A 72089-nucleotide genomic window follows, 5' to 3' on the forward strand; every position below is an offset into this window, starting at 1 on the left:
TATCTGTGAAGCTCTTTATCTGACCTTCAATTCTGAATGATAGCTTTGCTGGGTAGAGTAATCCAGCTATTCATCACTTTGAATATTTCTTGCCACTCGCATCTGGCCTGCATAGTTTCTGTTGAGAAATCAGCTGACAATCCTATGGGTGCTCCCTTGTAGGTAACTAACTGTTTTTCTCTTGCTGCTTTTAATATTCTCTCTTTGTCTTTTGCTTTTGGCATTTTAATTATGATGTGTCTTGGTGTGGTCCTCTTTGGGTTCCTTTTGTTTGGGGTTCTGTGCGCTTCCTAGACTTGTAAGTCTATTTCTTTCACCAGGTGGGGGAAGTTTTCAGTCATTATTTCTTCAAATAGGTTTTCAGTATCTTGCTCTCTCTCTTTTTCAGGCACCCCCATAATTTGGATGTTGGAATGCTTGAGGTGGTCCCAGAGGCTCCTTACACTATCTTCAAATTTTGAGATTACTTTTGCTTTTTGCTTTTCTGGTTGAGTGTTTTTTGCTTCTTTGTATTTCAAATCTTTGACTTGATTCTTGCGGTCCTCTAGTCTACTGTTGGGTCTCTGTATAATATTTTTTAGTTCAGTCAGTGTATGTTTAATTTCTAGTTGGTCCTTTTTCATATCCTCGAGGGTCTCACTAAATTTATCGGCCTTTTCTAGGAAATTCTTGAAAAACCTTATAACCATGGTTTTTGAACTCTATATCCAGTCATTTGCTTTCCTCCATTTCTTTCGTTTGTGATCTGTTTCTTTGTCTCTGCATTTTCGCTGCTTCCCTGAGTTGATAGAGTGTCTTTGTGTGCTAGGTGTCCTATAGGGCCCAGTGGCTCAGCCTCCCCAGTTACCTGAGATGGACACTCTTGGTGAACCCCTTTGTGGACTGTGTGTACAGCCTTGTTGTAGTTAAGTCTTGATTGTTGTTGGTATCACTGGGAGGAATTGATCTCCAGGCCAATTGGCTGTGAGGATCAGCTCTGTCTACACCGGGAGAACTTCTGTGCTGGAGACAGCCTTATGAGACAAGACTTGCAAAATTGCAAAAGCCTCTGTGCTCAGTTTGATGGGGCAGAATCTCAGGGCTGCGCAGACAGCCTTGGCTTCCCATCAGCCCTGCCCTATGAGGCCCCTGGGTCTCAGTGTCCCTCAGTAATCGCTGCAAGCACCTTTGAGAGAAAGCCACCCTCAAGTTTCGCCCGCTGCCAGACAGTCCATTTTCTCCCCCAATGAATCTGGATTCCCAGATTCTCTCCCGGAACTGGAGTTCAGCACAGTCGGGAGCTTCTGTCTTATTCCCGCTAGAGAAAGCCAGCGGCACACTCAGCAGTCAGTCCTCTCTGCATGCACTTGTGCGCACGCCTCCAGACATCTGCCTTTCGTGGCTCCCCTGAGTTTCCATGCACTCCTCTCTTTTCCCGACAGTCCAGACTCCCCCGTATGAGTCTGGGTCCCCAGGTCTCGCCTGAAACTGGGGGTCAGTGCAGTCGGAACTAAAGTTCAGCGCAGTCGGGAGCTTCTGCCTTCCTCCCGCTAGAGAAAGCTAGCCAGGCACTCAGCCACCTGTCCTCTCCGTGCATGTGTCTCTGTACCTCAGCCTTTTGCAGCTCCTCTGAGTCTCCGTGTGCCCCTCTCTTTCCTTCTAGTTGTAGAATTTCCACTCAGCCAGCTTTCCTGTGGTTCTGGATGATGTCTGCTCTGTCTTTTAGCTGTAGTTTTGAAATTGTTGTGCGAGGCAGCAGTTTAGGTGTTCACCTATGCCTCCATCTTGGTTTCTCTACTCCCCGCTATGATCTTGACATCCCCTCTCAGCAGAAAGTAAGTACAGAAGACATGACCTTCACCCCTACCCCATAAAACAAAAAGGCTGGAATGTTAGATCTGATCAAATAACTGAACCGATACCCCTCTCCCAGGAACTGGCTTTTCAGGGCATTTCACTATAGACATTTCTTTTGCTGAGATCACGTTTCACTTGCTGTGACCACATTCTATTATCTCCCCTCCAGGTATGCACAGAGAATTATCTGCCCAGAAAAAGCCCACCAAAAGTCCTTTAAAAGCTGCTGACTTCCGTCACTGGGTGCTGGAGCCATCGAATGATCAAATAAATTCATGGGCCATTCTGGCCTCATGAGTTCCTCCTTCAGCTACCTAACAATAACAAGATCCAATTATGTGCTGTCTACAAGAAACTTACTTTAAGAAAAATTATATGGGTAGGTTAAAAGTAAAAGAATAAAAAAGGTGCACCATGCAAACACAATCAAAAGAAATCTGAAGTAGTTGTATTAATATCAGACAAAATAGACTTCAAAGCAAGGAAATTTACCAGGACTAAAAAGGGATGTTATGTAATGACTAGAGGCCTGGTGCACGAATTTGTGCATGATGGGGTCCCTCGGCCTGGCTGGTGATTGGGCTGATCGGGGCCATCTCACCCAGTGTATGGGGGGAGGAACCTCAGGAGGTTGGTCGACCATGGGAGGTTGGCTGTGGAAGTACACTGACCACCAGGGGGCAGCTCCTGAATTGATCATCTGCTCCCTGATGGTCAGTGCGCATCATAGCGACTGGTCGACCGATCATAACTATCACTTAGGCTTTTATATAGATACATAAGAGCCAATTTACCAAGAAGCTATAACAATCCTAAATGTGTATTATTTAACAACAGAGCATCAAAATAATAGAAACAAAAACTGATAGACTTAAAAAGGAGATGTGGAAAAACCCAAAACATTCCTCTCTCAGTAACCAATAGAACAAGTAGACAGAAAATCAGCAAGACATATAACTTACAAACACCATCAACTACCATAAAAGAACTAATATCATACAAAAGATGTTTTCTGACATAATGGAATTAAAATAAAAATTAACAGAATTATTGTAAAATGCAATTGAAAGAAATCAAATAAAACCTAACTAAATAGAGAAACATACTATGTTCATGGATTGGAAGGCTAGCTATACTTAGGATGTCAATTCTCCCCCAATGTCTTACTCCTTTCCTACAAATGTAAACTTACCAACATCATGCACATTGAGCATTAAGGGTCTGCTTGTACACTGTGCTATTATCACTGTTCAATAACTGCCCTAGCTGGTTTGGCTCAGTGGATAGAGGGTCGGCATGTGGACTGAAGGATCCTAGGTTCCATTGCAGTCAAGGGCACATGCCCAGGTTGTGGGGTCAGTCCCCAGTTGGGGGTGTGCAGGAGGCAGTCAATCAATGATTATTCTCTTTCATCATTGATGATTCTCTCTTTCTCTCCTTCTCCCTTCCTCTCTGAAATCAATAAAAATATATTTTAAAAAAATAATAAATTGATATTGTACAGGCAAAAAGCAAGCTGATTTGACTTTTGTTGGTCTGCCATTGTGGCCTTATTTAGGGCAAAGGTATAGTTTTTAAAATACAGAAAATACTTTTTAGTTTCCTATATGTACCTGTGCATACTTGTTATAGAAAAAAATCTAACAAAGATTACTACATCTTATTATCTCTGTTTACAGATGAGGAAACTGAGATTCAAGGACATACATTCAGGACTTGGAAAAGTAGATATTTGAATGGAGATCTACCTGATGCCATAACCTTGCGCTTAAAAATCAGCTGGAAATAAGCAGGGTTTAATAGAGAGGGCCTCACCCTGAGGAGTAGCTTTTTTGTACATGGTTTGTCATCTGCACAAATCACTAGATTCAGGAGGGTGGGCTAAATGGAATTATTGGTCCATCAAATACAAGGTGTTTGGGTGTAGAAGCAGCAGTTTTGGCAATGAGAATTGATTCTCAGAGTAGGGGCTAGAAGCATCATGGTTACAGGAGGTTAACTAGGTTGAGGAGGCTAACTAGATTGGAACCAAACTCCAGGCAGCAGGTATGCAGAAGGAGGTCAGAGCCATGGGAAGGAGCTGGTAAGAGCAATGCAGAGGTTAGTGGCCCCTCATGCCCACTAGACTCCAGTCCAACAGAAGCACACATAAGTACACCAATGCCCAGTACACAGTTTAATATTTGTTCCAGAGGGCAAGTTGGCACATCATTTTTGATAAGCAACCAGAACAAAAATATTTAAAATGCTCATACCCTTTGATGTGGTCATTTCAGTCTTAGGAATCAATGCTAAAGACAAGCAGATTGCCTTTACCAAATCACATTTTCATTACAGAATCTTAGCTAATAATAGACAAACATGTAAATTGACCGTACCTCTGCTACGCCACCAGCCAATCAGGAGTGATATGCAAATTAACCCAACAAAGATGGCGGTTAATTTGCATACACAGGCACCGAGTGACGGGGGCGGGACGCAGGCGTTCTGCCCCACTCCCGGTCTCTCAGGGCCTCTGAGCAGCATGGGAAGGCAGGGCCGGAGCGGCAAGAAGCGGCTCCCGGAGCAGAAAGAGGTGGCTCCAGGGCCTGAGCAGAAAGGGGCTGAGCCAGAGTGGAAAGGCGGTGCCGGCAGCCAGGGAAAGAAAAACCCATTCTAGCATGAATCTTCGTGCATCGGGCTTCTAGTCTATAATAATAAAAGCATAATATGCTAATTAGACTGGTTGAAGCTGGGGCTTCGAGGGAAGCTGGTGCCAGCAGCCGGGGGAAGGAAGGCCTACTCTTGCATGAATTTTGTGCAACGGGCCTCTAGTTACTTATAATAGCAAAAAAATTGAATAGTGGAAATATCCAAAAACAGAGAAATGAGTTAAATCCATGCTAGCACATTCATGATAGATGATTGTGCATCCATCCAAAAAGATTTTTTTGAAGAATGTTGGAAATGTTTACAATATAATGTTAAGAAAGACACACAGGATACAGAGCCATAAACAAAGTATGCCCAAGGTTCTTGCAACTGAGTGTGCTTTTGCCAACATTTTACTATCTTAACCACCTATATATAACCAACTTTCATAAGAGGAAAGATATCTAACATTAGTTAGTGTTTTAGGATACAAAACAAAAAAATTAATTTACTTCCACCTAGATCTTTGCCCTACCTGACCCAAAACACTTCCTTGAGGGAAACTGATACTCTCAACACTGACATTTATCCTGAATGAAAAGATATCAGCCAGACACCTCACTCATGTGCTTCTTCTCAGGTTTAGCTAAAGTCAACTTGCCCTAAGAGGGAACAGGACTTGCTGACTATCAAGGCTGCCTCACAGGTGTAGAAAGGTAATATTGGGGAGCCTAATATTGGCAGCCTAAAGGGGCCCTCTTCTTTGCTTCCACACCCTCCACATATCATCAGTACTGCCATACTCAGAGAAGACCTATCTTATGGTCAGCATAAGATACCTACCCTAAGTATCCTCCTGTTCAAGAATTTTATAGCCATCCTCCTTCAGCTGTAGCCTTCTAGGACAACCAAGAAAGTGCAACTGACAGACATCTAGATGGAAGTGTACCTGCTAAAGTCCAGAGCTGCCAGGTGCCTGCTCATAAAGGTGCCAAGAGAGGGTAGCCTGTTCCAGCAGAACACCTGGCTATGTTCTCTCCTTAATGGTGGGTTCTGCAATGGCATTACTCAAGTGGACGCTTCAGATAATCTAACCCTAATTGTAGACATGGGGACATCCACTGGACCCACATCCAACTGAGTCTAGGATGGAAGTTGCCTAGAATGTTTTACTGATAAATATTTCTTTTTTAGTGTAAAATTTTTATATTTAGAATTAGACAGCTGGACTCAGTTTAGATGATCCCAATTTTGTTGGCAACATCCAAAGCATCATAGTCAGGAGCCAGTCGGATATATACCTTCTTCTGTCCATCAGGCCTGATCAGGGTGCTGACCTTGGCCATCTCAATGTAATAGAGCTTCTTCACAGCCTGTTTGCTCTGGTGTTGGTTGGTCTTGACACCACAGTGAACACAAGTGTATTGTTGTCTTTTATCTTCTTCATGGGTGACTCGGTAGTCAGGGGAACTTGATGGCATAGTGGTCAAGCTTATTTCTCCTGGGTGCACTTTTCCAAGGATATTTAGGCTGCTTTCAGAGCCTCAGTGTCTCTGGCCATCAGAAAGTCGGTGATGTGAGGATCTTCTTCTTCTTTTTTTTTTTTTTTGTGTGTGTGTGTGTGGCTGTGGACACCTTTCAGCACTGCTTTTTTTTTTTGCCTTCAAAGCCTTTGCTTTGACTTCGGCTTTGGGAAGGGCATGGGCTTCCTTCTTCACTTTCAATGCTATCTTCATAAAAAGCTGTTTTTTATTTTTTTAATTGGGATATAAAATACACACAGTAGAGAATATAAAGTACCCTTATCTTCAGTGTGTATACTTCAATGAATTTGTGCCTATGTATACACTCATGTGATTACTACCCAGATCAGTGGTCGGCAAACCGCGGCTCGAGAGCCACATGCGGCTCTTTGGTCCCTTGAGGGTGCCTCTTCAACAAAATACCATGTGCGGGCACGCACGTACAGTGCGATTGAAACTTCATGGCCCATGCGCAGAAGTCCGTTTTCGGCCTGGGCGAGTCTATTTTGAAGAAGTGGCATTAGAAGTGGGGGTGTCAGTCGGTTGGGCGACGGGAGACGCGGCGCAGGCAGGCTGAGGGATATGCAGCGCGGGGGAGGTGCGTGCAATTCATGCACGAGTTGAGTGAGCCAGTTAGTCAGCAGTCTCATTGTGCAGTGGTTAGTGCTAGTCACGTCCACAATCGCGCGCGGGTGACAAAAGTACCTACTCAAAGCATAAAGTTACCAGTATTTTTCCAACCAGCTGCAAATCCTACAGGTATTTTTGTCATCAATTTAAGAATTGTAATTATTTTGTGTTGGTGGCTTTATTATTATAAAATGAAACTGTTTTTTAGGTGCCCTGTTTGACATGGCTACAAAGAAGAAGCAAAGAAAAATGGAAGACGAAAACCGTGAATTTAAAGTTGAATGGACCGAGACTTTCGCATTTATTCAAAACTTAAATGGCCTTCCGACCTGTCTTATTTGTCAGGAAAAATTGGAGCATAACAAGAAATCACATTTGGAGAGACACTTTACAACTAAACACGTGTCATTTAGTACTAAATATCCTGTCAGTGATGCAAGGAAGAAAGCAATTGAGGAACTTCGGAAGAGTCAAGAAAAATCAAGTTCTGTATTTAATTACTAGATGCAATCTTCCAACAATGTTAATATTGCAAGTTTTGTGGTTAGTCAAGAGATTGCTAAGAGAGGAAAACCATATACAGACGGTGAATACATAAAAAGTTGTTTTTTTTGTTTTTGTTTTTGTTTTTTAATAAATCTTTATTCAGATTATTACAATTGTTTCTCCTTTTTCACCCCATAGCTCCCCTCCACCCATTTCCCACCCCACCTTTTGCCCTTACCTCCCCGCCCACTGTCCTCATCCATAGGTGTATGATTTTTGTCCAGACTCTTCCTGAACCCCCCATACCCCTTCCCCCCTGAGAATTATCATTCCACTCCCTTTCTATGCCCCTGATTCTATTATATTCACTAGATTATTCTGTTCCTCAGGTTTTTAATTCACTTGATTTTTAGGTTCTCTTGTTGACAGATATGTATTTGTTGTTCATAATTTTTCTCATTACTTTTTTCTTCTTCCTCTTCTTTAAGAATACCTTTCAGCATTTCATATAATACTGGTTTGGTGGTGATGAACTCCTTTAGCTTTTTCTTATCTGTGAAGCTCTTTATCTGCCCTTCCATTCTGAATGATAGCTTTGCTGGGTAGAGTAATCTTGGTTGTAGGTTCTTGCTATTCATCACATTGAAAATTTCTTGCCACTCCCGTCTGGCCTGCATAGTTTCTGTTGAGAAATCAGCTGACAGTCGTATGGGTGCTCCCTTGTAGGTAATTAACTGTTTTTCTCTTGCTGCTTTTAATATTCTCTCTTTGTCTTTTGCTCTTGGCATTTTAATTATGATGTGTCTTGGTGTGGTCCTCTTTGGATTCCTTTTGTTTGGGGTTTTGTGTGCTTCCTGGACTTGTAAGTCTATTTCTTTCACCAGGTGGGGGAAGTTTTCGGTCATTATTTTTTCAAATAGGTTTTCAGTATCTTGCTCTCTCTCTTTTTCAGGCACCCCCATAATTCTGATGTTGGTACGCTTGAAGTTGTCCCAGAGGCTTTTACACTATCTTCAACTTTTTGGATTTTTTTCTTTTCTTTTTGCTTTTTCGGTTGAGTGTTTTTTGCTTCTTTGTATTTCAATTCTTTGACTTGATTCTTGTGTTCCTCTAGTCTGTTTTTGGGTCTCTGTATAATACTTTTTATTTCAGTCAGTGTATGTTTAATTTCTAGTTGGTCCTTTTTCATATCTTCGAGGGTCTCGTTGTATTTATCGGCCTTTTCTAGGATATTCTTAAAAAGCCTTATAACCGTGGTTTTGAATTCTATATCCAGTCGTTTATTTTCCTCCATTTCTTTCGTTTGTGATCTGTTTCTTTGACACCGCATTTTCACTGATTCCCTGAGTTTGTAGGGTAGATTTGTGTGCTAGGTTTCCTATATGGCCCAGTGGGTCTGCCTCCCCAGTTAACCTGAGGTGGACACTCTTGGTGCACCCCTTTGTGGACTGTGTGTACATCCTTGTTGTAATTAAGTCTTGATTGTTGTTGGTATCACTGGGAGGAATTGACCTCCAGGCCAGTTGGCTGTAAGGATCAGCTGTGTCTATGCTGGGAGAAGTTTGGTGCTGGAGATAGCCTTATAGGATTAGACTTGCCAAATTGCAATAGCCTCTGTGCTCAGCTTAGATGGGGTGGAGTCTCAGGGCGGAGCAGACAGTCTTGGCTTCCCGTCAGCCTTGCCCTTGCGCACACACGCGCACCTTCAGTCCTCTGACTTCCCCGGCTCCCGAGTCTCCGCCCGAGAGTCCAGATTCCCCCCACAAGAGCGTGGGTCCCCAGGGGCTCGCCCAGAACTGGGGTTCAGTGCAGTCAGAACTGGGATTCAGTACGGTCGGGGGCTTCCTTCCCCCTTTCGCCAGAGAAAGTCCGCCAGGCTCTCAGCCGCCCTTCCTCTCTGCGCGCACAAAGACCCTTTGCCATACCTCTAATTCTCTGTGAGCTTATCTCTTTCCTTCTAGTTGTAGAATTTTCACTCGGCCAGCTTTCCTGTGGTTCTGGATGGTGTCCGTTCTGTCTTTTAGTTGTAGTTTTGAAATTGTTGTGCGAGGCAGCAGTTTAGGTGCTTACCTATGCCGCCATCTTGGTTTCTCCTCCCATAAAAAGTTGTTTTATAAATGCATCCGAAGAGCTATTTTGGGATTTTAAGAACAAAGCAGATATTCTAAAAAAATTAAAGAGTTACCATTGTCTGCTAAAACAGTGAAAGATAGAACAGTCAAAATGTCTTCGAATATAACCGACCAGCAAGTCGAAGATCTTAAATTGGTTTCAGCTTTATCAATAGCAATTGACAAGTCTTGTGACATAAATGATAGTTTCACTTTTTGTACGATTTATTTCATCTACAGGTCCTAAAGAACTTTTAGGATTATTGCCACTCAAAGGTCAAGCACGTGGAGAGGATATAGCAAATGCTGTAATTGAGTGCATTGAAAAACATCATATTCCACTCGATAAAATTGCTTCAATTTCAACAGACGGGGCGAAAAGTATGACCGGCGTAAGAAACGGTTTTGTTGATATTTTGAAAGAAGAAAAAATTAATCATGAGATACTTACTTACCATTGCATCATTCATCAAGAAGCGCTTTGTGCGCAGACATTTCCAGAAGAAATTTGCAAAGTTATGGAATTGGTGATTAACATCATCAACTCCATTATAGCTAAAGCTCTTAATCATCGCCAATTTAAAGAATTTTTAGTTGAAATGGAGAGTGAGTACGCAGATCTTCTGCTGCATAACAAGGTACGTTGGTTATCAAGAGGAAACGTTTTGCTTCCTTATTAACAGAAATTAAAGCATTTCTCCTTGAGAACAGTGTTCACTATCCAGAACTAACGAACAATCAGTGGATCCAAAAATTTTATTTCATGGTAGACATTACATCTCATCTAAATCAGCTTAATCGTAAACTACAGGGGAAAGGAAACAATTTTTTCTAAGTTAGAAGTTATTTCATTCGAAAACAGGTTATCTCTTTTTGCTCAAGATTTTGAAAGAGAAACTTTGATTCACTTTCCAAGCCTGTTGAAACATCGCCAAGAAAATAATTCTGATATTGACATTTGCTATTTCAAAATAACACTTTTAAATATGAGGGAATCTTTTCTCAACAGGTTTCAGGAATTCAGAAACAGCAAAGCGACATTAGCCTTTGTTAAAAAACCTCTTAATGCTACTGTAACAGAATTAAATTTTTCTCCCTTTAATATTGACATTGGCAACTTTGAAATGCAATTGCTGGATTTAAAAAACAAAGAATTGTGGAGCTCGAAATTTGAACGTCTTTGTGCTAATATAGAAATATTGGAGAAAAACAAATGTGAACTTAGTTCACAACACAAGTGGTCTGCTTTGAAAGACCTGGAGAAGGAAGATATGTTGATTTTTTTTTAAAATATATTTTTATTGATTTTTTACAGAGAGGAAGGAAGAGGGATAGATAATCAGAAACATCGATGAGAGAGAAACATCGATCAGTTGCCTCTTGCACACCTCCCACTGGGGATGTGCCCGCAACCAAGTTACATGCCCTTGACCGGAATCGAACCTGGGACCTTTCAGTTCGCAGGCTGACACTCTATCCACTGAGCCAAACCGGTTTTGGTGATATGTTGATTTTTAATACCTGGAATAGTATTCCTGACTCATATAATCAACTGAAAAAACTAGCGTTTGCTGTTCTTTCCTTATTCAGGTCTACATATTTATGTGAACAATCATTTTCAAGCATGAACCTTATCAAGAGTAAATTGAGAAGTCATCTTATTGATGAGAACCTGGAATCGTGCCTAAAATTAAAAACAACAACATACAAACCTGACTTGCCCAAACTTTCCAAGGAGATGCAAGGCCATTGTTCACATTAGTGTTTGTTTGTCATTGTCATGATTTAGTTTTATGGATATTGTAAGGTAAATTGTAAGGAATTTAATTTTATCAATAAATAATATCGTTATTAAGTATGATATCAAGTTTTATTCAACATACCTATAGTTTAACTAAGACTTAAAACTTAAAGTAAAGTTTATTAAGTTAATTTTAGGGAACGTTGTGGAGTGAAAGAAGATGTAGTGTCGAGGATTGAGAAAGGTATGTTGAGATGGTTTGGACATATAGAGAGGATGAACGAAAATAGACGAAACAAGTATACAAGATGGGTGTGAATGGGAGAGTTGGAAGGGGTCGAATTGAGGACGTTTTTAGCAAAGGCCAACTTACGTACTTCCTAATTAAGTTAATAACAATGTACCTACCTATATAGTTTAAGTTTAAAAAATTTGGCTCTCAAAAGAAATTTCAATCATTGTACTGTTGATATTTGGCTCTGTTGACTAATGAGTTTGCCGACCACTGCCCCAGCATGACACAAAGCCAACCACAAACTGAAAAGGAGCCATGGTAGCCTTTGGAGTGTAGACCACTCTGATAAGAAAGCACATAGGCCGTGGCCATTTTTTCTCAGTGGTTAGAGCATCAGCCTACAGACTGAAGGGTCCTGGGTTCGATTCCCAGTCAAGGGCACCTACCTAGGTTGCAAGTTACCCAGCCCCAGTGGAGGCATGTGTGTGAGGCAGCCAATCGATGTGTCTCTCCCACATTGATGTTTCTCCTCTCTCTCCCCTATTCCTCTGACCCTTCCACTCACTCTAGAAATCCACGGAAAAAAATATCCTCAGATGAGTATTTAAAAAAAATAAGAAAAGCACACAGGAGGACAGAGAAGTTCCAAATTCACCATCAGTACTGGTGCCAAAAATAAAGTTTGTGAAATGCCTAAATCAGTGGTGGGAAACATCCAGTCCACGGGCCATATAAGGCCCACGAAGTCATTTGGTCTGGCCCTGCAAAGGCATTAGGAGCGAGTTAATTGAATGTTTGACCGAATATAGCAACTAATTTTTAAGTTGTTAATTTTGTATGGCCCACATATGATGTTCTAAATATCCAATGGTCCTTGGCAGAAAAAGGTTTCCCACCCTTGGCTTAAATGAAGGACAGAAGACTGAATACATGAATACAGTAACTGAATGATGATTCTATAGATGGTTTAATAAATGAATCAGAGAATGTTAACTTTCAACCCTGAAGCAAAACTGAATTTTAGAGTTTTTAATACTTGTGCTTGTTCATTGAATACCATGTTCCCCCAGAAAGTTATCTACAAAGGTTTGGTTTTTTTTAAGAAATTAGCCCCACAAGAGTGGCTCAGTGATTGAGCACTGACCTATGAACCAGGAGGTTACGGTTCAATTCCTGGTCAGGGCATACCCCCATGTTGCAGGCTCAGTCCCCAGTAGGGGGTATGCAGGAGGCAGCCAATAGATGATTCTCATCATTGATGTTTCTATCTCTTTCTCCCTCTCCCTTCCTCTCTGAAATCAATAAAAATATATATTTTAAAGAAATTAAAATTACTTAGTTCTCTGTGAATTGACAATGCACTTGGAAAAAAAAAACAAAAAACTGCAGCTGCCAAGGAGAGGCTCAGAGCCAGGGCTCTGGATCAGTTAAGCAGGAGAAGGCTGAGTGGCAACCCTCCATTCATGTTAGGGAAGAAGTTCCAAGTTCCTCAGGCCAGAATCTGGTGAGGTTAGTTGGCTCTTGGTAGACAGAGCTACAGAGGTGCCAGGTCTGGGGCTTCTTACTTAACCAAACAGGTATACCATCTTGATCACTAGCTGGAAAGTTATATGTGAATCAAATTACTGTGTCCATCACCATTTCCATGTTTCCTACCTAAGAGAGAATTTCAGGGACGCCTTTGGAGTTGCAAACAATTGCATTCTAACGTATTTGTTCTGTAAATGGAGATGTGCTGTACAGAGGGCCAGAATCAGGGAAAAAGAAAGTTGTCAGGGGCCTGTGTGAACAGTTAAATGCCCATCAAGGCTTCCTTGTTCTCTGAGACAAACTGGCTGAAGCTTTTGACTTCGGGGTTTAGTCGGTGGGTGAGCTTGACATCACGGAATGGCTTCATCTGATAGAAACGAAACATGTTGGCCATTTCCTCCACTTCTGGAAACCCCAGCTTCTCGTAAGCTTCCAGGGTGACCTTTTAAGAACAAATTTTAAAAAATAGTAAATTTTTAAAAAAGGAAATGTTTCAGCTCTCATTGAAAACAATCTGAGAATAAATGATTCACCCTTATGATGATATAGGCCCACCGTTCTTCAGCCTAACTCCAAAACCCAAGAAGTTCTCGAGTTTTTTAATAAGCAATTTGACAGAAAACTGATTTTCTGAACTAATTCTGATCTGAACTTCGAAGCTACGTTCAAACATCCATTATAAGTTCAAACTTGTAGAAGTATATTTACATCCAAGTAAAAAGTTCAAAGGCATTGATGTTTCTATCTCCCTCTCCCTTCCTCTCTGAAATCAATAAAAATATTTTAAAAAATGATTGTCATATCTATACATATAAAGAGGTAATATGCTAATTTGTCCGTGATGGTGTCCCCATAAAGATATTGATGCATGCACAGCAGGGGGCGGGTGGCTGGAGCCAAGTTCCCGGGGATCTGAGGAGAGCACCTGACAGGAACCCAGACTGCAAAGAAGGAAGAGGAAGCAGCCATGGGGAGCTCTTCCAATCCCCCTGCACGGACACCCTACCCCAGCCTCCGCACCCCCGGGGGGGACGGATGGACACCCTACCCCAGCCCCTGTACCCCCGGGGGACAGGGAGGCTGACCAGATGGGGAGAAGACCCAGCCTGGGGGGTAGCTGCAGCCCGCACCTCCTACTCCCGATCTCTTCCCCCCCCCCCACCCCCACCAGGGGCGCCCACAACAATAGCACGCTGGCGACCACCCATCAGCGCCCCCCGGGCCTCTCCTCCCTACAACTCCAGACCCGGGTGGAGGCAGGCCTGAGCAGCCCCCCAGGGTCAAACCCTTCCCCTCACCACCCCCGCTCCCACAGCAGCAGCGCTGTCTTTGCAGCTGAAGGGCGCTGAACCTCTCTGGGGGTGTGGCTAAACCGCCCTCCTAGCCCGCCTGGCTCTGCCCTGGCCCGGCCCCCACCCCGCTCCAGGAGATTGGAGCCCCGCCCTGAGCAGGTACAACTTAAAGAATGGCGCCAAGCAGGAAGGTTTGACAGTTACTTCCCCTTCTGCCTCTCCGCCTCCCCCCCCCCCAACCCAAAGCACCCTCCTAATGCCCCCGCCCAGGCCAGCGCCTCCATTGACACCACCACTACAGGGCTGCTGGCCAGAGCCTGCCCCTCCAAGGCCTGTGGAACCCTATGCAAGGCTTCCATAGCTACAGTCCCAGGAAACAATCATGCCTTCCTCCCCTAATCAGTACCTGCTACCTGGGAGGGTACCCGTGGGCTTAAAAATAACAATCCCTTCCCATTTAGACATCACTTACTTGATGAAACATTTCTAGGTTTATTAGCTCAGAACTTCTTCATGACAACACAGTGAGGTAGGCAGAGAAGAGATTACAATTCCCATGGTATATGCGTATGTATTCAGAAATGAAGAAAGGAAAAGTGTCAAGCCCAGTGGTTCCCAAGGTGCAGCCCACGCCCCACAGGGGGGGCAATTTGATATTAAGTGGGGGCAATTCGAGAATGAGTTAACTGAATTTTTTGCATTTCTTATAGTTCTAGGGGGCCTCAGCTACAGCGTATCCTACATAATAAAAGGCTAATATGCAAATGACTGAATTGTGGAATGACGGGTCACTATGATGCACACTGACCACTAGGGGGCAGACACTCAACGCAGGAGCTGCCCCCTTGTGGTAAGTGCACTCCCACAGGGGGAGCGCTGCTCAGCCAGAAGTCGGGCTCACAGCTGGCGAATATACAGCAGAGGTGGGAGCCTCTCCTGCCTCCGTGGCCATGCTAAGGATGTCTGACTGATGGGTTAGGCCCAGTAAGCCTTCAGTCAGACATCACTCCAGGGCTCCCAGACTGCGAGGGCACAGGCCAGGCTGAGGGACCCCCACCCCCCCGCAAGTGCACGAATTTCGTGTACCGGGCCTCTAGTGCCATTTATAATATGGAAAATTAAGAATAACTTGCCTATGCAAAAACAAGAAATGACAGAATAAATTTTAGTATATATACTTTAAGAATATTATGTAGTTCTTAAAATTAATGTTTTTAAGAACTTCAACAAAATAAAAATGCTCATAATATAACATTAAATGAAAAACCTAGACACAAACATATATATACTGGAAAAAGACTAGAATATAATGTGTCAGATCTTTTTTTTAAATTTTATTTTATTGTTTAAAGTATTGCAAAGAGTAGTACGTATTTCTCCTTTTTTTCCCCATTAACCTTCCCACAGCCTCCCCTACCCCCCGGCACATGCCCTCACCCCTGTCCCCCCCCCCCCCAGTGTCTTGTGTCCATTGGTTATGCTTATATGCATGCATACAAGTCCTTCGGTTGATCTCTTATCCCCACCAGACACACACGCCCCAGCCTTCCCGCTGTAATTTGACAGTCTGTTTGATGCTTCTCTTCTTCTCTATCCTTTTGTTCATCAGGTTATAATGTTCTTTATTATCCATAAATGAGTGAGATCATGTGGTATTTTTCTCTCACTGCCTGGTTTATTTCACTTAGCATAATGCTCTCCATGTCCATCCATGCTGCTGCAAATGGTAAGAATTCCTTCTTTTTTATAGAAGCATAATATTCCATTGTGTAGATGTACCATAGTTTTCTAATCCACTCATCTGCTGATGGGCATTTAGGCTGTTTCCAAACCTTAGCTATTGTAAATTGTGCTGCTATGAACATAGGGGTGCATATATCCTTTCTGATTGGTGTTTCTGTTTTCTTGGGATATATTCCTAAAAGTGGTATTACTGGGTCATATGGCAGTTCCATTTTTAAATTTTTGAGGAAATGCCATACTGTTTTCCGCAATGGCTGCACCAGTCTGCATTTCCTCCAGCAGTGAAGGAGGGTTCCTTTTTCTCCGCATCCTCTCCAGCACTTGTCATTTGTTGATTTGTTGATGATAGTCATTCTGACAGGTATGAGGTGGTACCTCATTGTTGTTTTGATTTGCATCTCTCAGATGATTAGTGACTTTGAGCATGTTTTCATGTGTCTCTTGGCCTTCTAAATGTACTCTTTTGAAAAGTGTCTACTTAGGTCCTTTGCCCATTTTTTGATTGGGTTGTTTATCTTCTTTTTGTTAAGTTGTATGAGTTCCCTGTAAATGTTGGAGATTAAACCCTTATTGGAGATAACATTGGCAAATATGTTCTCCCATGCAGTGGGCTTTCTTGTTGTTTTGTTGATTGTTTCTTTTGCTGTGCAGAAGCTTTTTATTTTGATGTAGTCCCATTTGTTTATTTTCTCCTTAGTCTCTCTTGCCCTAGCATCTGTGTCTGTAAAGATATTGCTATGACATATGTCTGCAATTTTGCTGCCTATGGAGTCATAGGATTTTTATGGTTTACCATCTTACATTCAAGTCCTTTAGCCATTTTGAGTTTGTTTTTATGTATGGTGTAAGTTGATGGTCTAGTTTCATTTTTTTTGCATGTATCTGATGAAATTTCCTAGCACTATTTATTGAAGAGGCTGTTTTGACTCCATTGTATGCTCTTGCCTCCTTTGTCAAATATTAATTGAGCATAATGGCTTGGGCCAATTTCTGGGTCCTCTATTCTGTTCCATTGGTCTATATGTCTGTTCTTGTGCCAGTACCAGGCAGTTTTGAGAACCATGGCTTGGTAATATAGTTTGATGTCTGGTATTGTGATCCCTCCAATTTTGTTCTTCTTTCTCAGGACAGTTGTGGCTATTTGGGGTCTTTTTTTTATTCCAGATGAATTTTTGGAGTATTTGTTCTAGATCTTTGAAATATGCCATTTTAATAGATATTGCATTGAATCTATAGATTGCTTTAGGTAGTATGGACATTTTAATGATGTTGATTCTACCAATCCATGAACATGGTATGTTCTTCCATTTGTTTGTCTTCCTCTATCTCTTTTTTCAATGTCCTTTAGTTTTTCGAGTACAGGTCTTTTATGTCCTTGGTTAAGTTTATTCCCAGGTATCTTAATTTTTTTGGTGCAATGGTAAATGGGATTGTTTTTATCATTTCTCTTTCTGTGAGTTCATTATTGGCCATAGATTTCTGGGTGTTAATTTTATATCCTGCTACATTGCCAAATTCATTTATTAGGTCTAGTAGTTTTTATATGGAGTCTTTGGGGTTTTCTATGTATAATATCATGTCATCTGCAAATAAGGACAGTTTTACTTCTTCTTTTCCAATTTGGATGCCTTTTATTTTTTCTTCTTGTCTGATCACTATGGCTAGTACTTCTAGTACTATGTTGAACAGGAGTGGTGAAAGTGGGCATCCTTTTCTTGTTCCTGTTCTTAGGGGAAATGGGTTTAGTTTTTGCCCATTGAGTATGATGTTGGCTGTAGGTTTGTCCTATAGGGCTTTTATTATGTTGAGTATGATCCCTCTATTCCCACTTTGCTGAGAGTTTTTATCAAGAAAGGGTGTTGGATTTTGTCAAATGCTTTTTCTGCATCGATTGATATGATTATGTGATTTTAGTCTCTCAGTTTGTTTATGTGATGTATCACATTTATTGATTTGTGGATATTGTACCATCCTTGCATCCCTGGAATAAATTCCACTTGGTCATGGTGTATGATCTTTCTAATGTATTGCTGAATCCGATTTGCCAGAATTTTGTTGAGGATTTTAGCATCTATGTTCATCAAGGATATTGGCCTGTAGTTCTCTTTTTTTGTGGTGTCTTTATCTGATTCTGGGATTAGGGTAATGCTGGCTTCATAGAAAGAGCTTGGAAGTGTGCTTTCCTCTTGAATTTTCTGGAATAGTCTGAGGAGGATAGGTTTTAGTTCTTCTTTGAATGCTTGGTAGAACTCCCCTGTAAAGCCATTCAGACCAGGGCTTTTGTTTGCTGGAAGATTTTTTTTTTAATATATTTTATTGATTTTCCACAGAGAGGAAGGAAGAGGGATAGATAGTCAGAAACATCGATGAGAGAGAAACATCGACCAGCTGCCTCCCGCACACCCCCCACTGGGGATGTGCCCGCAACCAAGTCACATGCCCCCGACCAGAATCGAACCCGGGACCCCCCAGTCCGCAGGCCGACGCTCTATCCACTGAGCCAAACCGGTTTTGGCGCTGGAAGATTTTTTTATTGCTGTGTCAATTTCTTCATTAGCTATCGGCCTATTCAGGTTTTTTTATTCTTCGTGATTGAGTTTTGGGAGCTTGTATTTTTCTAGGAATATGTCCATTTCATCTAGGTTGTCCATTTTGTTGGAATAGAGTTGTTCACAGTATTTTTTCATAATCATTTTTATTTCTGTGGGATCAGTTGTTATTTCACCTCTTTCATTTCTGATCTTGTTTATTTGGGTCCTCTCTCTTTGTTTCTTGGTGAGCCTGGCTAGAAGTTCATCAATCTTGTTTATCCTTTCAAAGAACCAGCTCTTGGTTTTGTTGATCTTTTGTATTTTTTTTTTTTTTTTTGGTCTCTATTTCGTTTATCTCCACTCTGATTTTTATTACTTCCTTCCTTCTGCTTACGCTGGGCTTTTCTTGTCGCTCTCTTTCTAACTCTTTGAGTTGTAGGGTTAGGTAATTTATTACAATTGTTTCTTTTCTTTTTTTTTGTGGTAGGCTTATAGAGCTATGAACCTCCCTCTCAATACTGCTTTCATTGTGTCCCATAGATTTTGGATTGTTGCATTTTCATTGTCGTTTGTTGCCATGATGCTTTTTATTTCTTCTTTGACCTCTCTGGTAACCCATTCATTGTTTAATAGCATGCTTTTTAGCCTCCAGGTGTTTGATTTTTTTTATTATAGTTGATTTCTAGTTTTATGCCATTGTGATCTGAGAAGATGCTTGATATGATTTCTATCTTCTTGAATTTGAAGAGACGTTGCCTGTGACCCAATATATGGTCTATCTTTGAAAATGACCCATGTGCACCTGAGAAGAATGTATATTCTGTGGCTTTGGGGTGAAATGTTCTAAAGATGTCAATTAATTCCATCTGATCTAGTGAGTCATTTAGGATTGATGTTTCTTTGCTGATTTTTTTATTTAGAGGATTTGTCCAATGGTGATAGTGGGGTATTAAAGTCCCCTACTATGACTGTATTGCTGTCAGTCTCTCCCTTGATAGTCTCTGGAAGTTTTTTTATGTATTTAGGTGCTCCTGTATTGGGTGCGTATATGTTTACCAAAGTTATTTCTTCTTGTTGGATTGCTCCCTCTAGTATTATGAAGTGGCCTTCCTTATCTCTTGTTATGTCCTTCACTTTGAGATCTAATTTTCAGATATAAGTATTGCTACCCCAGCTTTTTTTTCACTTCCATTCACCTGAAAAACCTTTTTCCATCCCTACACCATCAGTTGGTGTGAGTCCTTTTTTTCTGAGGTGGGTTTCCTGTAGACAGCAGATATATGGATCATGTTTTCTTACCTACTCAGCAACCCTATGTTTTTTGATGGGGGCATTTAATCCATTTACATTTAAAGTTATTATTGATAGGTACTTGTTTATCGCCATTTTTATTCTTTATGCCTGTGCTCCTTCTTCCCTTCCTATTTCTTCTTTTTACAGCAGGACCCTTTTCTTGCATTGCTGGCTTGGTGGTAATAAACTCCCTTAATCCTTTTTTGTCTGTGAAGCTCCTGATTTCACCCTCAATTTTGATTGATAGCCTTGCTGGGTATAGTATTCTTGGATTCAGACCCTTGCTTTGCATGACTTTGTATATTTCATTCCCATTCCCTTCTGGCCTGATGTGTTTCTGTTGAGTAATCAGTTGCTAGTCTGATGGGGAATCCTTTGTAGGTAACTTTCTATCTCTCTCTGGCTGCTTTTAAGATTCTTACTTTGTCGTTGGTGTTTGCCAATTTAATTATAATGTGCCTTTGCATCCGACTTTTGTGGTTCATTTTGTTTGGGACTCTGTGAGCTTCTTGGATTTGTGTCAGTTTTTTCTTCCCTTTATAAGTTTTCTTCCATTATTTCTTCAAACAGGTTTTCTATTCCTTGCTCAGGTTCCTCTCCTTCTGGTACCCCTATTATGTGAATGTTGTTTCGTTTCGTGTTTTCCCAAAGTTTCCTTAGGCTCTCCTCCTGTTTTTTAAGTTTTTTTCTAGATGCTTCTCTGCTTGGGTTTTTTTTTTTCTACCTTGTCTTCTAGCTCACTGATGCGGTCCTCTGCTTCTTCTAGTCTACTGTTAATGCTTTCTATTCAGTTCTTTATAGCAGCGATGTCATTTTTTATTTCTTCTTGGTTCTTCTTCAGTTCCTCTTGGTTCTTACACATGTTGTTGAATTTGTCTTCCATTATTTTCAGCGACCTTATGACCATTTCTCTCAATTCTTTCTCTGACATATTGCTTGCCTCCATTTCGTTTACTTCCTTTTCTGGTGATGCCTCCTTTTCTTTCATATGTGGGCTGTTTCTTTGTCTCCCCATGATCTCTCTTCTCCCCATATCTGGTTATGTAGCTCTCTCTCTCCTTTTCCTAGTCGAAATCTGACCTTTCCGTGAGAAGGTGCAGAGCTCATCCAAGTCTGCGTATTCACACTGCTTGAGATCCATTGTTATTGGGTTCACAGCTGTTCCCTGGGTGTTGTGGTTGTAGAGTCCCGGGATGTATAGGCTTCCGATAACAGCCACTCTCCCCTTCAAGATGGTGTGGTCTCTGCGGCAGAGCTGGTTGTTCTGGGAAAGATTTCAGCAGCAGTGGGTGCTGCCAGTCAGGGGAGCCCAGTACAGCAGTCCCCAAAAGTCCCTTGGAGTGTAGCTGTCCCTCACCCACAAATATACACTCCCTGTACGTTTACACACTCTCTTTTCGTTCTCTCAGTCACACACTATCTTGCAATCTGCCTTTCCGTCAGGAGCCATCTTCTGTGTCAGATCTTATTAGTTGCTATCTCTGAGTACACGATTTTTTCTCTTTTTTTATAATTTTCTAAAATAAACATTTGCAATCTTATATAATAAAAGCCCAGGGACCATAACAGCATAAAGACCTGAACGACTGCTCGACCAGATACTATGAGGTGCATTGACAACCTCTTAGTCCCTCCCCCACAACCCACAGGTTCCACTGGCAGTGGCAGGGTGAGAACGGGGACCACGAGGTGAACCAGGAAGCTGGCATCGGTGGTGGGTCAGGAACGGGGGATGGTGAGGGGAACAGGGTGGCTGGTGGCTGCGGAGCAGGGCCAGGGGCTGGTGAGGAGAACCGGGTGGCTGGCTGAGTCAGCGGGGCGGGACCGGGGGCCATCAATGGGAACCGGTGGCTGGTGGCAGCAGGGGAGGACTGGGGACTGGTAAGCAGGCGGAAGATGGCCCTTATCGCAGGATAGGCCTAGTGACCCTACCCACGCATGATTTCATGCTCTATGCTGCTAGTATTTAAAATAAGAAAACAATTTAAAATTTTAGTAAGAAGACTACATGAGAAGTATGGGAGATGACTTTGAAAATGTCTCTCTCCTTGAGTCAATCCCTCATCCTATAACTTTGACAACTAATATTCCTTAGTGAAATAAGGGATTCTTTTCTGCAGATTTTTGAAGGAAAGAAATTTTTGTTGTGTCTCACTTTCTGAGAGGACCATGTTCCTTTTGGGGTTGGACAGACAGTTTCAGCCAGACCAGAGTTCCTGATGGGCGTCTGTTCCAGGGCATGCACTCACTGAAGCAGTTATGCCTCCTTCTGACCAGACTGGCGGGGGGAGTCAGACTGCCAGTGCTGGAGCGCCACCTTGTGGCTACATGCATCCTTCCCCAGAGTAGCATGATGCCTAAGCATTTCCCCACTCTAGAACCCTGGGCAGCATCTTCAAGTCAGACTAGTTACTAAGCACTGCATTAACCATTCTGTAGAATTTCCAGCTTCTAATGCCCTAGAACTTCTGGTGCTAGAGAAGTTCTGCTGAATTGTGAAATAACTTGATGTATCAAGAAGAGTCAGGGACCAAGTATTTGATTAAATGATGCTTGGAAGGTCCTGAGCAAGTCTACCTGGCCCTCTGAGAATGAACACTCTCCACATGCCCACACCCCTTCACCTTTCTCTCCTTCCATACAGACTTCAAATCCCATGAAACAAAAGCAATATAAGGCCCAAATGCAAATGCCCTTGGAGAGGGGTCAGTCCCTGGGAAGTATATTTACACCAGGTACAAGTGACTTTGCAGATCCTCTCACGAGTCCATCTTTTGAGTGATTGACTGTCATCTTGGGTTTGGGGGTAACTTATTTTCTTCATTAAAGACACCTATAATAATTTTTTAGGGTTTCTTAGCCTCCTTGTAGCTCCTGTTTCTGACTCTGAATTGGGAAACTAGGTTACCCCTCATGACTCCAGACTCACTGGAAGCAAGAGTTGCAGATGAAAAGAAAAATCAACTTTCTGGGCCTAACTCTAGGAAACATGCTAGAGTGGGAGTCAACAAATTGTTTCCTAAAGGGCTAGATATAAATATTTAAGGCTTTGTGGGTCATATGGGATAAGTCACAACTACTTAATTCTACCAATGTATCATGAAAACAGCCAGAGACAATACATAAACAATGGTGTGGCTGTGTTCCAATAAATCTTAATTTTTAAAAAAGCAGGTGGTGGGTCCTAATTGTGGACCCCTCCTGTAGGGAGAATGTGCTGGGTATGACCTTAGAAATCATCCAAACAACAGTCATTTTACAGATGGTGGAATGCAGCCAAGAGAGGCAAAGAGGCAGGCTAGTCCATGCCTACCAGCTTGAAAGAAGGTATTGAGCCTCCTTTCAGTTCTGAGGGTGTCTCTGCAAGGCACACATACTTGCTTCTCAGAAGCCCTGTTCTCCTTCCTCTTATCAACATCTGCTTTGGAGAAATGGCTGGTAATGTGTGGTTTCATCAGTTCCTCTCACTTTTCTGTAAAAGGTCTGTCCTATCCACCCCCTAGTCTAGGCCATTCTCACATGATCAATTATTGAGGGCTTACTAATTGCCAACCCAGTGCCAGGTGCCTGTCATTTATACACTGTGTGGCCAGATTATTATGATCTCTGAACACATAGTAATCTGGCCACTCAGTATATATCCTATATAATAAAAGGCTAATATGCAAATTGTCCCCTCGGCCAAGAGTTCAACCAGCAGGCAGGCCGGCCAACTGCCCATGTCCCCTCCCCCTGGCCAGGCTGGCCAGACCCCACCCATGCATGAATTCATGCACCAGGCCTCTAATAAATATATCTACACTAATAAAAGAGAAACATGCAAATTGACCATACCTCCGCTAGGCCCACAAGCCACACTCACCAGCCAATTATGAGCGAGCATGCAAATTAACACAACCAAGATGGTGGTGGCCATGGAGCTGGAGTGAGCAGGAGGCTTGGGTTGCCCTGGCGATGGAGGAAGCCAAGCTTCCTGCCTGCCCTGGCCAGCCCTGGCCTCCACTCAAGGCTACAAAGTTTCAATTATAGAAGATAAATAAATCCCAGATACCTGCTTCCAGCCGGCCCTGGCCTCCGCTCAAGGAGGCACTGAAAAAAGAAAAAAAGAAAAAATGGAGGGGCTGGGAGCTTGGGTTGCTGGGTGGGGGGGTGATTAGGCCAGGATGGGATGACAGGTGTGGGTGATCAGGCTGGTTGGGGTGGGGCCGTTGGGGGTAAGTAGACCAGCAGGGGGGCCAGTTGGGGGTGAGCAGGCCATCAGTGGGGGTCAGTTGGAAGTGATCAGGACACCGGGGTGGGGGGGTGGCAGTTTCGGTGAGCAGGCCAGTGGGAGGAAAGATGGGGGTGAGCAGGATAGTGGAGAGGGAAGGTGGGGAAGAGCAGGCCAGCAGGGGGGGGGCAGTTGGAGGTGAGCAGGCTGGCATGGGGGTCGGTCAGGGGTGATCAGGCTGGCAGGGGGGGCGACATTTGGGGACGAGCATGCTGTCAGGCAGAATGGTTAGAGTCAATCAGGCAGGCAGGCAGGCAGGTGAGCGGCTAGAGCCAGCAGTCCCGGATTGTGAGAGGGATATCCTACTGCTGGTTTAGGCCTGATCCCTGTAAACCAGCAGTAGGACATCTTTCGAGGGGTCCCAAATTGGAGAGGGTGCAGGCTGGGCTGAGGAATACCCCCCGCCCCATGCACGAATTTTGTGCACTGGGCCACTAGTATATATATATATATATACACACTGAGTGGCCAGATTATTAGCATTCAGAGATCATAATAACATGGCCACTCAGTGTATATCATGTCATCCTCTAAACAATCTTATTAGGTACTAGAGGCCCAGTGCATGAAATTCAAGCATGGGTAGGGTCCCTGGCAGCTGCCAGCTGCCAGCCGGGGCCTCCCTTCCTTCTGTGCTGCCCCCTGGTGATCAGTGTGCATCATAGTGAGCGATCGAACTCCAGGTTGGTCAAACTCCCAAGGAGACACTTTGCATATTAGGCTTTTATATATAGAGAGAGATAATAATTTCTTTTAGCAAATGAAGAAACTGAGATTAAAGAGGTTAAGTAACTTGCCAAGATTCCACAGATAGGTAAGGGCAGAGCCAGGATTTGCTTACTTTCTCATACTGCCTCTGGTTCATCCATGTGGATTTAGGCAGGCTAGAGTTTAGAATTCTAGAATTTAGCCAGGACAGCCCCATCATTCCCTCCATCTAGACACAGTCTTGCCCACCCTCAAGGACCACCTCAAAGCAACTTTTTCCATGAAGCCTTCTCCTACCCTTCTTTGGTCACAGAGAGTGTGAACAACACAATTAAGCACCTATAGTGGTATAGCTGTACTGATCCCTGTGACTTCATGTGCATTAACATTTTCACTCTGATGTAAACTCCTCAAAGATAGCACCGGGTACATAATAGGTACTTGATATATACCAATAGGTATGTATGTACCAAACACTGTGCTAAGCCCCTTAAATATATTCTCTCTAATGTCCACAAGATCACCCTGAGGTAGATGCTACTATCCCACTTCACAGATGAAGAAGCTGAGGCTCAGAGAGGTAAGTGCCTTGCCCACCGAGAGCTCTGGCAGACTGGAATGATCAGCAAAGAGTGCTTATGAGAGAAGAGTTGGGTAGTGTAAATGAAAAAGTTGTACCTCAGTCTTCAGATTCTAAGTTCTTGCCACACAAAAGTAAGTTTAGCCCTGACTGATTTGGCTCAGTGGATAGAGCGTTGGCCTGCAGACTGAAGGGTCCCAGGTTCGATTCTGGTCAAGGACATGTACCTTGGTTGCGGGCACATCCCCAGTAGGGGATGTGCAAGAGAAGGCTGATCGATGTTACTCTCTCATCGATGTTTCTAACTCTCTATCCCTCTCCCTTCCTCTCTGTAAAAAATCAATAAAATACATTAAAAAAAAGTAAGTTTATTCTAACAAGCTGATTAACCTTAAGCCAAAGAAATAAAGCCATAAGAGTGGGATTCAGATGCACCAATACAAGATAGATTGGTGGAACTAAAATCTTTTTAATTTCTTCTGACAGCCTAAGCTGAAGCCTTGCCTAAATTCATTGAGAGTCTACCAGAATGTCTAAGTCAGTGGGGTGTGACCCAAGGTGCACTCTTATGATCACATTTATATCGTCTAAGAACTCACCTTTGCATCTTGGATATCTTTCCCCAAAATCTTGGACAAAACATCAGCATATTGCTGTACTGTTAGTGCTTCTGCACTGAGGCCCACAGCCTTGCCTAAGAACTCTTCTGGAGAATCAAAAATTCTAGAGATGACTGCTCCAATATCAGCAACAGAGATGCCATCCAAGGGAATGTCCCCCATAGGCAGTGCTAGGAAAGAAAGAGAAAAAGAAAGAAAGAAAGAAAGAAAGAGAGAGAGAGAGAGAGAGAGAGAGAGAGAGAGAGAGAGAGAGAGAGAGAGAAAGAAAAGAAAAAAAGAGAGAAAGAGAGAAAGAAAGAAAAGGAAAAAAGAAAGAGATAAAAATAGGTAATTATATCACATCCTGGGTAAGTCTTACCAACTTGAATTAATCAACCACTAAGCAAAAGGTAGGATAGCAATGTAACACCTAGTGGCCACAATCTATGCACAATTCATTGCAAGGTTTAGTTTGAGCAAGTACCATAATACCTGGGTATTGATTTTTTAAAAGCCACCATTTACTAAGCATCTGCTTTGTGCAAAGTATAATTAGTTATATCTATAATCCAGATTTCTCTGCTGAATTCCAGGCTCTATTGCCCAACTTCCTGCTCAACATCCTTACTTGATTGTTTAATAAACATGTCAATGTGCTTCAAAATGAATTCCTATAGCCTCCCCCCCAAAAAAATAAAACTTGCTCCTCCTACAGACTGCCCCATTTCAAGTCTATCATTCCAGTTTCTCAAGTAAAAATTTTTAGAGTTAGCTTGACACTTCTCTCAAACCCCACATCCTTTTCTTTTCTTTTTTTTTTTTTTTAACCCTATTCATAGCATGTCTAGAATCTGACAACTTCTCACCAACTTCACTGCTACCACCATGGTCAAAGCCACCTTGGACCATCATCTTTGACTTAGATTATTGCAAAGTTGGTCTACTTGTTTCCACTCTTGCGTTTCCATGGTCTCTTTGTCAACCTGTAAAACTAACATCAGCTCATATCATATCTGCCCATACCCTCCAATGGCTCTCTGTCCCTCAAAAGACAAGTCAATTGTTTATAGGACCAGACCTCTGTTAGCTCTGGCCTCACCTTCTACTATTCTCCCTTCCTTGCTCTGTTCCAGCCACACTAGCTGTTCCCTCTTCCCAAAATGTTCTTTCCTGAATACTAACAAAGACCACCACCTAGCTCCATCAGAAGGTGCTCAGACATCACCTTCTCAAAGAGGCCCACTGATCCTCTTGTTTAAGTTTCACATGCCACCTCCTTACTGCTGGCACTCCACATATAACTTACCCTGCCCTGTTTTTATACAGTACTTACCTCGTAACATACTAGTACAATACACTTTACTTATCTATTATGTTTATTATCTCTCTCCTCCACCCAAATAAGAGCTCCACGAGGGCAGACTTTGTTTTGAACTGTTTATTACTGATTCCCCAGTAAGAGACTAGAACATAGTAATAAGCCCTCAAATATTTAATGAATGGATGAAAGAATGAATGAGCCCAATATATTGGCTGGTTTAATCTTAAAAGCAATCTTGAAATATAGGAATATCAGGTACTTCCAGAGGTTACTCAGCTAGCAAGCAGCAGAAGTGCGCTCAAACCCTCATGTGTCACTCCAAAGCCCATGCCCTTCCTACAGTGTGACACAGCCTCTCATGGGTCCCCAGAATCCCAGAATCCTGAGGCTTGAACCCAAAGTAGATACGATCTAGCCTCAGAACTTTAATTTTTTAAATGAAGAAATTCTGAATGGTTATGAAACATGAACCAAATATATGCTGTCTACAAGAGACCCACCGCACAACAAAAGGCTCACACAGGATGAGAGTGAAGGAATGGAATAAAAATTTCCATGCAAATGAAAATGAAAAAAAAAAGCTGGGGTAGCAATACTCATACCTGACAAAATAGACTTCAAAATGAAGGCCATCACAAGAAACAATAAAGGTCACTACATAATACTAAAGGGATCAATCCAACAAGAGGATATAACCCTGGTAACATATATGCACCCAATATAGGAGCATCTAAATATATTAAAAAAAACTGCTGGAGAACTTTAAGGGAGATATTGACAGCATTATGTTTATGGATACATCTCCTAGGACAAAGGAAACTAAGGAGAAAATAAACAAATGGGACTATATCAACATAAAAAGCTTCTGCACAGCAAAAGAAACCATCAACAAAATGAAAAGGGAGCCCACTGTATGGGAGAACATATTTGGCAATGATACATATGATAAAGGGTTAATATCCAAAATATATATAATGAACTCATACAACTTAACAAAAGAAGGACAATCAAATTTGAAAATGGGCAAAGGACTAAAACAGACATTTCTCCAAAGTGTACATACAGATGGCCAAGATACATAAGAAAAAATGCTCAACGTCACTGATCACCAGAGAGAAGCAAATTAAAACAACAATGAGGTATCACCTCACACCTGTCAGAATGCTAGCATCAACAAATCAACAAATGACAAGTGCTGGCGAGGATGTGGAGAAAAGGGAACCCTAGTACACTGCTGGTGGGAGTACAGACTGGTACAGCCTTTATGGAAAACAGTATGGAGTTTCCTCCAAAAATTAAATATGGAACTGCCATTTGGCCCAGTGATCCCACTCTAGGAATATATACTAAAAAACTGGAAACACCAATCAGAAAGAATGTATGCACCCCTATGTTCATAGCAGCACAATTTACAATAGCTAAGATCTGGAAACAGCCTAAGTGCCCATCAGTAGATGAGTGGATACAAAAGCTGTGGTACATTTACACCATGGAATACTCTGCAGCAGTAAAAAAGAAAGGATCTCTTACTGTTTGAGACAGCATGGAGGGACCTACAGAGTATGATGCTAAGCGAATTAAGCCAGTCAGAGAAAGACAAGTATCACATGATCTCACTCATATGTGCAATCTAATGAACAAAATAAACTGATGAACAAAATAGATCCAGAGACATAGAAGCATGAAACAGACTGTGGAATTTCAGAGGGAAGGTGGGGGTGGGGAGGGTGGGTGGGAAGAGATCAACCAAAGAACTTGTATGCATATATGCATAACCCATGGACACAGACAACAGGGTTATTGGAGGCCTGGGGTGGAGGGTGAGGGTGGGCTAGAAGAGGTCAATGGGTGAAAAAGGGGGACATATGTAATACTTTCAATAATTAAGATTTCTTTTTTAATGAAGAAACTAAGTCTACTGACTTGCCTGCTGCCTCACAGCTAGGAAACAACAGGCCTGGACAAGAATCAAGGTCTCTGAATTTCAATCCAGTGTAAAAGTGACCTCAGGCTTAGCAGCCAGGGATTAAATATCACATTTAATCTTTTGTAGCAAAATTACCTTCCTGTCGCAATTTCTTGGTGGGCACATTGCCTGCTCAGATTAAATTCTAATTGTATTTTCTATTTGTAAAGCAGTTTAAGCTCCTTGAGGCACTCTTTGCTAAGTCTCATCTGACTTGGAGGCTTGTTTTGTTTGAGAGTTGAAGGTCTTCAGATGAGATTCAAAGCAACTATGGGACAGTGGTAAAGACTATGGCTCCGGAGTAAGACATCCAGGGTCCACGTCCTGGTCTTCCTTATTAGTGATCTTTGGAAAGTTACTTAATCTATATTACTTAAGTTTCCTCATCTGTGAAGTGAAGGTAAATAGTGCAGTGCCAGGCCCCTACTAAGTGGTTAGTAAATATTAGCTATTCCTATAGTGGGGAATGATACCTGAGTCTCAGGAATACCAAAGACGGGGTTATACAGACTTTGGAGCCCCAGATGGGACTGGGTACCAGAAGAAGTTGAAGTCATCACCTCTTCGTACAGGCCAATCTAACCAAGAGATTACAATGCCCTAGTTCAGGACCTGGGAAATGTCACTGAGCTGGCTTCTCTAACCTGGTAAAGGCATAGGAAGAAAGGCGGTCACTTGTTGAAATATGACCCAAGTCATCTGTTGTATGGCAGGTGTTCCAGATTGACTTTGACTGTCACTAGTTATGCCTCTGATAAGTCTTAATTATGTGCCAAGGAAAAAAGACTGAATTGCTGCCATTGATACTCTCATAGTTCCTCCACCCCACAGAGCCACTTAGGACTGTGGACAAAGAAAATGTCTCCAAAGGGCAGAGGAAGTCCAGCAAGTAGACTGGAAGCATTGGAATTATTAGGAATCCTTGTTAAAACTATAGCACTCCTGGCCCCAGCCCAGTCCTTCAGAATCAGACTCTTTCTCTGGAGAGTGAGGGCCCCTCTAGGGATTCTGACCATGGGACTCAGGTCAAGAGGAGCATGTTTTCCCTGTTGCTACCATAGGTCAGATGGATGAGCTAGAAGGAACCTTAGAAGTCACCTTATACTATCCCCTTTGACTCAGTGGATAGAGCAGCGGCCCACGGACTGAAGGGTCCTGGGTTTGATTCAGGTCAAGGGCACATACCTCCGTTGCAGCCTTGATCCCCAGCCCTGGTCAGGGTGCATGCAGGAGGCAACCAATCCATATGTCTCTCTCACATTGATGTTTCTCTCTGTGTGTCTCTCCTTCTGCCTTCCACTCTCTCTAAAAATCAATGGAAAAATATCCTCGAGTGAGGATTAAAAAAAAAATCATCTTGTCCAACTTTTCCATTAGACTTGAGGAAATTAAGGTTTGAGGTCGCATAGCTAACCATTTGTATAAAGAGCATCCGATTGTTCAGACTGGAAGTAAAGTCCTTTGTGTTTCCAGTCCAAGAACCCATTCTCTGTGAAGTTTAAAACAATATTGTATCCCTCTCAGCACTTCACACAGAGGTGCTCTGTGATATATGTCCACTGAAAAGAGGGAGGAAGGGGCAAAGGAGGAGGAAGGGAGGACAGCAGGTGTCTGGTCAACTTTCACTACAAATTCCACTTACCCAAGGTGTAGTAATCTCCATCAGAGGCTTTCTTGGGCTTCCATAAAGTGAGGAAGTTTTCAAAGTAAGCTGCCAAGTGGATGCTGGTCATGGGAACACCAATGGACCAGAAATACTCCTCCACCTCTCCCTTCCCATCAAAGTGATCAACTGCCAACTTCCCTCCGGTCAGACGCTTGACGTTCTCCAGGCCGCTGAACACCACGTGCTTCAGACCCAGGCGCTTGCTGACATCTGCCACCAGCTTTCCCTAAGGAACAAAGAAAATTCTTTATATAGATCGCTGTATTTGCATATGGACAGGAAGGCAAGTGCTCCTTTCTCTTCCCCCCTTCCTTTTCTTATTGTCCTCCATAGAGAGGGAGCTCTTCCAGCATCAAAATATATTCAAGTTACCATCTGAGAGGCCACCAGTATTGGTGGGCAGAGGCTCCACCATGTCACAATACTGAACGTCATCAGAAGCTAAGAGGCAGCATGGTGGGAACGGGCAGGAACATCTGGTCTCTTCCTCTATCCCAGGGGTGGGCAAACTTTTTGACTCGAGGGCCACAATGGGTTCTTAAACTGGACCAGAGGGCCGGAACAAAAGCATGGATGAAGTGTTTGTGTGAACTAATATAAAGTCAAAGTAAAGGAGCGGAGGGGAGAGCAAGAGAACCGGATAGAACAGCAGGATCCGGCCCGCGGGCCGTAGTTTGCCCACGGCTGCTCTAGAGTCTAGGCTATCAGTATCTTTGGATCAAATGCCATATTTATTTATATATGAGCCTCAGGGATACCTGAGAAAACAATATTCATACAGTGTAATAATGTTTTCTGGTAATTAATTATATCTGCACACCATTTGGATATTGAAGGCATAATAAAGACACACTCTCTCTCTCGCGCACACACACACACATATTCTCTTTTTTGTATTTCAATTCCAAATTTTCTAAAGCACCTTCATCTCTCTCTTCTCTCTATCTCTTGTTACAGAATTTACCAGGCGACCGAAAAATACACAGGAGTACCGGAAGCAAAGGAAATACCCATTTATTTTCAGATGTTTCGCATGTGCTGGTACAGGATGCAGGGGAGACTGTTTCTCTCTAAATCCTGAGCAAACCAATATGGAGGAAGCTTTCCCTTTATACCCTTTGGTTTCTTTGTCCCCCCAATATGGGATGAGACTTTGGGACCTTTTGCGGGCTTTGCAAAAAGCCCAATGTGTTGGGATGGGGGCCGTGAGACCACACCTAAATGCCTGGCCTGGCGCCAGCGCTGATAACCCCCTCTGAGGGTTGTTCATGGTTTATGGCCTCTGTAAAATGGGAGTAGTACTTAGGTAAACCGGTCTTGCAAGACCAGATTGTGGAGAAAGGGGCAGTGAACTAATTATAGGCGATCAAGAATGTACATTAGGTTACTGGCACAGATTCAGACTACTAATCCCTCAAAAAATGTCTTATTTTCCCCATCACTCTCTCTCTCCTCTTTCTCTCCCTCTCTTTTTTCTTTCCACTGTTTCCTTCTCTTTTTTCCTTATAAAACCCCATGTAGCAAGTAGAGAAGACATAATTAATCTGGTTTAGTACAGGTAGTAAGTGAGCAGAGAAGTGACTTTGTACTCCTGGGTTTCATAGTAAGTAAATATAAGAATTAGAACCCAGAGTTCCTAATAGGAGTTCTTCCAAAGTTTATCACTAAAAGACAAGCTATAAATGGTATAATTAATTTAACAGACATTCCTGAAATGGCTCACTCCTGCTCTTAATTCTTTGAATTATGTCATTTCTGTAAAAGACTGATCCCATCAATTACATTTTAAAAATGTAATCTTCACATTTTTCCAATTTATACACATATATCATTTCAAATAGTACTGTCAAGGCAGGGGGAGGGATTGAACTTATAATGACAAAGACTAGAGGCCAGGTGGACGAAATTCGTGCACTGTGCGGGGGGAGGGGTGTGTCCCTCAGCCCAGCCTGCACACTCTCCAATCTGGAACCCCTCGGCGGATGTCTGACTGCTGGTATAGGCCCGATCCCTGTGGACATCCCTCTCACAATCCAGGACTGCTGGCTCTTAACCATTTGCCTGCCTGCCTGCCTCATTGCCCCTAACCACTTCTGCCTGCCAGCCTGATCAACTCCTAACTGCTCCCCTACCAGCCTGATCGCCCCCAACTGCCCTCCCCTGCCAGCCTGGTTGCCCCCAACTACCCTCCCCTGCAAGCCTGGTCCCCCCCTACTGCTCTCCCCTGCTGGCCTGATGGCCCCCAACTGCCCTCCCCTACAGGCCTGGTTCCCCCCAACTGCCCTCCCCTGCCAGCCTGATCTCACCCCCAACTGCCCTCCTTTGCCAGCCAATTTGTTTCTGATTGGTCGGTTTCTATGCCAGTCAGTATCAAAAGCTCCACCGCCTAGGCAGCCATTGGCTCCTCACAGTTGACCCAGATTTAGTTCTGATTGGTCAGTTTCTATGCCAGTCAGCGTCAAAAGCTCTGCCTCCTAGGCAGTCATTAGCTCCTTACCATTGACCCAGATTTGGTTCTGATTGGTCAGTTTCTATGCCAGTCAGCGTCTCTGGGCTTATGAACAGGGCCTGATCAGAAAGGTGGGGCTGATCAGCAGCCCCAGTGGAGGCCTGGAGAGAAATGGAGGCACGGCTGCTGACCAGGCCAGGAAAGGGAGAGGCCAGTGATGGTCAACAGCTGCCAAAGAGGAGATGGATCAGACCCTGCTTCTCTCTTCAGGCCTCTCTCCAGGCCTGATTTGCAGCCCCCTCAGCAGTCAGTGCTGGGTCACCGTGCCTGCAGCTGTAGCAGTAAGTTCTGGGTCACCAGGGCGAACCAGCGTTGACTGACGAACTGAGTTCCGATTGGTTGAACCTCCTGGTCATTGCGGATGTGACGGACCCAGGGTTTTTATATATTAGGATATTCCCTGAGCCCTCATGCTGATAACTGCTCTCAAGAAATAACCACTTTAATCTCTTTTAGCTGTTTATTTCTAAATAACATGTTTGCACTACTAATGCTTGATTTTTTTCAGTTTAAGATATCATCTACTAAATTCTTACTCTGAAAGATGAGTCCTTATCTTTTTTTTTTTTAATATATTTTATTGATTTTCACAGAGAGGAAGGGAGAGGGATAGAGAGCCAGAAACATCGATGAGAGAGAAACATCGATCAGCTGCCTCCTGCACACCCCCCACTGGGGATGTGCCCGCAACCAAGGTACATGCCCTTGACCGGAATCGAACCTGGGACCCTTCAGTCCGCAGGCCAACGCTCTATCCACTGAGCCAAACCGGTTTCGGCGAGTCCTTATCTTTAATGTGCTCTCTCGCTCTCTCTCTCTCTTTCTCTCTCTCAGACACACACAGCCAAACACCACCATCACACATATATGCAATTCCCTTTTTCTCTTATTCCCAATATCATATGTTGGGCTAGATCAAAAAACAGTGCCTACCACACAGCTGAATTTGAACCAAGTAATATTCTATGGTTAAATTTATTTTTTCTACAAACTTTTATTTTCCCTTTGTTAATCACTTTGGGTTTATTTGCTTTAGTTCTTTTTCTATGTACCCATTATTAATTTCTCCCCAAATTCTCTGCCAGAAGTAAAAATATACTCATTACATTTTTGTTCTTTCCTTTCACTTCAGAGTTACCTTAATTTGTGGGGTACCCTTCACATGCCATCTACAGACAAATGACCGGCTCCACTGCACAGTCATCCTCAGATGTCCATGGTCTTGAGATATGGACATGTGCTATAGAACACTAACTTCACAATCAAAGAAATACTTCAAGTACATATATTTCATAAATACCAGAGAGATTTTGTGGAGTGAGGCAATTTTTGCTCAGACTTAAGGCCCACCCCCTTCAAGGGAGGGCAGAGCAGCCAGGAAGAGTAAGAGGAAAGGGCTCAAAGGTGTTCCCACCTGACACACTTCTTCCTCTTTGCTGTGATGTTCCCAGTAGTTGGTCACTAGGAAGACCCCATAGGCATCTTTTAAGGCGGCCTCCACCAATGATTTATCATTCAGGTCCCCTTTTACCACTTCAGCACCAAGTTCCTGGAGCACCAGTGCGTTTGGTTGAGTCACATTCCTGGTCACTGCTCTTACAGCAAACTTTTTGCTCTCCAAAAGGGACCTGGCCACAGAGCCACCTTGAGATCCTGCAGTGTTGGAGAAGAAGAAACAGAGGAAGGTTCAGGAGGAATGTTCACTAAAAAATAGCTGGTCAGGAAGTACCACTATTCAGAGTACAGCTGTTATAATAACTATTTCAGGAGGCATTCCCATTTTTGCAACAGTGGTTTTCAAACTAGGTTTCTCACCGCCGTGTCAGAGGCACCTTTGAAAAGTCCATGTGGCAGAGAAAGAATGGGAGAGGCCTGAGGTAACAATTGCTGGGGCTCCTCACGCAGGGCACCACCTTGCCAGGGCTGGCCAGCAGAGCCTGAGTGACAGATGAATGGATTATTCTGACACACATTTGCTGTGAAAGAGAGGCTAAGGTATGGCCTGGCTATAGCAACCAGGCAGCCTCGATTGCCTGCCTCATTAAGCTTTTATTGGAATTTTTATCTTTAGATACAATCAATAGGGTGAGTAATCTTGGGAGGACACATGTGCTTGCATTGTCCTCAAGGCAAGGGCACCCAAAGATTAGGTGTAAGGATTCCAGTAAACACCCAGGGGTCTGCACATTCACAGACTTGTTTGGAAAGGTCAAGGAATAATTAGGGGCTCCACCTTCAACACTCCCCTAAGTCTCCCCTAAGTTGGAATTCTGATAAACAGGGCAGGTGGCCTTCCACACACTTCCCTTTTCTCAGAATGTCCTCCTTACAAACTTTCCAACCAAGTCTCGTGTGTTCCCCAACAACAATGAGGCCAAGTGAGCAGGGTGCCAGACCCTGTAGCCCAGATTCAACTGGGAAAATCTATTTTTATCTGGTTATATATTTTATTTTGAGGTTCTTCACAAAATTTTCTTTTAAAAGAGCTTCCTATTTTATTTTTAAGTTGAAAACTTGCATAAGTTTCTTTTTTATGGCATTCAAAGTCATTGATGATATGATCATTACTTTCATTACTTTCCTAATTTATGTACTCTACAAATATTTATTGAATACTCTGTGATATATGCCAGGTACTGTGCTGGGTTACTAACATTTGGGATCCTCTATCAAACTGTTTGGATATCGTCCTGAATATGTTTTTCAGCCTTCAGATCTACCTTCACCTTCCACACCCTGCTTAGTGCCCTGGGAGGTTGACCTGTATTGGACTCCATCAATGGGCTCTCTTCATACTCTCAGGTTTGGTCTGGCCAACAAGAGGCATCATCAGCAGGAAATCCAAGGACAGGAAGAAAGGTGGCTATCTCCATGTTGCTACTCTCCCTGGGTTTTGGTCATCTCTCCTGCCCTCTGCTCCTTCTTCCTATTGCTTACTTATTCATTATTGGTCTATTCCCTTTCAACCTTTATTTTCCTTGGCTTCTCTGAAAGAGTGTGGCACTTGTTTCATGTGAAACCCCAACTGATGCACCACATATATCCCTATAGGGTCTGCCATCAATGAGCTCTGCATTTGCACAAGGAGCTTTGGTTGAAGTTTAGTGCTCTAGTAGTAAATATGAACACACAGCCAAAGGTCACCAGATGTTTGAAGAAAGTCTCCAGCAAAACCAAAATAAACAAATTGATAAAGGTAAGCAGAAGAAAAATTTTAAAGCATTAATGTCTTCAGAGATTGGAGAAAGATTTTTGCATTCAGAACACTACATCTGCATACTGTACCAATAAAAAGGGAGAGGGAGGCAGGAGAGAGAGCATTCAGAAGAGAAGATGAAGCTCTCAGAAATTTAAAATACTATAGCAGAAATAAGTTTTCCATCGAAAAGGTTGGAGAAATCTCTCAAAATTAAAAAGAAATGGAAAACAGGAAGGAGAAAATAGAGGATCAAGCCAGGGGGAATTCCAGAATGAGAGACTAGAGAAAATGGACATATGGAATTACCAAAGAAGATAATTTCCCAGAGTTCAAGGATATCAAATGAGCTACCAGATCAAGGGGCCACTGAGTGCCCAGCCCAATGAATAAGTTAAATCTTACATTATTTACATAATTGTGAAATTTCAGAACACTGGGGATAAAAATATTTTGCAAACTTCGGCAGAAGGGTAGGCAATTCAAAGGTGAGGGATAAAAATAGCACCAGATTTCCTTATAACATTGGAAACAATGGAGTAATGTCATTTAGAAGAGAAATTAACTTCTTTCCAGAATTTTACACCTAAACAAATGATCAATTGATTCTAAACATACTACATAAAGACATTTCCAGACACTCAAGGTCTCAAAAATATAACGCTTATGTACACGTTTTCTGTAAGCCACTGGAGGGTGTGCTCCAGCAAAATGACAAAGTAAAGCAAACAAAAAGAACCCAGGAAATAGAAACCAAACCCAGGAAAAAGGCAAAGAGAATTATTAGAATAATGGGGAAGGAAATCCTAGGAAGCTTGAAAGAAAAGAAAAGAAAAAAAAGGTAGCATTCCAGGGAGGTCTCCATGGAAAGAAAAAAACAGAACTAAGAGGTTAATTGATGTGTTTCCTCATTTTGAGATAAATCATCCAGCTTCACTGGAGAGATTAGAGAAAAAGATGAGTGATAGGTAGAAAGAAAACTAAACAAATAAAAAATTAAGACAATTACTAATTTCAGGGAAAACAAGAAATTAGGTGAGAAAAGAAAGTGCACACCATATGGGTCAAGTATGAACAATAATGACATAGTCACTATAAGAGTCCATATTAGTCCATCATCCATATACAAATTGTTTTAAACTATCTAGGGAAGATGAGCAAAAAGGAAGTATGTATTTGGGACTGATGATATAGGAGAGCTAAAGACAATAAATATTATCTAACATTGAAAAATCAAGAAATAGCTTATTATCGCATTATTTAGAAATATGGAGATAAATACCAATAGAAACAGAAGAGTTAAATGTGGAAAGGGGTAGAGCAGGGTCTGCTGGATTTCTTTATAAGGCTTTTAGGACTATTAGACTTTTAAAACTATTATATACACATCTATACAAATTCAATAAAAAATATTTGTTGGCTATGTTAGTTTGCTAAGCCTGCCATAAAAAAATTCCACAGATTGTGGCTTAAACAACTGAAATATATTTTCTCATAGTTCTGAGGCTAGAAGCCCAAGATCAAGGTGTTGCTATGTTGGTTTCTCCTGAGATCTCTCCCTTTGGTTTGCAGATGAAGAGCCTTCTCCCTGTGTCCTCCTTTGTGCTCTCTAGCCCCTCCTGCTTGTCTGTGTGTCAAAATTTCCTCTTTTTAAAAGGACATCAGTCTGGATTAGGGACCACTTTCATGGCCTCACTTTAATATAATTGCCTCAGCAAAGGCCCTATCTGCAAATACAGTCATATTCAGAGATACTAGACACTAGGGCTTCAACATATGAATTATTTCTTAAATTCTCGTCTCTTGGCATGGACCTAACACTCAGTTCTTGTCTTCTTGAAGGAAAGATTTCAATGAGGAGACACAGGGTAGAAAAGCAAGCAAGAATTTATTGACCACAGCAAAAATGTACTTAGGCCGGTGAAACAAAGAAGGGCATAGAAGAAGCAACAGGAGAGCCTAGGCGGGGTTGCTTTGGCTCAAACTTTGGTTTAACTACCTTAGTTTTCCTATTCCGCTTGTCCTGGAATTTTCCTAGCTTATTACAATGCTATAACAGTTTCAAGTATACAACTCAAGAAAACATCTGCACACTGCATAGTGCACCCATCACCCAAAGTAAAGTCTCTTTCTATTTCCATTACCTCCCTTTGCTTACCTCCACCTACTCCACCCCCCTTTCCCACTGTTATCTGTGTCTATGTGTTATGTATATACTAAAAGCCCGTTGCAGGAAGATTCCTGCAATAGGGCTTCCTGCGGTGGTCTGCTTTCCTCCCTTCTCACCCGCCCCACCTGCTTCCCTCCCTTCTCTGCAGCCCCGCTTGCTTGCTTCTCTGCCACTTCGCTCCCTTCTGCAACGCTTGGCTTCCTTCTTCTACGCTGTCTTCATCTTCGCTCTGCTCCTGGATATGCAAATTAACCACCATCTTGGTTGGGTTAATTTGCATACTTGCTCCTGATTGGCTGGTCAGCGTGGCTTGTGGGTGTAGCAGAGTGATGGTTAATTTGCATATTACTCTTTTATTAGATAGGAGGACTAGGGGCCTGGTGCATGAAATTTGTGCACTGGGGGGGTCCCTCAGCCCAGCCTGCCCCCTCTCAAAGACTGGGAGCCCTCAGGGGATGTCCTACTGATGGCTTAGGCCCGCTCCCCATGGAGTGTGCCTAAGCCACAGTCTGGCCTCCCTCTGCGGGAGGCAACCGGGCTGATCAGGGGAAGGCGCCAGCCCCATCACCCCGCTGCTGCAGCCACTGCCAGCCACCCTAGCCGCCAAGGTGTTTTCATCAACACAGACTCCAGTCCCTTCATCATGAAAAAATGACAACTTTCTTTAGGCATTTTCAAGATGTGTCTTTCATAGGATATGACATTTCTTTATTTCCTTTTTTTTTTTTATCCTCATCTGAGGATATGTTTCCATTGATTTTTAGAGAGTGTGGAAGAGAGAGGGAGAGACAGAGAGAAACATCAATGTGAGGACACTTTGATTGGTTGCCTCCTGCATGAGCCCTGACCTGGGCCCCAGCCAGGGAGGAGCCTGTAACCTAGGTACATGCCCTTGATCAGAATTGAACTTGGACCCTGCAGTTGGCAGGCTGAGGCTCTATCCACTGAGCCAAACCAGCTAGGGCAGAATATGACATTTCTTAGCCCCTCCAGCAGCAGACCTTTGTTTTTTCCTCCAGGAGTGTGGTGGAAAAACCCTAGATCACCTTCTTGGATTCTTATAACCCATGTTACTAAGAACACTGCAAGTGACGGCGTACAGGGAGCTTAGCCAATGAGTGGTCAGAAAAGGTATTTATACTCAAACTGGTTTGGCTCAGTGGATGGAGTGTCGGCCTGCACACTGAAGGGTCCCAGGTTTGATTCACTTTAAGGGCATGTATCTTGGTTGGGGGCACATCCCCAGTGGGGAGTGTGCAGGAGGCAGCTGATCAATGTTTCTCTCTCATCAATGTTTCCGACTGTCTATCCCTCTCCCCTCTTCTCTGTAAAAAATCAATAAAACATATATTTTTTAAAAAAGAAAAGAAAAGGTGTTTCCTCTGCAGCTCATGCTCAGAGGACCCCCTGCATTGTGTATACTGGGCTAGGGGCGTGTCCCAGTGGCTCGGGGCGGGGGGGGGGGGCACACGCCCAAGGTCAGCAGCCAGCCCCACGTTGTGGGCGCCGGGCTTGGGGGCATGCGGACCCTGGGCTACGCGGCAGCCACCAGGTCCGCACGCCCCCGAGGCCGGCAGCCAGCCCCACATTGTGGGTGCCGGGCTGGGGGCGTGAACCCGGGCCGCTGCCTGGCACCGGCGCCCATAGGCCCAGAGTGGCCGGGGGCATGTGGGCCTACAGGCTAGGAGCGGCCTGGGTCCCGAGGATGTTCCCGGGACTCAGGCTGCTCAGTGCCTGTGTATGCAAATTAACTCACCATCTTTGTTGGGTTAATTTGCATACTCACTCCTGATTGGCTGGGGAGTGTAACAGAGGTATGGTCAATTTACATGTTTCTCTTTTATTATATAGGATGTTTTTGGACTAATCCCTTCACCTTCTTTCATCTAGTCCCCTCACCTCCCTCCCCACCCTCCCCTCGTACAACTGTTAGTTTTTCCATATAACCATGCTTCTGTTTTTATTTTGTCAGTTTATTTTGTTCATTAGATTCCAAATATAAGTGAGATCATATGATGTTTGTCTTCCTCTGACTGGTTTATTTCACTTAGTATAATAATCTCCAGGTCCATCCATGCTGTCTCAAAAGGTAAGAACTCCTTCTAAAGTCAATGTCATAACTGGCTGCTTATTTTTGCAAATTTATTTCTCTCTTCTCCCTGCTTTAGTCCTTTCCTCTTTTTAGACAAAATTCCTTTGCTCATAGAGCTTATCTTCTCCTGTGGAAAGACAAGCGGTAAGGGAGAAAATCAAGCAGGAAGGGCAGCCAGATAACAGCAAGGGGGAGTGGAGCTGCAATTTTAAATATAGAGGTCTGGAAAGTGCTCATGGAAAGGGGGACATCTGAGCAGAGGCTTGGGTGACATGAGGGAGGAAGCAGTGTAGGTAGCTGGAGACTGAGGGGGTGGCCAATGCAAAGGACTTAAGGTGGGAGTGTACTTGAGGAACACCTGAGCAAGTAAAGGGGAGGGTAAAAGATGGGGGCCCATTAGCTGGACTTTGCATTTTACTTGGAGTGAGATGGGGGAGGGGGAGGCAGTTGTTGGAGGATTGTGAGCAGAGGCATGTCATGATCTGATAGTTTCAAATGGATCATCAGGAGGCTGAAATGAGAACAGATTGAATGGGTATTTGATCAACATTTTGCAAAGATGGATCTGGCTGTAAAGAACAGATTGTAAAAGAGATAAGATTGAAATCAGGGAGGGAAGTTAAAAGGCTGGGGCAGCTGACCCAGCCAGAAAAGTCACTCAGCACACTTGCCTAACCCCCACCCCCTCCATCCTTTCAGAATGGCTGGGGTATTGGTTAGGCACGCAGATATGCCCTACAGACCCCCACTTGCTTCTTTCTCTTGTCAGGAAGTGAATGGAGAACAGTCTCCAGAGGATAGCTTATGGTGAAATGAAACATACCAAGTCAGCACATGACTGAGAAAGAGAGAATATGTCAGTTGTCCTTGTCCTGCTGAGACCGTTTCTGACAAATAAAATCACCAGCCCCTTTACCAGATCAGAAATCCAAGCAATAGGACACTTTTCTTAATTTCCTCCAAAGGGCAGGAAAGTCACCCTCACTGGCATGCTCTGACTTTAAAAACAAAAAGACAGGAAAGTAAGCAGTCAGCAGGCACTTTAAAAGTAAGTTTTTTACCTGTTGCTCCAAACACTGCAATTATCTTCTTGCTGGTCATGTTACCGGACAAAGAAGGAGTTAGTGGAGTAGCTGAACTTTCCTCCAGCAGCAACAGCAGCTATAATAATTCCTCTTCAAGCATGAGAGCTATAAGCCACGTCTGATTACCACACCCCTTATCGTGCTCCTCATTTGTATAGTTTTTGGGTTGTTCCCAGCTAGCTTACCACTCAATCCTGTGCTCAGCAAATGTGTATTGAGTGCCTTCGGTATATTAAGCATTGAACTAGAGGGCCTGCCGATTCAGATCTTTTAATCGAGATAAACTAGTAAATAAAAATACAATAGAGAGCCCTGGCCAGGTAGCTCAGTTGGTTAGAGCATCGTCCCAATACACCAAGGCTGCAGTTCAACCTCCGATCAGGACACATACAAGAATCAACCAATGAATGCATAAATAAGCAGGACAACAAATCGACCTCTCTCTCTCTTCTCTCTCTGAAAATCAATTTTTTAAAAAAACTACAGTAGAGAGAAATGGCAGAGGGGACATATGTTATGGAGGAAAGACACAAAACCCAGACTGCAGGTGTTAGGGAAGGTTTTTCAGAGATGCTGCTGCAGTTACCTGAAGACGCCATGAGTTATTCAATGAGGGAAAGACCATCAACAGAATAGAGAACTGCATATATTGTGTGATTCCGGGTTGTAAAGAAAATACTATACACACATACATGCACACACATATATAGACTACGAGTAGTTCATTTTATGCAATATGCTGGTAGGAGGTCAGAGGACTAGGCATGATGTGACATTATTATTCTCACACTTTGATTAGAGCATAATACTATGACATGCACATTTTTTAAGCTGACTTAAAAAAAAAGAGTTGCCACCTAGGCATCCAGCCTAGGCTGTTGAATACGAATATTTTTGCGGCCCAGCCAATATAATGATATGTAAGAAACGTTTTAATAAAAATTTTGTAATTTAATTTTTACATATCCTGTTATACATAATTATAAATAATGAACTACAACAGACAACACAATAGCCTCAGCTGTTGTCTCGGAGAGACTGAAGATTCACTGCTCCTTGGCCAGGACAGCCCTTCAGGAGCTCCTCAGTAAAGGACTTATTAAACTAGTTTCAAAGCACAGAGCTCAAGTAATTTACACCAGAAACACCAAAGGTGGGGATGCCCCAGCTGTTGGAGAAGATTCATGAACAACAGGTCTGACCGGCTGTACATTTTGAAAAATAAAACTTTATTAAAGAAAAAAGAAATAGAACATTACAGCCCTACAGCAGCCCCTACAGAAGCCCCCTTAAGCTCCTTCCAATCACTATCCCCAAAAGTAACCACTATTCTGATGTCCATTACCATAGATTAGTTTTTCCTGCTTTTGAATCTTATAGAAATTTATCCAACAGCTGGGGCGTCCCCACCTTTGGTGTTTCTGGTATAAATTACTTGAGCTCTGTGCTTTGAAACTAGTTTAATAAGTCCTTTACTAAGGAGCTCCTGAAGGGCTGCCCTGGCAAAGGAGCTGCAAATCTTCAGTCTCTCAGAGACAACAGCTGAGGTTATAAGCTTATAGTTGGGACCTTCCTTACAGAATTTGTCATATCCTGCTTTGTCAAACAAGACTAAGTTATTGAGCTTGTCCCAAACTTAGCCTTTGGTCGACTTCTTCTTTTTGGCCTCCCCCTGGACTTGTTCATGGGGGTGTTTGTCTTTCTTGGCCTACTTTCCAGCATCTTTCCTCTTCTTGTCATCCTTGGGCAGCATTGCAAGACTTGGAGAGCAAGGCTCCGCTGCTGTCTCACCAAGATCCCATTAGTGTTTCTGATTTCTTGGGATATATTCCTAGAAGTGGGATTACTGGGTCAAACGGGAGTTCCATTTTTACTTTTTTGAGGAAACTCTATACTGTTTTCCACAGTGGCTGCACCAATCTGCATTCTCACTAGCAGTGCACATGGGTTCCTTTTTTTACATATCCTCGCAAGCTGTATAGTTAGAATCTGTAGTTTTCTCTGTTTATATTTCATTAGAAAGTTTACTTTAAAAATAACCTATAGGAAAAACAAGAAGTGACTGAACAGGAAAAGCTAAAATGGGCAGGTACCAACCTGTAAATATTTGCACTGGATGGAAACCAGAAACTTCATTTTTTAAACTAGGCTAATCCCTCCCAGGACAAGTAGAAACATGGTAAGTATTCAACAATTTCTCAATGTTCTTATAATAAAACTAGAGGCCCGGTGAATAGGTTTGTGCACCAGTGGGGTCCCTCGACCTGGCCTGCGGGGATTGGGCTGAAACCAGCTCTCCGACATCCCCCGAGGGGTCCCAGAATTAGGTGATGTAGCAGAATACAAAATTAATACCCAGAAATCTATGGCTTTTTTGTACACCAATAATAAACTCAAAAGAAAGAGAAATAATTAAAAAATCCCATGTACCATTGCACCAAAAAAATTAAGATACCTATAAATAAATTGAACTAAGGAGATAAAAGACCTGTACTCAGAAAACTATAGGACATTGAAAAAAGAGATAAGAGAAAGACATAAACAAATGGAAGCATATACCATGCTCATGGATTGGTAGACTCAACATTATTAAAATGTCCATACTGGAGTTTCCTCAAAAAACTAAAACTGGAACTCCCATTTGACCCAGTGATCCCACTTCTAGGAATATATCCCAAGAAACTAGAAACACGAATCAGAAAGGATATATGTACCCCTATGTTCATAGCAGCACAATTCACCATAGCTAAGATTTGGAAACAGCCTAAGTGCCCATCAGCACATAAGTGGATTAAAAGCTGTGGTACATCTATACAATGGAATACTACACTGTGGTAAAAAAAGGAGTTCTTACCATTTGCAACAACATGGATGGAGATGGAGAGCATTATGCTAAGTGAAATAAGCCAGGCAGAGAAAGATAAATATCACATGATCTCACTCATTTGTGGAATATAATGAACAACATAAACTGATGAACAAAAATAGATCCAGAGACAGAGAAACATCAATAAGAACGTCAAACCTCAGGGAAGGTAGGGGACAGTGGGGGTAAGGGGGAGAGATCAACCAAAGGACTTATATGCATGCATATAAGCCTAATCAATGGACTCAGACAACAGGGGGGTGGGGGCATGAATGGGAGGCGGGGGGTAATGGGGGAATAAGGACATATATGTAATACCTTAATTAATAAAGAAATTTAAAAATAAAAATAAAATAAAATGTCCATACTACCCAAAGCAATCTATAGATTTAATGCAATCCCCATTAAAATACCAATAGCATATTTCATAGACCTAGAACAAACTCTCCAAAAATTCATATGGAATAAAAAAAAGACCCCGAATAGACACAGCAATCTTGAGAAAGAAGAACGAAGTTGGAGGGATGACAATAGCAGATATCAAGTTATATTACAAAGCCACTGTTTTCAAAACTGCCTGGTACTGGCACAAGAACAGACATATAGACCAATGGAACAGAACAGAGAACCCAGAAATTGACCCAAGCCATTATGCTCAATTAATATTTGACAAAGGAGGCAAGAGCATACAATGGAGTCAAGACAGTCTCTTCAATAAATGGTGTTGGGCCCTAACCGGTTTGGCTCAGTGGATAGAGCATCGGCCTGCGGACTCAAGGGTCCCGGGTTTGATTCCGGCCAAGGGCATGTACCTTGGTTGCAGGCACGTACCCAGTGGGGAGTGTGCAGGGGGCAGCTGATCGATGTTTCTCTCTCATCGATGTTTCTGACTCTCTATCCTTCTCCCTTCCTATCTGTTAAAAATCAATAAAATATTTTTTTTTTAAAATGGTGTTGGGAAAATTGGACAGATACATGCAAAAAAATATGAAATTAGACCACCAACTTACACCATACACAAAAATAAACTCAAAATGGATAAAGGACTTAAACATAAGATGGGAAACCATAAAAATCTTAGTAGAATCCATAGCCATCAAAATATCAGACATATGTCGTAGCAATATCTTTACCGATACAGCTCCTAGGGCAGTGGTAACTAAGGAGAATATAAACAAATGGGACTACATCAAAATAAAAAGCTTCTGCACAGCAAAAGAAACCATCAACAAAACAAGAAAGCCCACAGGATGGGAGAACATATTTGCCAATGTTATATCCGATAAGGACCTAATGTCCACAATGTATAGGAACTCATACATCTTAACAAAAAGAAGATAAACAATTCAATCAAAAAATGGGCAAAGGAATTAAATTGACACTTTCCAAAAGTGGACATACAGAAGGCCAAGAGATATATGAAAACATGCTCAAAGTCACTAATCAGCCCTAACCGGTGTGGCTCAGTGGATAGAGCATCAGCCTGTGGACTCAAGGGTCCCAGGTTCGATTCCAGTCAAGGGCATGTACCTTGGTTGCAGGCACATCCCCAGTAAAGGGTGTGCAGGAGGCAGCTGATTGATGTTTCTCTTTCATCGATGTTTCTAACTCTCCCTCTCCCTTCCTCTCTGTAAAAAATCAATAAAATATATATATTTTTTAAAAGTCACTAATCATCTGAGAGATGCAAATCAAAACGACAATGAGGTACCATCTCACACCTGTCAGAATGGTTATCATCAACAAATCAACAAACGACAAGTACTGGTGAGGATATGGAAAAAAAGGAATCCTTGTGCAGTTGGAATGAAGACTGGTGCAGCCACTGTGGAAAACAGTATGGCATTTCCTCAAAAAAGTAAAAATGGAACTCCCATTTGACCCAGTAATCCCACTTCTAGGAATATATCCCAAGAAATCAGAAAGGACATATGCACCCCTATGTTCATAGCAGCACAATTTACAATAGCTAAGATTTGGAAACAGCCCAAGTGTCAGTAGATGAATGGATTAAAAAACAGTGGTACGAATTCTGAGAAAGTTGGGGGAGAAAAATGGCGGCAGAATAGACAGACGCGTTCCGAGCCTTGTCCCGGAGCAGAAAGAAAGAACAGCTGAGGGTCGCACTAGGAGTGTTTGTTGGCAAGTTGGGGGACAGCTGAACTCCAGAAGAAGGTGGGAGACTGCTAGATGGGGTTCCCCTGACCTGGCAGCTCCCACTGCGGCTGGGTCCCCTCCCAGAGCTGCGGGCTTGGACGCGGAGTCGCCGCCATCTGGAACCGGAAAGTGGAGCTTATCGGAAGCCTGATAATCCACAACTGCGGCACCCACGGAACAGCTGCGAGCCCCAGAACAACGCTCCCCAATTGGCACAAACACACGGGTTCAGAGGAGCTCTACACTCCACCACGGAAAGGTCAGATTTCGCCTAGGATAAGGTGAGGTCTCTGGTCCCAGCGCGAGAGAGGAACGCGCGTTTTGCGGGAGCTGGAGGACCAGGGAAGTCTGTGCCTAGAAAAATCGGTGGCTGCTGGGGCTGGCGTGATCTGTGAATGTGGAAGGGGGTCCTCAGAGCTGCTAACAGAAGGGCTCTCTAAAAAGCAACCCATTTTGATCTGAAGTGCAGGGACACCCTAAGAATTTCAGGGGTGTGCTAGACTTACGCGCAGCCACGGAGTGCGCACACTTGGGCTTTTTCCTCTTGAAATTCTTGCTTCTGATTACTAAGCCCAATTCATAGGTTCACCCAGTTGGGGACACCCTGGGAGACTGCAGGGGAAAGTTGTTTTTCTGGAACCTGGGGATCGGAGCGGGGAGTGACCATCGGAGAGCCAGCTCTGAGGCAGCCCACTCCCACAAACCGGTAGTGAGTGCCACAGGGAAAGAAGGCTCTAACACTCCCTAGAGAGGCCATAGATAACCCGGAAGTCAATCCAGAAACACTGCCACCCAGGGGCTGAATCACAAATTGACTCTTGTGTAATCAAAAATAAAGGAATACGAATTAAGACACACCGCCTGCTTAAAATCAGGACTGGCTTACATCACTGAAGAGCAGTGGAACGCAGGGAACTGCAATACTGTCTGGACTGAGAAACAGGCGTGCCAAACAGAACAACAGAGGAAGTGAATGACCTTCACTACTCCACATTTTATTTTTATTTTTTATGTTTTTAATTTCATTTTTTGCATCTTTTACTCAAGAAACTAATTTTTTTCCTCACTTGATTTTACCTTTTTAATGATTACATTTTTATTTTCAATCCGTATTATTACTACTGCTATTTTATCTTTTTTTTTTTTTAAGTGTCATTTTATTTTCTCTTCATTTTGTTTTGGGATTAATGTTCTACATTCTATTTTTATCTTTCCTTTAGCATCATTTTACTCTATCTCAAATCTACCTTTATGCCATCACTCTCTTCCTCACTTTTCCCTTTTCAGTGTCCTGTTTATCTTACCCCTTTCCTGCTTTAGATTTTCCCTATTCTTTCTGTTTACCCCCTTTTAAAATTTCACCCTACTTATACATCTAATCTCCAATCCCCTGCTCCAAGTCCATACACACCTCTCTCTTCGCTGTCTTAACTATCCAAAAAATTGTTTTTCTCTCTGTCCTTTTGTTGTTGTTCGCTTGAATGTAGATTATATCGAATTTTTATGCTTTTTTGTGAGATTGTTTTGCTTATTCTTCTTTTGTTTATTTTTTTGTTTGTTTAGTGCTTCTGTTTTCCCTTGCCTCACTCAATATTAGTTGGTGTTGTAGTTTGTATTAATCCCCAGGTAGTTGTTGCTGCCATTTGCTGGGATAAGTGATTGTTCTATTGGAGTTTTATCCCCAATATATATAGTCTGTTTCCCTTTCTCTCTTAGTCTCTTTCTTGTCTCTCTTACTTTTTTTTCTTCTTTTTTTCCCTTTTCCCAAATTCATTTTGACACCCCTTTTTTTCTTCTTCTTCTTTCTTTCTTTTTCCTCTTCTTCTTTCTCTACTATCCCCTAATTTGCCTTTCTCTGGTGGTCACCTTTATTGGAGGTTATTAATATCGTGAATACATTTCTGTTCAGTGCCTTGTGTGTTGTACCTGGTAGTGCTGTATTTTGTGCCTTTAAATCGACGCAGGAGAGAGAGAACTACATAACCAGACACCCAGAGAAGAGAGACCATGGGGAGACAAAGACACAGCCCGCATATGAAAGAAAAGCAGGCATCACCAGAAAAGGAAGTAAACGAAATGGAGGCAAGCAACCTTCCAGAAAAAGAATTCAGAGAAATGGTCATAAGGTGGCTGAAAAGAATGGAAGACAAATTCGACAATATGAGCAAGAACCAAGAGGAAATGAAGAAGAACCAAGAAGAAATGAAAAATGACATCGCTGCTGTAAAGAACTCAATAGAAAGCATCAAGAGTAGACTAGAAGAAGCAGAGGACCGCATCAGTGAGCTAGAAGACAAGATGGGAAAAAATACCCAAGTAGAGCAACTTCTAGAAAAAAAAATTAAAAGGCAGGAGGAGAGCCTAAGGGAACTTTGGGACAACACAAAACAAAACAACATCCGCATAATAGGGGTTCCAGAAGGAAAGGAAGCTGAGCAAGGAATAGAAAACCTATTTGAAGAAATAATGACAGAAAATTTCCCTGATATAGAGAAGAAAAAACCCACACAAATCCAAGAAGCTCACAGAGTCCCAAGCAAAATGAACCCCAAAAGACCGATGCCAAGGCACATTATAATTAAATTGGCAAACACCAACGACAAAGTAAGAATCTTAAAAGCGGCCAGAGAGAGACAGAAAGTTACATACAAAGGAACCCCCATCAGACTAGCAACTGATTTCTCAACAGAAACTCATCAGGCCAGAAGGGAATGGAATGAAATATACAAAGTCATGCAAAGGAAGGGTCTGAATCCAAGAATACTGTACCCAGCAAGGCTGTCAATCAAAATTGAAGGTGAAATCAGGAGCTTCACAGACAAAAAAGGACTAAGGGAATTTATTACCACCAAACCAGCAATGCAAGAAATGCTAAAGGGTCTGCTGTAAAAAAAAAAAAAGAAATAGGAAGCGAAGAAGGAACACAGGTGTAAAGAATAGGAATGGCAACAAATAAGTACCTATCAATAATAACTTTAAATGTAAACGGATTAAATGCCCCAATAAAAAGACATAGGGTAATGGATTGGATAAGAAAACATGACCCATATATCTGCTGTCTACAAGAAACCCACCTCAGAAAAAAAGACGCACACAGACTGAGGGTGAAGGGATGGAAAAAGGTTTTCCAGGCAAATGGAACTGAAAAAAAAGCTGGGGTAGCAATACTTATATCTGACAAATTAGATCTCAAACTGAAGGACATAACAAGAGATAAGGAAGGCCACTTCATAATACTAAAGGGAGCAATCCAACAAGAAGAAATAACTCTGGTAAACATATATGCACCCATTACAGGAGCACCCAAATACATAAAAAAACTCCTGGAGGATATCAAGGGAGAGATTGACAGCAATACAATCATAGTAGGAGACTTTAATACCCCACTATCACCATTGGACAAATCCTCTAAACAAAAAATCAGCAAAGAAACATCAATCCTAAATGACTCACTAGACCAGATGGAATTAATTGACATCTTCAGAACATTTCACCCCAAAGCCACAGAATATACATTCTTCTCAAGTGCACATGGGTCATTTTCAAAGATAGACCATATGTTGGGACATAGGCAAAGTCTCTTCAAATTCAAGAAGATAGAAATCAGCCCTGGCTGGTTTGGCTCAGTGGATAGAGCGTCGGCCTGCGGACTGAAGGGTCCCAGGTTCGATTCCGGCCGGGGGCACATGCCCGGGTTGTGGGCTCGATCCCCAATAGGGGGCGTGCAGGAGGCTGCCGATCAATGATTCTCTCTCATCATTGATGTTTCTCTCTCTCTCTCCCTCCCTCTCTCTCTCTGAAATCAATAAAGAAATATATTAAAAAAAAAAAAAAAGAAATCATATCAAGCATCTTCTCAGACCACAGTGGCATAAAACTGGAAATCAACTACAATAAAAACAACCCAAAGAAATCAAACACATGGAGACTAAACAGCATGCTATTAAACCATGACTGGGTTACCAGAGAGATCAAAGAAGAAATAAAAAACATCATGACAACAAATGACAATGAAAACACTACAATCCAAAATCTATGGGACACAGCGAAAGCAGTCTTGAGAGGGAAGTTCATAGCTCTACAAGCCTACTGCAAAAAACAAGAAACAGGGGTAATAAATTACCTAACCCAACAACTCAAAGAGTTAGAAAAAGAGCAACAAGAAAAGCCCAGTGTAAGCAGAAGGAAGGAAATAATAAAGATCAGAGCAGAGATAAACGACATAGAGACCAAAGAAACAATACAAAAGATCAACAAAACCAAGAGCTGGTTCTTTGAAAGGATAAACAAGATTGATGAACCTCTAGCCAGGCTCACCAAGAAGCAAAGAGAGAGGACCCAAATAAACAAAATCAGAAATGAAAGAGGTGAAATAACAACAGATCCCGCCGAAATACAAAGGATTGTTAAAAAATACTACGAACAACTCTATTCCAACAAACTGGACAACCTGGAGGAAATGGACATATTCCTAGAAAAATATAACCTTCCAAAACTCAATCAGGAAGAATCTAAACAGCTCAATATGCCAGTAACTATGGAAGAAATTGAAGCAGTCATCAAAGAGCTTCCAGCAAACAAAAGCCCGGGACCAGACGGCTTCACAGGAGAGTTTTACCAAACATTCAAGGAAGAACTAAAACCTATCCTCCTCAGACTATTCCAAAAAATTCAAGAGGAAGGAACACTTCCAAGCTCCTTCTATGAAGCCAGCATCACCCTAATACCAAAACCAGATAAAGACAACACAATGAAAGAGAATTACAGGCCAATATCCCTCATGAACGTAGATGCCAAAATCCTCAACAAAATTCTAGCAAATCGGATCCAGCAGTACATCAGAAAGATCATACACCATGACCAAGTAGGGTTTATCCCAGGAATGCAAGGATGGTTCAATATCCGAAAATCAATAAATGTGATACATCACATAAACAAATTGAAAGATAAAAATCACATAGTCATATCAATTGATGCAGAAAAAGCATTTGACAAAATCCAACACCCTTTCTTGATAAAAACTCTCAACAAGGTGGGAATAGAAGGATCATACCTCAACATAATAAAAGCTATATATGATAAACCCACAGCTAACATCATACTCAATGGGCAAAAACTAAAACCATTTCCCCTAAGAACAGGAACAAGACAAGGATGCCCACTCTCACCACTCCTGTTTGACATAGTACTGGAAGTATTAGCCATTGCAATTAGACAAGAAGAAGAAATAAAAGGCATCCAAATTGGAAAAGAAGAAGTAAAGCTGTCCTTATTTGCAGATGACATGATATTGTACATAAAAAACCCGAAAGACTCTATCAAAAAACTAACAGACTTAATAAATGAATTCGGCAAGGTAGCAGGATACAAAATTAACGCCAAGAAATCTATGGCATTTCTATACACCAACAGTGAACTTATAGAAAGAGAGACTAAAAAAGCAATCCCATTTTCCATCGCACCAAAAAAAATAAGATACTTAGGAATAAACCTAACCAAGGAGGTAAAAGACCTATATGCGGAAAACTACAGGACACTGAAAAAAGAGATAGAGGAAGATGTAAACAGATGGAAGAACATACCATTTTCATGGATTGGTAGAATCAACATCATCAAAATGTCCATACTACCCAAAGCAATCTATAGATTCAATGCACTCCCCATTAAAATACCAACAGCATATTTCACAGACCTAGAAAGAACTCTCCAAAAATTCATCTGGAATAAAGAAAGACCCCGAATAGCCACAGCAATCCTGAGAAAGAAGAATAAAGTAGGAGGGATCTCAATACCAGATTTCAAGCTGTATTACAAAGCCACTGTCCTCAAAACAGCCTGGTACTGGCACAAGAACAGACATATAGATCAATGAAATAGAATAGAGAATCCAGATATCGACCCAAACCAATATGTGCAATTAATATTTGACAAAGGAGGCATGAGCATACAATGGAGTCAAGACAGTCTCTTCAATAAATGGTGTTGGGAAAATTGGACAGATACATGCAAAAAAATGAAACTAGATCACCAACTTACACCATACACAAAAATAAACTCAAAATGGATACAGGACTTAAATATAAGACGGGAAACCATAAAAATACTAGAGGAATCCACAGGCAGCAAAATCTCAGACATATGCCAAAAGAACTTTTTCAGTGATACTGCCCCTAGGGCAATGGAAGCCAAAGAGAAAATAAACAAATGGGACTACATCAAAATAAAAAGCTTTTGCACAGCAAAAGAAACCATCAACAAAACAACAAGAAACCCCACTGTATGGGAGAACATATTTGCAAATGGTATCACTGATAAAGGTTTAATTTCCAACATCTACAGGCAGCTTATACAACTTAATAAAAGGAAGATAAATGATCCAATAAAAAAATGGGCAATGGACCTAAATAGAATCTTTTCGAAAGAAGACAGAAGGAAGGCCAAGAGACACATGAAAACATGCTCAAAGTCACTAATTATCCGAGAGATGCAAATCAAAACGACAATGCGATACCATCTCACACCTGTCAGAATGGCTATCATCAACAAATCAACAAACGACAAGTGTTGGCGAGGATGCGGAGAAAAAGGAACCCTCGTGCACTGCTGGTGGGAATGCAGACTGGTGCAGCCACTGTGGAGAACAGTATGGAGTTTCCTCAAAAAACTGAAAATGGAACTCCCATTTGACCCAGTAATCCCACTCCTAGGAATATATCCTAAGAAACCAGAAACACCAATCAGAAAGGATATATGCACCCCTATGTTCATAGCAGCACAATTTACAATAGCTAAGATTTGGAAACAGCCTAGGTGCCCGTCAGCAGATGACTGGATCAGAAAACTATGGTACATCTACACAATGGAATACTATGCTGCCATAAAAAAGAAGGAATTACTACCATTTGTAGACACCTGGATGGAATTAGAGAACATTATGCTAAGTGAAATAAGCCAGTCAATGAAAGAAAAATACCACATGATCTCACTCATTTAGGGATAATGAAAAACATTATAAACTGATGAACCAAAAGATAGTTACAGAGGCAGTAAAGCATCAAACAGAGTGTCTAATTACAGCGGTAAGGTTAGGGAGAGGTGGGGGAAATAAGAGATCAACTGAAGGACTTGTATGCATGCATATAAGAGTAACCAACGGATGCAAAACATTGGGGGGTGAGGGCAGGTATGGGAGTGGGGTGGGGGGGGGGCAATGGTAAGATATGTACACATATAATACCTTAATAAAAATTTGAAAAAAAAAACAACAAAAAAACAGTGGTACGTCTACACAATGGAATACTATGCTGCGCTAAAAAAGAAGGAATTCCTACCATTTGCAACAACATGGATGGACCTGGAGAGCATTATGCTAAGTGAAATAAGCCAGTCAGAGAAAGATAAATATCACATGATCTCACTCATTTGGAATATAATGAACAGAAACTGATGAACAAAAGTAGATCCAGAGACAGAAGCATCGAACAGACGGTCAAACTTTAGAGGGAAGGCAGGAGAGGGGGGCATGGTAAGAGATCAACCAAAGTACTTGTATGCATGCATATAAGCATAACCAATGGACACAGAAACTAGCAGGGTGAGGGTATGGCCAGGGAGGTCAAAGGGGGAAAAGGAGACATATGTAATATTATATATACTACTTTAAACAATAAAGAATTTTAAAAATTAAATTTAAAAAGTTTTTAAATAAAAAAAATAAAGATTTAATTAATCAGGATTCTTATTTGCAAACAATAGACACTGATTATGGAAATTATTCAAATGATATGGGACAATCTCAGAATTCAGAAATGCTGAGAACAAAGCTCAGAGAGGCTGAGCAGCCAGGACAGATCTCAAAATGATCTCACAGAACTGGTCTGGCAAAAGTACCATGACTGCTGCCGCTGAGACGTCACAGCTTATAACCACCAACACTGTGGACTCTGGATATGGACCAGGAGAATTAGAACCGCTACCCTGCTGCCTCTGGTAACTGCATGTAGCTGCTGCTGGTGCCTATACCCATTTCCAGAATGTATTCTCTACAATATTGTTCCTTTGCATCACAAACTTCTGATTCCAAGACTGGGGTGGTACCTTGTAGAGAGCGCCTGGGAAGGCACATGAGCATTTCTTTAATTATTGTCAGCTGAGTCCAGTGGCATTGGCAGAGCCACATCCTGGAGACGTACCATGCCAGAGGCAGATACGTCGTCAGCCTGACCCTTACCTCAGGTGCCAGGGGGTAGGTTTCATTATCTAAATTCAGCCAGGCACAAGGAACGGGCACAATTATCTGGGCTTAGCCAGGAATGACGATTACAAAGAAGCCACAAGAAGGAAAAATTATAGCTTGATCTTTAACCATGTTTTCTTATAATTTCCTTTGTTTTAAACTTTAGTAAAACTTCCTGGAATCATGCTGTATATAATAAACGTGCTGCACCATCTCTCCATCAGAGGACAGCTGTCCCACCCGGTCCAAGCTTTCCCTACTGTTTCTGCGTTTGTCTCTTTCATTTTCTCAATCCCCCGTCGCCCCTACTCAGGACTCCTGTCTGCTCTCTAGCCGCGCTGGACGCAGTAAAGAGAGAATTACTTAATAGTACCTAGCTGTGGGGAAAGCAAATATCTGGGATCCATGACTTTCGCATTAGAATCAGACTCCACTGTGTGTGGAAATTCCTCTAAACATGGGAAAGGAATTCAGATGCTAAGTGACCATGAGAGAGGCAAATTTCACCACAGTCTACCCTTTTGGCTCCCCGAAATCAACATATATATTTCTTCCCACACATACACTACTTTTAAAACAATAATATCTAACATAAAGAGAAACAGTCGAGAGATGGAAGACGCTGATGACGCCTTGCCATACTAGCAGTCAGCAGCTGTGCGTCACTGTAGGTTGCCCAGTACCAAACCAGAGAGGGTCGGACCTGCATTACAACCGTTTGTCCACCATCCAGAACTGAAATATCATTGCTGACATGTACACATAAGGATCTGTTTGACATTGAAATTGGGACTCAAAAGAACTGTTCGCCCAGAAAGAAACTCACTACAGACTGACTCATTTGCCTCTCAACATAACCATTATTGCTTGTCTCATTTTTGGTTCTTATAAGTGTATTTCTAGTATCACATGATCTCACTCATCTAGGGGAAATAATGAACAACATAAAGTGATGAACAAAAACAGACCCGGAGACAGGGAAGCATCTATCAGACTGTCGAACCTCAGAGGGAAGGTAGGGGAGGGTGGGGGTTAGGGGGAGAAATCAACCAAAGAACTTGTATGCATGCATATAAGCCTAACCAGTGGTCATGGACAACAGGGGGGTGGGGGGATGGGTGGGGAGGGGTTTGGGATGGGAATAGGGGGATGAGGACAAATATGTGATACCTTAATCAATAAAGAAATTTTTTTAAAAAAGAACTAAGAAACTGAAAAGTGAAAAAAAAAGAAAAAGAAAAAGAATGCAATAATCAATAAATAATAATACAGGAATAAAAAAAATACCTAACATAATGCAACTACCTCTTATATCTTTAACCTCTCTTAAATGTGATTAAACCAAAATCTCAATTATTGTACTCAGGATCATCTCAGGATGATGCTCATCTATCTTTTAATCTTCTTATATTCCATCTTGAAAATTTGCCCACTATTCTTTAATTTAACAAGCTTATTTTTCTATATCAAATATTGAGGGAGATGGAGAACAAAGATAAAAATCAGCCCCAAATATATCGATATGTACATAAAAATGCAACTGAATCCAAGTCCTTAGCTAGTATTTACAGCTTGCCTTCTCAACTACCCATTGTTATCTTTGTGGATAGCCAGCAGCACCTCAGCTAATCAAACTTTAATTCTAAGACTTGAATTCTTGAGAGAATTAAATTACATCCTAGAATTACAACTACCTATGTAAGGTTACGATAGTTTTTCTTTTTAAGAAATAAGTTTATTGATTTTTAGAGAGAGGAAGGGAGAGGAGAGAAACATTTATGTGAGAGCATAACATTGATTGCACACCCGCCACTGGGGATCGAGCCCACAACCAGGGCATTGTGCCCTGACCAGGAATCGAACCAGCAACCTTTTGGTGCACTGGACAAGGCCCAACCAACTGAGCAACACCAGCTAGGGCTATAATTTTCATAATTTTTTACCACCAGATTTACCATTACTGGTCAACAACCCATCAAAAATTATGCCTCTTTCTTAGTGGTGCAACTATTAGTCCTTCCATTTGGAGAGAAATCAACTGGTCCCCAAAAATGTCAGTGAGATGACACACCATTGTAATTTTATGGGATTCTTCTCCCACCCTCTGACATAATTGTTTTTTACAAAGGCATGTAGGTCGTTGCATCCTAATGTCATCAATGTAGTGGGCTAGTGTGTAACAGCCTGTGGACTGATGAAACAATAAATCCTCCTGGAGCACAGAGTCAGAATTGAGCTAAGTTTGATGGCAGACAATGAAGTTGTACTGCTGTCCCTCCTGGGAAAAAGATGTTCTCACTTTATTGGAATCAAGAATAAATATAATTTGTTAGATCAACAGCTAGATATTAGTTACCAGGTCTTACGTTTATTTCCCCAAAAAAGGAGACCATATGGAATAACAAATTCAATTGGGGTTACCACCTATTTAACTTTAAAGTAATCCACTGTCATTCTCTAACACTCATTTGCCTTTTGCACAAACTTGTGAGTTAAATGGGTCTAAGGAAGGAACCACTATCTTTGTGTCTCAAAATTCTTCGATGTTGGCCCTAATATCTGTGGTTCTACAAAATTTCACTATGATGATAGGAAAGAAGAATTCCAGGGGCTCCCACTTGGCTTTTCTACCATAATAACTCTTACTCTATAGGTCAGAAAGACAATACAGAGATTATGCCACATAATAAATATGGTGAATTTCTATGGTGATATGCCAATAAAACACATAAAAAAAGTCAAATCCAAAACATCAATTGCCAAAAATGCAGAAATATGTTATTGAGGATCTAATAAAATGCTCCGGGTGAGCCAAACTAGGACTGATCCATAGATTCAGATCCAGTGCTTTCTAAGCACATCTGTTCCGGTTGAGGCATGGCACCACCTGGTGGAAATGATCTACTCTCATTTAAAATTTAATTGAGGTGATTCTGAGTCCTGTGGATGGCCAGGACTTCCAGAACAACTACAATAATTCCAGGAATATAAGGACTAGTTGGCATTGGTTTAATTGGTCCAAATTACGAATATTGGGGTCATCCTCTACCTCATATTACCCACAGAAGCTAAATATTGACAAAGAACAATCTCTATAGGTCTATTTTTTAAAATATATGTTTATTGATTTCAGAGAGGAAAAGGGAGGAAAATAGAGATAGAAACATCAATGATGAGAGAGAATCTTTGATTTGCTGCCTCCTGCACGCCCCACACTGGGGATCGAGCACATAACCCAGCATGTGCCCTGACCAGGAATCGAAGCATGACCTCCTGGTCCCTGGCTCAACCACTGAGCCACACCAGCTGGGCTCCATAGGTCTATTTTTTTAACGTTGGTGTTCATTTCATGAAAGTATTTCTCAGTGCTTGAATGAGAGAAGTATCTCCTGGGTTCTTTCAGGACATAGCTAGAGGGGAAATGAACAGATTGCAAAAAAGAAATCCACTATAATGTTCCAATTTCTTTAAATCTTTAGATTCCTCCTTGTACCTTATATCAAGTAATAACAAGAAATAAGAGTTATAAAATTTGGAAAGAAAGAGGTAAAATTATCATTATTTGCAAATGAATGTATCACCTATCTAAAAATAGCAATAGAATCTAGATACAGCCTGACTGTGGTGGTCAGTAGATGGAGCATCATCCCACGGACCAAGAGGTCCCGAGATGTGGGCTCGATCCCCAGTATGGGGCATGCAGAAGGCAGCCAATCAATTATTCTCTCTCATAATTGATGTTTCTACTCTCTCCCTCTCCCTTCCTCTCTGAAATCAATAAAAAAATATTTTAAAAGAAGAATCTAGATACAAACTATTAGAACTAGTAAGTTCAATAAGTTCTCTGCATATTAAATCAATATACAAAACCAATAGCATTTCTCACACTATCAGTAACCAACTAAAAGTATAATCTATACTAATCTATATTAATAAAAGAGTATTATGCTAATTAGACCTGGAGACCTTCCGGACATCCTTCCGAACAAAGGTGGGGGCTTGGCCGGCTTGCAAACCACCCCCAAACAGCCCTCAGCCCCTCGCCCAGGCTGGCCACGCCCCCCAGCAGGGACCCTCACCCTGATGGGGGCGTGGCCAGCCTGCAAATGGCCCTCAGCCCCTCACCCAGGCCAGCCACGCTCCCCACAGGGACCCTCACCCTGGTGGGGGCATGGCCAGCCTGCAAACGAACATCAGCCCCTTGCCCAAACCCACCCCACCCCCAGCAGGGACCCTCACCCCAATGGGGGCGTGGCCAGACTGGAAATAGCCATCAGCCCCTTGCCCAAGCCGGCCATGCCCCCCATTGGGGACCCCCACCCTGATGGGGGGCGTGGCCAGCCTGCAAATGGCCCTCAGCTCCTCACCCAGGCCAGCCAGCCCCCCCGCAGGGACCCTCACCCTGATGGGGGCGGGGCCAGCCTGCAAACGGCCCTCAGCCACTCGCCCAGGCTGGCCATGCTGCCCAGTACCCTCTCCAATCTGGGACTGCTGGCTCCTAACTGCTGGCCTGCCTGCCTGCCTGATTGCCCCTAACTGCTTCTGCCTGCCAGTCTGATCACCCCTTAACTGCTCCCCTGCCGGCCTGATTAAGACCTAACTGCTCCCCTGCTGGCCCAATCACCCCCAACTGCCCTCCCCTGCTGGCCTGGTTGCCCAAACTCCCCTCCCCTGCTGGCCTGGTAGCCCCCAAATGACCTCCCCTGCCGGCCTGATCTCGCCCCCAATGGCCCTCCCCTGCCAGCCTGATCTCGCCCCCAACTGCTGTTCCCTGCCAGCCTGATCGCCCCCAACTGCCCTCCTCTGCTGGCCTGATCTGGCCCCCAACTGCCCTCCTCTGCCAGCCAATTTGGTTCTGAATTGTCAGTTTCTATACCAGTCAGTGTCAAAAGCTCTGCCTCCTAAGCAGCCATTGGCTCCTTACGGTTGACCCACATTTGGTTCTGATTGGTCAGTTTCTATGCCAGCCAGCGTCTCTGGGCCTATCAATGGGGCTTGATCAGAAAGGCGAGGCTGATCAGCAGTCCCGGGGGAGGCCTGGAGAGAAATGGTGGCACGGCTGCTGACCAGGCCGGGAAGGAAAGAGAGAGGCAAGTGCTGATCAACAGCTGCCACAGAGACAATGGATCAGACCCTGCTTCTCTCTTCAGGCCTCTCTCCAGGCCTGATTTCAGCCCCCTCATCAGTCAGTGCTGGGTCACCGTGCCTGCAGCCATAGCAGTCAGTGCTGGGTCACCAGGGCAACCCAGTGCTGACTGCAGGACTGATTTCTGGTTGGTCGAGCCTCCTGGTCATTGCAGATGTGACAGACCCAAGGTTTTTATATATTAGGATGAAAAATAATTTTTAAAGCAGTCTAGGAACTGGTTTACCTGTCACTGACCCAAATAATCAAATGATGTTGTTGAACTTGAAAAAGGAGGCTCTTCCTCTGGGTATAAAAAGCACATTGCCTACACCTCAATTTTCATGGACCCTTGCTAGGTATGCTCTGAACAACCCCCAACAGAGACCTTGCTCCTCATCCACCCATCTCCAGTTTTCCTGGCCCACATCACTCCTCAGATTTATGCTCCACACTGTAACCACTTTTCTAAAACCTAAAATCAATAATATAATTCACCTTTTTAACCCCTGGATGTTGAAAAAGAAGATATGTTGGGGAAGAGAGTTTAGACTCTGTAATCAGTAATCAAATTTGGAGGCCATCTCTGGCTCTTCTCTAGGCCATGGGAGTAACCTCAGTTAGAGAATATTCCCAAGCAGCACATTGTTGCCGTCTGCATATACCCGCCCTACCCACAAAGCTTTTTTGGTCATTTTTTACTATCACTTTTCCTTTTATACACATACAGTAAGTCCCTCCATATCCATGTGGGATTGGTTCCAGGATGCTCTGCAGATACCAAAATCTGAGGATACTCAAATCCCTTATATAAAAGTAGAGGCCCAATGCATGAAATTCATAGCAAGGGCCTTGGCCCCAAACCCCGCCCACCTCTGCCGCCCGCTGCAGCTTTGTCCAGAAGGACATCCGGTCTAATTAGCATATTATGCTTTTATTATTATAGATGGCATAAGAAAGCCCTGGCCCATGTTGCAAAGTGGTTAGAGCATTGGCCAGAGCACAGAAGAATGGAGGGTTCGATTCCGAGTCAAGGGCATATAGCTGAGTTACAGGTTGGTTCCATGGCCCCGGTGGAAGGCAACCAATCCATGTGTCTCTTTCACATTGATGTTTTTCTCTCTCCCCCCTCATCCCCTGCCATCCCTCCACCCATCTAAAAACGCAATGGAAAAATATCCTCAGATGAGGATTTAAATGGCATGGTATTTACATATAACCTACCGTGTTTCCCCGAAAATAAAACATCCTCCGAAAATAAGACCTACTCACAGGTTTCCTTCTGAGGGAAATATAAGGCATCCCCCGAAAATAAGGCCCCCAGGCTCTGTCTCAGAATGAAAATTAATTTACCGTAAACTGGTCACTAGGGCCGCCCCGACTGGCGTCTAGCAACCAGTGATGTTACGCAGAGTCCTGACGTCACTGCTGTGTGGAGGCGGAGTAGAGGTCAGAGTGAGCGGTGAGCGCGGGGCGGGAGAGAGGAGGAGACTTTCACAGATGTGTGTAGAAGAACAGGAGGATTAGAGTGGACGGGACGCGGCGAAGGTGGTGAGTGCTGGTCTGTCTCTGGTGACACTACCTGATGCTCGCGACCGCCTTCATGATGATTGAAGGTTCTCAGTCAGTGGCAGACACTGCTCCAGCCCAGATCCAGGCCCCAGCAAGCCCAGTGACAGTCCCCAGGTAGGCCCCAGGGGGTAAATGTCTGATAAAGGGGTAGGGGGGATGTCTGGTGAAGGTGTTCAGTGGCACAGGGGTGGGGGGAGGGGGATCACTTAAAATGACACAGGAGGATCAGAGGGGGCAATCAAAATGACACAGGAGGATCAAAAGGGGTTACTGAAATGGTAATCCCCCCTCTGATTCTCCTGTGCCATTTTGATCCCCCCCTCTGATCCCCCCTGTGTCATTTTGAGTGATCCCCCTCCCCCCACCTTGATACCCCAATTCCTTTTTTTTACCCCTAGAAATGAGCGCAAAAAGAAAAAGCTACTCCGTGGAGTACAAGAAAGGAATCGTGGAAGACTCTTGGGGCCAAAATCTTACTGCTTTCTGCAAAGAGAAGATGTTGAGTATCCTATTGGTCCGAAAATGGCGAGCAGAGTATGGTAACCTCATTGAACAAGTGGACAAGGGAAATTCTAAAAAGCGCAAGTGTGGATCAGGTCGGCAACCATTATTTTCCGAGCTGGAAGACCTGATCTGTGAATGGGTTGTTGACAGGAGAGCAAAGGCTTTGGTTGTGAATAGGACTCAGATTCAAGAATTTGCCCTTGCAATGGCACCACAGTTTGACATAGCCCCCAAAGACTTCAAAGCATCACAACACCGGCTGGATAATTTCCTTCAGCAAAGTGAACTGTCTTTAAGATCTACCAACATTGTTTAGGTTGGAATAGACTCAAGTTATTAAGCGAGCACTTGCATTCAAGTCCTTTATTGATGATGCTGACTTCTCTAAATACAATCTTTCCAACATGATTGCTATGGATGAAACTGCAGTGTTTATGGGCCAATCATCTCAAACAACAATTGAACAGCGGGGTGCCTCCTTAGCATACATTCCCTCCACCGCTTACGAAAGTGCACGTGTTTCCTGTATTTTGGCAATTCATCTGGATGGCACTAAAATCCCACCTTTAATCATTTCTAAGGGCAAGAAGGAAAAGATTGAACAACGTGTTTTGGGCGTTTTTATTCTTGAAACTGAAAAAGCCTGGACCACACAAGCAGTTATAAGGAAGTGGGTCGATTTAATGCTGCCGCTTGTTATGCGAGGGAGCCAAAGAGGTCTGCTAGTCTGGGATGCAGCCAGCACTCACCGCGCTAAAGACATGAAGACATTTCTTCATGAAAGAAAAATAGATCAGATAATGATTCCCGCAGGAATGACGGCCTATCTCCAGACTCTTGATATTGCAATAAACAAGCCATTCAAAGACAATTTGCGCATGGAAATTAATGACTGCGTTGAAAATAGAATGGAGAGAAATCAGCGTGGAAACTTTATGAAACCTAAACTGCAAGAAGTTGTGACTTGGGTGGAAAATTCATGGGAGAAAATCACTGACAGTTGCATTGCAAATGCCTGCGAGCAGGCTACCTTGACAAGAAGTACTCATTTAAAGACAGTGCTATTGCTAAACATGAGAGATTTGGTCCACTGATTCTGAAAGAAATGGAGTCACAAGAAATTCACCAGGAAATTCAGGAATTGGATTGTTATGATGATGTTCCAGAAGATGATGACATGATTGTCATTGAATAAATGAGTAAATTCTTGATACTGTAGGATTCACAGTTTGTCTGGTTTGTGTTGACAACTACCGTACTACCGTACCGTATACAGGTAATAAATTTCCTTTATTTTCATTTAACAATAAATGTGTACCATATTCTTCTTCATGGAAAAATACGACATCCCCTGAAAATAAGACCTAGCGTGTCTTTGGGGGCAAAAATTAATATAAGACACTGTCTTATTTTCGGGGAAACACGGTACTAGGGGGCAGATGCTCAATGTGGGAGCTGACCCCTAGTAGTCAGTGCTCTCCCACAGGGAGAGCCAGAAACCAGGCTCACAGCTGGCAAGTGCAGCGGCAGTGGCAGGAGCATCTCCCACCTCTGCGGCAGTGCTAAGGACCCCTCTGCCAACATCCCCTGAGGGGTCCCAGCCTGCAAGAGGGTGAAGGCCAGGCTGAGGGACCCCCCGCATCCCCCAGGGCATGAACATCATGCACTGGGGCCTCTAGTAAGCACATAAAAGTCCCTGATTGAAACCATAAAAGTAGGTGAAGTTGGCTCTGGATATTATGTAAAAAGAGATCTTGAGTCATCACCAAACCTCTGGGTGTCGGGTACCTTAAATACTGATGCTGTTCCAGATGACTACTTTAAACCAAGCAAGAATATAATCACCGGAGAAACCAAGATGGCGGCATAGGTAAGCACCTAAACTGCTGCCCCGCACAACAATTTCAAAACTACAACTAAAAGATAGAACGGACACCATCCAGAACCACAGGAAAGCTGGCTGAGTGGAAATTCTACAACTAGAAGGAAAGAGGAAATCTCACGGAGAAGGAGCAGCAAAGAGCTGAGATACGGAGACACGCGTGCGCAGAGAGGAAGGGCGGCAGAGTGCCTGGCTGGCTTTCTCTGGCGGGAGGGGGAAAGAAGCCCTCAACTGCACTGAACCCCAGTTCCGACTGCACTGAACCTCAGTTCCGGGCGAAACCCTGTGGACCCAAGCTCATACAGGGGGAGTTTGGACTGTCAGGTAGAGAGAAAGGCACATGGAGACTCGGAGACTCAGAGGAGCCGCGGCGGCAGGGGTCTGGAGGCACGAGTGTGCACAAAGACTGACTGTGGAGGTTACCACAGGCTATCCCTAGCAGAAGGGAGTCGGAAGCTCCTGACTGCACTGAACCCCAGTTCCGACTGCACTGAATCGCAGTTCCCGGCGAGCCCCTGGGGACCCACGCTCTTACTGGGGAAATCTGGACTGTAAGGCAGAAACTTGGGAACTGCGGAAGGCAGAGGTCTGGAGACTCGTGCACAAGGGCAGGGCTGACTGGAAGCCAAGACTGTCTGCCCCGCCCTGAGACTCCACCCCTTCCAAGCTGAGCACAGAGGCTTTTGCAATCTGGCAAGGCTAATCCTATAAGGCTGTCTCCAGCACCAAAAATCTCCCAGTGTAGACACAGCTGATCCTCACAGCCAATTGGCCTGCAGGTCAATTCCTCCCAGTGATACCAACAACAATCAAGACTTAACTACAACAAGGCTGTACACACAGTCCACAAAGGGATGCACCAAGAGTGTCCACCTCAGGTTAACTGGGGAGGTTGACCCACTGGGCCATATAGGAAACCTAGCACACAAAGCTACTCTACCAACTCAGCAAAGCAGTGAAAAATGGGGAGACAAAGAAACAGATCACAAACGAAAGAAATGGAGGAAAACAAACGACTGGATATAGAATTCAAAACCACGGTTATAAGGCTCTTCAAGAATATCCTAGAAAAGGCCGATAAATATAACGAGACCCTCGAAGATACGAAAAAGGACCAACTAGAAATTAAACATACACTGACTGAAATAAAAAATATTATACAGAGACCCAACAGCAGACTAGAGGAACGCAAGAATCAAGTCAAAGATTTGAAATACAAAGAAGCAAAAAACACTCAACCGGAAAAGCAAAAAAAAAGAAAAAAGAATCCAAAAAGTTGAAGATAGTGTAAGAAGCCTCTGGGACAACTTCAAGCGTACCAACATCAGAATTATGGGGGTGCCAGAAGAAGAGAGAGAGCAAGATACTGAAAACCTATTTGAAGAAATAATGACCGAAAACTTCCCCCACCTGGTGAAAGAAATAGACTTACAAGTCCAGGAAGCCCACAGAACCCCAAACAAAAGGAATCCAAAGAACCACACCAAGACACATCATAATTAAAATGCCAAGAGCAAAAGACAAAGGGAGAATATTAAAAGCAGCAAGAGAAAAAACAGTTAATTACCTACAAGGGAGCACCCATAGGACTGTCAGCTGATTTCTCAACAGAAACTATGCAGGCCAGATGGGAGTGGCAAGAAATATTCAAAGTGATGAATAGCAAGAACCTACAACCAAGACTACTCTACCCAGCAAAGGTATTATTCAGAATGGAAGGTCAGATAAAGAGCTTCACAGATAAGAAAAAGCTAAAGGAGTTCATCACCACCAAACCAGTATTATATGAAATGCTGAAAGGTACTCTTTAAGAAGAGGAAGAAGAAAAAAGTAAAGAGAAAAATTATGAACAACAAATACATATCTATCAACAAGTGAACCTAAAAATCAAGTGAATTAAAAATCTGAGGAACAGAATAAACTGGTGAATATAATAGAATCAGGGGCATAGAAAGGGAGTGGACTGATAATTCTCAGGGGGAAAGGAGTATGGAGGGTGCAAGAAGAGACTGGACAAAAATCGTACACCTATGGATGAGGACAGTGTGGGTGGAGGTAAGGGCAAAGGGTGGAGTGGGAACGGGGTGGAGGGGAGCTATGGGGGGGAAAAGGAGAAACAACTGTAATAATCTGAACAATAAAGATTTATTAAATTAAAAAAAACAAACAAAATAAATAAAAATAAAAATAAAAAATAAAAAAACAAAACAAAACAAAAACAAAAAGAATATAATCACCGAACCTTACAACTCAATAAAAAATATTAATAACCCAACTAATAAATGGGCAAGGTATCTGCATAAACATTTCTTCAAAGAAGATCTACCTACAAATGGCTCATAAAAATGCTCGACATCATTATTAGGGAAATGCAAATCAAAACCACAATGAGATACACTTCACATCCATTAGGGTGGCTAGAATTAAATGGCACTTCCTCAAAAAGTTAAACAAAGAGTTACCATACAACCCAGCAATTCCACTCTTAGGTATTTTCCCAAAAGAATTGAGAACTGAAAATGTATGTTCATATAAAAACTTGTACATGAATGTTCATAGAAGCATTATTCATAATAGCTAAAAAGTGGAAACCACCCAAAAATTTAACAACTGATGAATGGATAAATAAACATGATATATTTATGCAATGGAATAGTATTCAGCAATGAAAACAGATAAATATTATTTCACTTATATGTGGAATCTAAAGAACAAAATAAACAAAATTAAAACAAATTCATAGACACACAGAACAGACTGATGGTTGACATAGGGGAGGGGGATGGATACTGGGTGAAAAGTTGAAGGGATTAAGAAGTAAAAATTGAAGATCCAAGATGGCGGCCAACAGGATGGCAATGAGCAAGATATTGTGAGTGAGTCAGAGAGCAAAAGGAGAGTGCATGGATGTGCAGGGAGTGTGTGTATTTGTGAGTGAGGAACAGTTATATTCCAAAGGACTATCAGGGACTGGCGGACCAGGCTTCCCAGGCTGGACAGTCTCTACTAGTGCTGAAATCTCTCCCAGGGAAGCCAACTCTGCTACAGAGACTGCACTGTCTTGAAGGGGAGAGCAGCTGGGATCCGAAGCCCAGATTTACCTTCACCCTGGGACCCTAGAGCCAAAACACCCAGGGGCCGGCTGCCTCTGCTGTGAACCAACAAACACCGAGACTCCAGCCTCCCCAGCCAAGGGCAACTAAAAAGTTTGTCCAGGGGGAGACAAGGTGGCAGCCAAATAGGTGGACCGATGCTACACCTCACAGAGCAGATAGAAGAAACAGCTGAATCGAATAACATCTGCCCTGAATTGGCAAATTAAACACAGCTGGTGAGGCAATCTGTGGCGAAAAGGTCAGAGAACGCCTGGAGAGAGGTGGGATGAGGGATTTGAGCTGGAGGAAGAAACTCATGTAGCCAGGACTAGAGTCTCAGACACTTTAGTCCAGTGGTCGGCAAACTCTTTAGTCAACAGAGCCAAATATCAACAGTACAATGATTGAAATTTCTTTTGAGAGCCAAATTTTTTCAACTTAAACTTCTTCTAACGCCACTTCAAAATAGACTCGCCCAGGCCGTGGTATTTTGTGGAAGAGCCACACTCCAGGGGTCAAAAAGCCACATGTGGATCGCGAGCCGCAGTTTGCCGACCACTGTTCTAGTCTCTGCATCAAATCCGCATCCCTTGGGGTCATTGTTGCCCTCAAATATATATGGAAGGGGGTCCACAGGGCTGCCGGCAGCAGGAGACTCTAGATCTAAGCCCATAGCCGTGGGAGGCTGTACCCAGAAAGGCAGCCTGAAGTTCCATGCAGTGCCAGGGGGAGAAAGACAGGAGGTGGCGTGGTTTGCTCTGTCTTTTTTAAAAAATATATTTTATTGACTTTTACAGAGAGGAAGGGAGAGGGATAGAGAGTTAGAAACATTCATGAGAGAGAAACATCGATAAGCTGCCTCCTGCATGCCCCCTACTGGGGATGTGCCCGAAACCAAGGTACATGCCCTTGATCGGAATGGAACCTGGGACCCTTCAGTCCACAGACCGATGCTCTATCCACTGAGCCAAACCAGTCAGGGCTTCTCTGTCTTTATACCTTCCTTGTTTTTACTTGCTAAACCCAGTGCATAGGATCTTTCAATTAAAAAATACTCACCGAGACTGCAGGGGAAGGTGGTTTTTGTGGAAACTAGGGAGCAGAATAGGGAGAGACAAGTAGGAAGCCAGATCTGGGACAGTCCATCCCTTCAACCCTGAAGTCATTTTTCTCCTGAAGACCAGGCTCCTCCTAGCAGTGCAGCTGCACCCAGTCTTGAGTGCAGCAGGGAAAGGAAGATTCTAAATACCCCCAGGGACCCCTGGGGAAATGAGTTGAGGGGCCATTTGGCCCCAGAAACTAATACAGAAACACCAACACCTAAGGGCTATGTCAGAAATAGATGCTTGTGTAAATACGACCGAAAGCAGGCAGAAAAACAAAGTGGGAAGATTGATCCCACCTGCTTGAAACCTGGATCGCTGGGAACTTCAACTTTGTGCTGACTACCTGACAGGAAGAACAGTAGAGAGGGGTCTTAAACCAGCCCCTATAGGACATTGAAGCTCTGCTGAAGCAAATGAACTTCACTTTTTTATTTTTTATCTATAACCTAAGAAACTAAAAAAATTTTTCTCATTTTATTTTTTTATTATTATTTTAATTTATTATTATTATTTTACGTTTTTTTCCACTTTTTTTTTGATTAGTGTTCTACATTCTATTTTTATTTTTTATCATTATTTTACTCTATCTCATTTTTTCCTTTATGCCAACACTTTCACACACACTTTCCCTTTTTCATCATGTTTCTCTTCTCCTATTCCTGCTTTAAGTTTTCTCTATCCTTTTTTTACTTTCTGTTAAAAATTGATCTTCTTTATCTGCTTTATTGATGCATTAGTATTAAAGTAGTCTCTGTTGACTGACTCATATATATAATTTCCTCTCCCATGCTCCAAGTTCATGCACACTTCTCTTTTCTCTTTCTTCACTACCCAAATTTTCTTTCTTTCTTTCTTGTAGTTATTGTTTGTTTGGTTGTTTGTTAGTTTGTTGTTGTTTTTCTATTTTATGCTTTTGTTTTTCCTCTCCTCGCTTGTTCTCTTCTTCTAATAGCTTAACTAGTTTCAATTACCAACTCAGGCCTATCTGCTCTCTATGCTCCTTTTCCAAAAATAGATGAATACATAGATAGGTGGATTAAAGAAAGGGGAAAAATTTATATATTTTTCTTTTATATATATTTTTTAATTATTATTTTCTACTTTTTTTTAGTATTTTGTTTTTTACTTTTATTCTTATACACTCATTCTCTTTCTACCTCCTCTATACTGAATCATGGCCATTTTCCCATTCAATTCCATGAACTTACATTCTGGAAATAAGCTCTGCCTCTTCACATTCAGTTTCCTTCCTTCTTTTCTAGGTGTTTATTGTTTGCATTTTTTGGATTAGTTGTTGGTTTTTTGGATTTTTTTCCCCATATACATATATTTTCCCCCTTCTTTTTTCTTTTTCTTTTCCCTCTTACTTTTTTTCCTTTTCTCAATATCATTTTTGCACTCTTTTCTCTCCCCTAATTGTCTTTTCTCTGGTGGTCACCTTTATTTGGGGTTATTGGTATCGTGAATACATTTGTGTTTTGTGCCCTCTGTGTTGTGTCTTGTCGAGTTGTATTTTGTGCCTTTAAGTCAACATGGTAGAGAATGAGCCACATAACCAGACACCCTGAGAAGAGTGAAAATGGGGAGACAAAGAAACATCCCCCATATGAAGGAAAAGGAGGAATCACCAGAAAAGGAAGTAAACAAAATGGAGGCAAGCAACTTGTCAGAGAAAGGATTCAGAGCAATGGTCTTAAGGATGCTGAAAAGGATGGAAGACAAATTCAACAACATGTGTAAGAACCAAGAGGATATGAAGAACCAAGAAGAAATGAAGAGTGACATAGCTACAATAAAAAACACAATAGAAAGCATCAACAATAGACTACAAGAAGCTGAGGACCGCATCAGTGAGCTAGAAGGCAAGGTAGGAAAAAATACCCAAGCAGAGCAGCAACTGGAAAAAAAATTTAAAAACAGGAGGAGAGTCTAAGGGAGCTTTGGGATAACATGAAATGAAACAATATGGGCATAATAGAGGTGCAAGAAGGAGAGGAAACTGAGCAAGGAATACAAAACCTGTTTGAAGAAATAATGACAGAAAACTGATATTGGGAAGAAAAAACTCACACAAGTCCAAGAAGCTCACAGAGTCCCAAATAAGATAAACGCAAAACGACCGACACTAAGACACATTATAATTAAATTGGCAAACACCGAAGACAAAGTAAGAATCTTAAAGGCTGCCAGAGAGAAACAGAAAGTTACCTATAAGGGATCTCCCATCAGACTATCAACTGATACTCAACAGAAATGCATCAGGCCCTGGCTGGTTGGCTCAGTGGATAAAGAGTCAGCTTGCAGACTGAAAGGTCCCAGGTTAGATTCTGGTCAAAGGCATGGGCCTTGGTTGCAGGCACATTCCTGGTGGGAGGTGTGTAAGAGGCAGCTGATCGATGTTTCTCTCTCATTGATGTTTCTGGCTCTCTGTCCCTCTCCCTTCCTCTCTGGAAAAAATCAATAAAATATATTTTTTTAAAAAAATGTATCATGCAAGAAGGGAATAGAATGAAATATACAAAGTCATGCAAAGCAAGGGTCTGAATCCAAGAATACTATACCCAGCAAGGCTATCATTCAAAATTGCAGGTGAAATCAGGAGCTTCACAGAAAAAAAAGGACTGAGGGAGTTTATTACCACCAAGCCAGCAATGTAAGAAATGCTAAAGCAGCCGTTTTCAACCTGTGGATCACGACCCCTTTGGGGGTCAAACGACCCTTTCACAGGGTCGCATAAGACATCCTGCATATCAGATATTTACATTACAATTCATAACAGTAGCAAAATTACAGTTATGAAGTAGCAACGAAAATAATTTTATGGTTGGGGGCCACCACAACATGAGGAACTGTATTAAAGGGTCGCGGCATAAGGAAGGTTGAGAGGCACTGTGCTAAAGGGTCTGCTGTAAAAAGAAGAAATAGGAAGGGAAGAAGGAACACAGCATAAAAACTAAAAATGGCGACAAACATGTACCTATCAAAAAATAACTTTAAATGTAAATGGATTAAATGCCCCAATCAAAAGACATAGGGTAGCTGAATGGATAAGAAAACCTGATCCATGTATATGCTGTCTAAAGGAAAACCACCTCAGAACAAAGGACTCACACAGACTGATGGTGAAAGGATGGAAAAAAAATTTTTCAGGTGAATGGAAATGAAAAAAAAAAAAAAAGCTGGGGTAGCAATACTTGTATCTGACAAATTAGACCTCAAAGTGAAGACTATAACAAGAGCTAAGGAAAGCCACTTCATTATACCAAAGGGAGAAATTGAACAAAAAGATACTCTGGTAAACACATATGCACCCAATAAAGGAACACCCAAATACATAAAAAAAACTTCTGGAAGATATCAAGGGAGATATCCACAGCAATACAGTCATTGTAGTGGACTTTACTGCCCCACTGACACCACTGCATAAATCCTCTAAATAAAAAATCAGCAAGAAACATCAATTCTAAATGACTCACTAGATCAGATGGAATTAATTGACATCTTCAGAACATTTCACCACAAAGCCACAGAATATACATTCTTCTCAAGTGCACACGGGTCATTTTCAAAGATATACCACATATTGAGACACAAAGTTTCTTCAAATTTAAGAAGATAGAAATCATATCAAGCATCTTCTCAGATCACAATGGCATAAAATTAGAAATCAAGTACAATAAAAACAAACAAATCAAACACTTGAAGGCTAAATAACATGCTATTAAACAATGACTGGGTTACCAGAGAGATCAAAGAAGAAATAAAAAGCATCATGGCAACAAATGACAATAAAAATGCAACA

General features: G+C 42.5%; 1 protein-coding gene and 1 pseudogene across 2 annotated transcripts; both read right to left on the reverse strand.

Moving 5' to 3' along the window:
- Positions 1-12985: 12985 nt before the first annotated feature.
- Positions 12986-41760, reverse strand: LOC308241287 (nmrA-like family domain-containing protein 1; the record flags this gene model as incomplete). Its single annotated transcript, XM_080654698.1, has 5 exons — positions 12986-13165; positions 25740-25930; positions 30669-30918; positions 34616-34854; positions 41721-41760. 5 exons carry the CDS (start codon positions 41758-41760, stop codon positions 12986-12988), a joined length of 900 nt encoding a protein of 299 aa, XP_080510824.1.
- Positions 41761-43128: 1368 nt separating this feature from the next.
- LOC308241288 (small ribosomal subunit protein eS25-like) lies at positions 43129-43497 on the reverse strand (annotated as a pseudogene). Its single transcript has one exon. The product of its transcript is annotated as a small ribosomal subunit protein eS25-like (transcript).
- Between the last annotated feature and the right edge of the window lie 28592 nt (positions 43498-72089).

This window comes from Plecotus auritus (assembly GCF_963455305.1).
Source record: "Plecotus auritus genome assembly, chromosome: 2".
Taxonomy (NCBI): domain Eukaryota; kingdom Metazoa; phylum Chordata; class Mammalia; order Chiroptera; family Vespertilionidae; genus Plecotus; species Plecotus auritus.